At 40.4% G+C, this 72,089-nt stretch overlaps 1 protein-coding gene across 1 annotated transcript; it reads right to left on the bottom strand.

The window, feature by feature from the left end:
- Positions 1 to 52,567: 52,567 nt before the first annotated feature.
- On the bottom strand, positions 52,568 to 53,080 carry LOC122050565 (brassinosteroid-responsive RING protein 1-like). Its single transcript, XM_042611461.1, has one exon. The coding sequence runs from the start codon at positions 53,078 to 53,080 to the stop codon at positions 52,568 to 52,570; it is 513 nt and encodes a 170-aa protein (XP_042467395.1).
- Between the last annotated feature and the right edge of the window lie 19,009 nt (positions 53,081 to 72,089).

Here is a 72,089-nt window from a genome sequence, read left to right as displayed (position 1 = left end):
AAACTAGATCTAATTGCCTCTTGTATTTAGAATTCTTACAAAGAAAATAACTAGTATGATGCGGAAGAAAACTACTAGTTATACCTTCTCTTTGTAAGCTAATGACCTCAAAATCTTCTACCATATTCCTTGCCTCACCTTGGACGTCGTGTGGACGACGATCCTCCAAGATGAACACCACCCAAAAGCTTCTTCCTCTTCTTCTAAAATCTGGCCACCACCACCACCAAGGAGAAGAGAGCAAAAGGGAAAAGAGAAGGGAAAGGGCCGACCACACCAAGAGAGTCTCCAAGCAAGAGAATAAGAGTTGTGTCTCATGAAGCCCCCTCACCCCTTCTTTTATATTAGTTGCCCAAGGCAAATAAGGGAAGAATTTTTACAAAAATTAAAATCTTCCTCAAATTTTCCTTTTCCCTTTTAATTTTTCCTTTTCTTTCCTATTGATTGAATCAATCACCAAAATTAATTGATGATGATTTTATTTATTTTAATTATGGTCGACCCCTTGCTTGGGCACCAAGCAAGGTGGACGGCCGCCTCATCAAGGGAAAAAGGAAATATTTTTTTTATAAAATTTTTACAAGAAGAAAAACTCTTTTAAAATTTTACAAGCTCTCTTTCCTAAAGTAGGAGTTAAAAAAGGAAAGTTCTAAAAATTAAAACCATGCTTTAAAATTTAAAACTTCTCTTATAAAATTTCCTTTTTTAACATGGTGATAGAAAATTTAAATTTTAAAACTTATCCTCCTTTTTTCTTAAACCATGAGGATGGTTAAAAAAGAAAAGTTTTAAAATCTTTTAAACTTTCTTTTAAAACATGTGACCTAATTCAAATAAAGAAAGTTTTTTAAAAAAATTAAAATCTCTTTTTTAAAACTTATAGTTTTCTACAAAGAGAAGATTTTAAAAATTCAAAACAACCCTCCCTTTTTGAATTATTTTGGTCGGCCCCTTCATGTTTGGTCACCAAGCAAAGGGCCGACCCCTATAGAAGAGGATGTCACCGGCCCTTGATTGGTCTCCAAGCATTGGACCGGCCCACTTCTTGAACACCAAGAAGAGCCTTACATTTGGATGGACTTGAGGCTATAATGAGGCTACGACAGGAACCTAGAGGAGAAATTGGTTTTGGCCTTCTGATGAACTTGAGTATCTCGTGCTTGCCTCGAACACACAACTCAAGTTCATCAATAATAACTCATTCCACTAGAGAGTTATTATCGCACTACCGCACCATCCTAAATTACATTATGGGCTCCTTCTTATCATGAGTGTGTTAGTCTCCCTGTGTTTAAGATAACAAATGGCCACTAATTAAGAAAGTTGCTGACAACTCACTTAATTAATATCTAGCTCCAAGAGTAGTACCACTCAACTTCATTGTCATGTCGGACTAAGTCCACCTGTAGGGTTTAACATGACAATCCTTATGAGCTCCTCTTGGGGACATTTTCAACCTAGATAACTAGGACACAAATTCCTTCTATAATCAACAACACACACTATAAGTAATATCATTTCCCAACTTATCGGGCATATTGATTTATCGAGCTAAACCTCACCCTTTGATAAGTCAAAGAAATAATTATTAAATATATGTGCTTATTATTATATTAGGATTAAGAGCACACACTTCCATAATAACTAAGGTCTAGTTCTTTTCTTTAGTCAGTACAAAAAGAACTTACCTAAAATGGTCCTATTCAATACACTTAGAGTGTACTAGTGTAATTTATTAGTCAAGATAAACTAATACTTAATTACACTACGACTATTCCAATGGTTTTTCCTTTCCATCTTAGTCGCGAGCAACTATTTATAATTTATAAAGAACCGATAACATGATCTTCTGTGTGTGACACCACACACCATGTTATCTACAATATAAATTAATTGAACAAATTACATTTAACAAATAAATGTAGATATTGACCAATATGATTCTTTTATTTCAAAATAAATATTTACAAAATCTAGGATTTTAGTATACACTCCAACAATCTTCCACTTATACTAAATGACTAAGCTGCCATATCTGTTGCCATACATCTGATTCCCATCCCCTCCACATACCGATCAAAAGCTTTCACCGGAAGGGCCTTAGTGAAAGGATCTGCCAGGTTATTTGCTGATGTAATCTTGGCGACGACAACTTCTCCTCGCTTGACGATGTCTCGTATCAGGTGGTACTTGCGCTCTATATATTTACTTACCTTATGGGCTCAGGTTTCCTTCTAGTTTGCAACTGCACCGCTATTATCACAATAAATTGTGATGATCTTGGGCAAACCAGGAATCATATCTAAGTCCATTAGAAAGTTCCTGAGCCACACAGCTTCTTTGGCTGACTCAGAGACTGCCACATACTTTGCTTCCATGGTTGAGTCTGAGACGCATTTCTGCTTAACACTCCTCCATGCAATGGATCCACCTCCTAAAGTAAACACATAGCCTGACGTAGACTTACTATTGTCCCTATCTGATTGGAAGTCCGAATCCGTGTAACCCACATGGAGCAAATCGTCTGCTTGGTAGACTAGCATATAATCTCTAGTCCTTCTCAGGTACTTTAATATATGCTTCACAGCAGTCCAATGTTCTTGTCTAGGGTTACTCTGATATCTGTTAACCATGCCCATGGTAAAACAGATATCAGGTCTCGTATACAGCATTGCATACATAAGGCTTCCTATAGCCAAGGCATAAGGAACTGCCTTCATGTCCTCTATCTCCTTTGATGTCTTCGGAGATATCTCTTTAGATAAAGCTACTCCATGCCTAAAAGGTAAGAAACCCTTTTTGGAGTTTTGCATGCTAAAACGAGCAAGGATCGTATCTATATATGAAGCTTGAGATAGGCACAACATTTTTTTCTTGCGATCCCTTATAACTTTGATCTCAAGAATGTGTGCACATTCTCCTAAGTCCTTCATATCAAATTTTTTGGACAACCATACCCTTACGTCCGATAATACCTTGACATTGTTGCCAATTAACAAAATATCATCTACATATAGTACAAGAAATACCACCACGTTTCCGTTACACTTCTTGTATACACAAGACTCATCCAGACACTGAATAAATTCATATGACTGGATTACTTCATTAAATCGGATGTTCAATATCTTGAAGCTTGCTTTAGTCCATAAATGGACTGATTGAGCTTGCACACTAGATGCTCTTCGCCCTTTTCAATGAACCCTTCTGGTTGCTTTATATGGATGTTTTCTTCAAAACTTCCGTTAAGGAAAGCTGTCTTGATAGCCATTTGCCAAATCTCATAATCCATATGAGCGGCAATGGATAAGAGTATCCGGATAGACTTAAGCATAGCTACTGGTGAAAAAGTCTCCTCATAATCGATTCCCTCTTTCTAAGTGTACCCTTTCGAAACAAGCCTTGCTTTGAAGGTTTCTACCTTCTCGTCTGTCCCTCTTTTCCTTTTATAGATCCATTTGCATCCAACGGCTTTTACACCATCTGGTGGTTCAACAAGCTCACAGACCTTATTAGAATACATGGATTCTATTTCAGAATTCATTGCCTTTTGTCAAGATACTGCATCTATATCTTGTAGTGCTTCGTCATATGTCCGGGGATCATGTTCATGTTTACCCGGGATCAAGTCTGAAGACTCTCCCAAAAATATGAATATCTCTGGTTGCCTCACAACCCTCACACTACGACGAGGCACTATCAGTGGTTGTGCATCATGTGTGACACATGTTGTAGTCTCTTGTGATACTTCATCTTATACTGTTGGTACTAAAGTAGACATGTCCTCTCTAAGTCCATCTAGAACAATTTTGCTACTAGGCTTGTGATCCATTATATAGTCTTCTTCTAAAAACTGGGCATTGGTGCTAACAATGACCTTCTGGTCTTTAGGACTATAAAATAAATCACCTTTTGTTCCTCTGGGATAACATATAAACACACGAACTTCAATACGAGATTCTAACTTATCAGCGTCTGATTTCAGCACATGTGCTGGACTATCCAAAATCCGAATATGTCTTAGACTAGGCTTTCGCCTATTCCACAATTCTGTGGGAGTAGAAGATATTGATTTAGAAGGTACTAAGTTCAGAATGTGTGCTGCCGTTTCCAGAGCGTATCCCCAAAATAAATTTGGTAATTCTGAATAACTCATCATCGATCTAACCATCTCCATAAGAGTCCTATTCCTTCATTCTGCCACACCATTCTATTGGGGTGTACCAGGTGCGGACAATTGGGATTGAATCCCGACCTCTGATAAGTAATTCCTAAACTCTCCTAAGAGGTATTCGCCACCATGATCAGACCGTAGTGTCTTGATACTTTTACCTAAACGTCTCTCCACATCAGCCTTGTACTCTTTGAACTTATCAAAGCATTCAGACTTACGGTGCATTAGGTAAATGTATCCGTATCTTGAATAATCACCTATAAAAGAGACAAAATATTCAAAACCACCTCTAGCCTGGATAGACATAGGACCACACAAATCAGAATGAACCAATTCTAACGCTTCTTTGGCTCTATACCCCTTGGCCTTAAAAGGCCTCTTGGTCATTTTACCTTCCAAGCAAGATTCACAAGTTGGAAAATTTTCCAACTCTAATGAACCCAAGAGTCCATCAGCTGTAAGCCTTTGAATTTTACTTAAGTTAATATAACCAAGCCTTAGATGCCAAAGATACGCTTGGTTCATCTCCGAAGGTTCTTTTCTCTTATTGGAATTAGAAGATGTGTTATTAATTTCCATTTGTTGCTTTATGGGGGAAATTGGATTTAAAGTATATAAATTGCCAACCAATGCACTAGAACAAATAATAACCCTATTTCTCTTTATAAGCACATTGTTATTAAAGGAAACAGAATATCCATCCAAATACAGTTTAGAAACTGAAATTAAATTCTTTCTAAAACTGGGTGCATAAAGACAATTTCTTAAAACCGATTTTCTATTCCTATCAAAAGATAAATAGACATCCCCCACTGCAACAGCTGCCACCTTAGTAACATTGCCCATGTAGATGGTAATCTCTCCTTCAAATAGTCGTCGGGTTTCCTGGAACCCCTACAAAGAATTACAGACATGATCAGTGGCTCCCGTATCTACACACTAGGTGCCGGTAGATAACACCACTAAACATGTTCCAACAACAAAAGCATGAGATGTAAAATCCGACCATCCAATAATATGAGTTATTAGAGTAATAACCTAGTAGGATTTTTCAGGAATTTTTAGGTATTTTTCTGGATTTATTTTGAGGTCCTATGGAAGAGTTTAAGGGGATAAATTTTTAAACATAAAGTGGTTATGAAAATTACCGTTTGAGGAGTAATAACAACCTAGATTAATAAAACCCTACCTTTATAAACCCCGTTTGAGAAGCTACAGTGCCAAACTCTTAAACACCGACACCCTCATTTCTTGTTATTTCCTCCCGATCTCGCCGACGGACTCGACCTCGACACACGCTCGCACCCGATCACCGGCGCCTTGTCGCAGATCGAGCCTCCGAGCTTCTCAACCCCTTAACGGAGGTCGCAGCGGTGGAGCCTTCTCCGGGGAGTAGCGATGCGCGAGGAATCTCAGTTCGGGAGCAGATTTGAGCTCCGGTGACACTGAGGGAGGTATCGTCGGTTCCAAAGCTCGATAGCAGCAGGAACTTGTACAGGAGGCAACTATCTCATCTTCCCGAGGATAGAGCCGAGTGGATCTGGTCGGGTTTCTCTCCACCTCTTGTGGTGGTTCCGGGCAGTAAGGAAGGTTGAGGTATGGTTTCGATTAAGGTTTTCTCTTAGCTATGGGATCTGCGATTTGAGGTCAGTGGGGAGAATTAGGTAATGTGAGCTATTTCCTAGCAGTGCCTCTCGGTGCAGGACTCGGGTAGAACCTCCAGTAGCATACCTCGCTGGTGGGGCATCCTCAACAGTGAGATTTCCGGCCGTGAATTATTAGGTAAGGCATTGTCAGCCTCGAACATGGATCTGTGGTACAGGGGTTGTGCACCAATGGTGATTATGTATTGATTTGAGTTGCTTGTGGTGTATGTAGCACTGTAGGAGCCCTGGTCTGTGTAATTTTGGCAGTCGGCAGCACTGGTGCGCTTGTGCCAGCGATTCCATCTCCGGCAGTAGCACCTTCCAGCAGTGAGTTATCAGTGGGGGAGATTACTGTAAGGTAAGCGTTAGATTTTGGATACTTAGTTTAATTGAATACATATTTGTGCATTGTTGTATTGGGGACAAATGCATGATTTGGGGGAGATCTAATTTTATGATCTGAAGGCATACGGTTAGGGCTGTGGATTGGGTATTAGTAGATCAGAATGGTTTCGTTGGGGTAATGAATGAAACTTGGATTAAATTTACCTGTCATGTATAGTTATTCAGTTTCATATGTAGTTAGTTAAATTTTGTACGTTGACACAGAACTTTGATCGAGGCGGGTATTGTGACGAGGTTGACGTCGGATTCAACCTACATTTGAGGCGGGTACTTTTTACTTGTTTCTTTAGTTATTGTTCTCGGTGCATGAGTGGCCCAGATAAAGTAGAGTTTATCTTGACTCCACTCATTTTATTTCTTGTGCTTGATACTTTATCCACTCAATCTTCGAGATGCTCACTTTCATATCTATACAGTCTCACGTTGTTATTCTTGATAACTAGCAGATACTAGATGCCATGTTTACCTGTTTGATTACTATTTATTTATGCTTAGTATGGAGCATGCGGATTCATGTAGCATACCTGATTTCCTGTTATATATTTATGATGACTGTTGCATTGTTCGCATCATGTCATTACATGCATAGCCGACGACTTTGGCTCCCTTGTGGTTGAGACGGTCGTTGGCATGGGCCGAACGCTCGGCCACTCATGGGTAGTGGTAGCTTGGAGCGTGCCGCATGTCCTGTCATGCCCCCCACTCGCACACTCATGGGCTATGCAACTGTCCCCTCGGCCACCCGAGAGTGGTGGTAGCTGGAGTGGTGTACAGTTTGTCATTGTCCCGGCCTCTCGTCCATACAGGGGTCATGGACTTGAGGGGTGGGCGGGAGTGACCATCCGTGCATACGCTACTTTTTGATATACCTGCTTATGCTGTTTATGCTTATTTATGCAGTTCTGTTATCACATACCTGTTATATATGCTTGGACACTGATTACTGTTACATTATACTTTATATGTGATTCTGGTAGTTATGAGCAGTACTGTAGCAGTTTATTTTATCTCAGACCTTACACTGTTAGCCTAGGATATGGTTTCAGGTATGGATATATACTTTGTTTACCCAGTAGTATCTGCTATTTATCTTTCCGAGACTGTATCATATTGTATTCCTGTTCTTTATGATACTCGTGCACTGTCTATTCTATTACCCGCTGAGTCTTTATACTCACCACCCACATTGGTAATTTCACCAGGTAGCTGATAGCGATGCTAGTACATTTGGAGGAGGATCCCGACTGCCGGTCCCACATCGCTTACGAGGACGGTTTATGATTTTGGTTTTCATTTTATTGTGAGTTAAACCTTTGAATTTAGCATTGTAATAATTGGGTTGTGGACTTGTTATTTTGTATTTGGTTGTTTTGTCGAGGAGTCAAGCCGGGCCGGCCTGCGGTGAGTTTTCGTTACTTTATACTTGTTATTCTTGTTTTCCGCTGTGTTTGATTTTACAGCCGTGTGGGCTGCATATTATCTGCGTGGTTGTGATTTAATTTGCATATATATTATCTGTTGGTGATGTATACCGGTTCCATTTGTCACTGCTACAGGGGAGGTGCTGTCCGATTTTCATCAGACAGCCTTACTCTCGGGGCGTGATATGAGATATACCTTTATTGTTCTGATTCCTACGAGAACAGTCTACCTTCCAATGCCCTGTCTGCTTGCAGATGAAGCACTTGCCCTTCGGCTTCTTCATTCCAGCTTTTTGTCCCTGAGGTTTATTCACTCTCTTTGCTGAAAAGACCTGTTTCTTCTTCTTCTTGCCTTTCGGCTTAGAAGTATAACCATTTTTAGCATAGTGAATCTGAGAACTTTGACGAAATATACCTTCTGCTACCTGTAGTTCTGTCAGAAGTTCCGCCAACATATACTCTCTTTTGTTCATGTTATAGTTCAGGCGGAACTGCTCAAAACTTCTGGGTAGCGTTTGGAGAATTATATCGACCTGGGTTTTCCCATCGATTTCTCCTCCAAGAACTTATATTTCGTTTAGATAGGCCATCATTTTGAGGATATGATCCCTTACGGGTGTCCCCTCAAACATGGTGGCTATCATTAGCTTTCTCATTGCCTCTTGCCTAGAAGTCCGACTCTGATGCGCAAAGAGTTCTTTGAGATTGTTCATTATATCATAAGCTGCTGGTAAATCTTGATGCTATTGTTGCAATACATTTGACATTGAAGCCAAAATGTAACACCGCGCCATCTCATTAGCTTTTACCCATTTCTTATGATACTCAATCTCCTCTGGGGTAGAGTCACCGTCAAGTGCATCAGGGCAAGCCTCAGTTAGTACAAACTTATAGCTTTCAGCAGTAAGGACAATGTCCAGGTTTCTTTTCCAATCTATGTAGTTGGGTCCAGTAAGTTTGTTCTCTTTCATTATAATGGCCAGTGGGTTGAAAGTCATCCTAAGAATCACAAAAATAACTTTGGTCAGGACTCTAAATTTAGAATAATATTGATTCCTCAAACAATACTATTTTAAATTAATCAACACCTCAAAACACCGTGAATTTTGTATGCCACGATAGTGTGGATGTATACAAATTCAACTTTTGTAAAAGGAGGATGTAACCCATTAATTTTATTATCTTGTCAACCGAAGTTTTTGACAAATAAAATTAATAGTTGGTTTCCTTCGGTCGCACAAATAATAGCAGTGACTCCGATGGGGAGGATACTATTAGACGTGCCTAAGTGTATACGATTACTTGACACTAATCCATTAATAAGATTATGCCCCTTCCGATGGGGAAGATCACACGCTCTTAATTAATTTCCCATAGTCATCCAAAATGGAAATTTGATCTAGTGATCCGCAAACACACTCATCCGATATAGAGGAAGACACTCAGAGCCAACGGGTAAGTTTGTTTGCATCACTTACTAACCAGTAATGGAGACCTTGGAATTTATTAAAATAAATCCCTCTCCCACTTAGTTATTTAAAGTGAGGAATTTTAAACTATCCTAGCATACATCACATGCATACACACACATCACAGTAAATAAAAGCAATAAATATGGAAATTATTTTCCAACTATTATGGCCTTTTTCTGTTACTGTCCTCCATATGCTCCAACCCTAGCTGCTGGCATCTTTAGCCACCGCCATCAGGTCGAGTCGTCGCATCCATCTTGCTTCTTATTCTGCTGCACTTCTGGTGCTCCAAAAGTACCACGCCTCGCAAGAATCCGATCCGCGACAAAAATAGAATTTTACATATATCGATCATATATTCCACGAGGGAATGTACATGTAATCTAGATCGAAAATAAAATTCTAAAATCCTAGGGCTAATACAGCTCCTGCTGTATTAGTTACATACAATAATGCACACACAAAATATTGCCCTTGACATGTCCAAGAGTCCAATCACACACAACATCTATAAGTCATAATAATTGGAGCCTGCAACCAAAGAGTTAGCACATCCTACTATTATCCTGCCTAAATTATGTATGACATGTGCATAACCTATTTGAATTCTAAACACACAAAGGCAAACCCTAGCTCTGATACCAATTGTTGGTTAGTCCTAGGAAAATGTACTGGTTCCACTGTACAAAAATTTTTTGTACAAGTGTCGAACATTTCCTTAAATAACCTATTGTGTTTTTTAGAAGTTAAATTAGGAATCGCAGACGGAACTTAACATCATTGATTCCAAATTTAACTTATCTATTCTTAATGATTTAGATTTGAATCGCAAGCGGAACTTAACACTATTGATTCAAATCAACCTATGTTATTAATTCTATTAACTATTAATTTTCAAAATTGGCTTCCAGGACTGCATGGCGAGGCACATGGCCTTCTTGGATATGGGAACAATCACCACCGCCTTGACAAAGCCTTTTAAGGAAAGCTAATATTTAATTTCCTTAAATAACTCTAGGTTAACCAAAAAGAACAATCGAATTACAAATTCAAAAAAGAAGAAACACAAACTCGAAAAATAAATTTGATAAACTAGATCTAATTGCCTCTTGTATTTAGAATTCTTACAAAGAAAATAACTAGTATGATGCGGAAGAAAACTACTAGTTATACCTTCTCTTTGTAAGCTAATGACCTCAAAATCTTCTGCCGTATTCCTCGCCTCGCCTTGGACGTCGTGTGGGCGACGATCCTCCAAGATGAACACCACCCAAAAGCTTCTTCCTCTTCTTCTAAAATCCGGCCACCACCACCACCAAGGAGAAGAGAGCAAAAGGGAAAAGAGAAGGGAGAGGGTCGGCCACACCAAGAGATTCTCCAAGCAAGAAAATAAGAGTTGTGTCTCATGAAGCCCCCCCACCCCTTCTTTTATATTAGTTGCCCAAGGCAAATAAGGGAAGAATTTTTATAAAAATTAAAATCTTCCTCAAATTTTCCTTTTCCCTTTTAATTTTTCCTTTTCTTTACTCTTGATTGAATCAATCACCAAAATTAATTGATAATGATTTTATTTATTTTAATTATGGTCGGCCCCTTGCTTGGGCACCAAGCAAGGTGGCCGGCCACCTCATCAAGGGAAAAAGGAAATATTTTTTTTCATAAAATTTTACAAGAAGAAAAAGTCTTATAAAATTTTACAAGCTCTCTTTCCTAAAGTAGGAGTTAAAAAAGGAAAGTTTTAAAAATTAAAACCATGTTTTAAAATTTAAAACTTCTCTTATAAAATTTTCTTTTTAACATGGTGATAGAAAATTTAAAATTTAAAACGTATCCTCCTTTTTTCTTAAATCATGAGGATGGTTAAAAAAGAAAAGTTTTAAAATCTTTTAAACTTTCTTTTAAAACATGTGACCTAATTCAAATAAGGAAAGTTTTTTAAAAAAAAATAAAATCTCTTTTTTAAAACTTATAGTTTTCTACAAAGAGAAGATTTTAAAAATTCAAAACAACCCTCCCTTTTTGAATTATTATGGCTGACCCCTTCATGCTTGGTCACCAAGCATTGGACTGGCCCACTTCTTGGACACCAAGAAGAGCCTTACATTTGGATGGACTTGAGGCTATAATGAGGCTAAGACAGGAACTTAGAGGAGAAATTGGTTTTGGCCTTCCGATGAGCTTGAGTATCCCGTGTTCGCCCCGAACACACAACTCAAGTTCATCGTTAATAACTCATTCCACTAGAGAGTTATTATCGCACTACCGCACCAATCCCAAATTACATTATGGGCTCCTTCTTATCATGAGTGTGTGAGTCTCCCTGTGTTTAAGATAACAAATGCCCACTAATTAAGTAAGTTATTGACAACTCACTTAATTAATATCTAGCTTCAAGAGTAGTACCACTCAACTTCATTGTCATGTTGGACTAAGTCCACTTGCAGGGTTTAACATGACAATCCTTATGAGCTCCTCTTGGGGGCATTTTCAACCTAGATAACTAGGACATAGATTCCTTCTATAATCAACAACACACACTATAAGTAATATCATTTCCCAACTTATCGGGCATATTGATTTATCGAGCTAAACCTCACCCTTTGATAAGTCAAAGAAATAATTATTAAATATATGTGCTTATTATTATATTAGGATTAAGAGCACACACTTCTATAATAACTAAGGTCTAGTTCTTTTATTTAGTCAGTACAAAAAGAACTTACCTAAAATGGTCCTACTCAATACACTTAGAGTGTACTAGTGTAATTTATTAGTCAAGATAAACTAATACTTAATTACACTATGACTATTCCAATGGTTTGTTCCTTTCCATCTTTGTCGCGAGCAACTGTTTATAATTTATAAAGAACCGATAACATGATCTTCTATGTGTGACACCACACACCATGTTATCTATAATATAAATTAATTGAACAAATTACATTTAACAAATAAATGTAGATATTGACCAATGTGATTCTTTTATTTCAAAATAAATGTTTACAAAAGCTAGGCTTTTAGTATACACTCCAACACTATGGTGAAGTCCGAAAGGCATTTCAGCTTTACACTCCTCCATTGTTATAGCTCCACCTCAAAAGTAAACACAAAACCTCGAGGTCAACTTACTATTTTCCCTATCTAATTGGAAGTCCGAATCCGTGTAAGCCACAAGGAGCAAATCATCTGCCTTGTAAACTAGCATATAATTTCTAGTCCTTTTCAGGTACTTCAATATATGCTTTACGGTAGTCCAATGTCCTTGTCCTGGATTATTTTGATATCTACTAACCATGCCCACGACAAAACAGATATCCGGTCTCGTGCATAACATTATATACATTAGGCTTCCTACAACTGAAGCATAAGGAACTGCCTTCATTTCCTCTATCTCTTTTGATGTCTTAGGAGACATTTCTTTAGATAACGATACTCCATGACGAAAAGGTAGAAATCCTTTCTAAGAGTTTTGCATGCTAAAACGAGCTAGGATAGTATTGATGTATGAAGCTTGGGATAAGGACAACATTCTTTTTTTGCAATCCCTTATTACTTTGATCCCAAGAATATGTCCACATTCTCCTAAGTACTTCATATCAAACTACTTGGACAACCATACCCTTATGTCTAACAACATTTTGATATTGTTGTGAATGAGTAAAATATCATCTACACATAGTACAAGAAATACCACCACGTTTCTGTCACACTTCTTGTATACACAAGACTCATCCGGACATTGAATAAATCTATAAGACTAGATTACTTCATTAAACCGGATGTTCCAAGATCTTGAAGCTTGCTTCAATCCATAAATAGACTGATTAAGCTTACATACAAGATGCTCTTTGTCCTTTGCAATAAACCCCTCTGGTTGCTTCATATGGATGTTTTCTTCAAGACTTCCATTAAGAAAAGTTGTCTTGACATCCATTTGCCAAACCTCATAATACATATGAGTAGTAATAGATAAAAGTATCTGGATAGACTTAAGCATAGCTACTGGCGAAAAGGTTTCCTCATAATCGATTCCCTCTTTCTGCGTACACCCCTTCGCAATAAGCCTTGCTTTGAAGGTTTCCACCTTCCCATCTGCCCTCCTTTCCTTTTGTAGACCCATTTACGTCCAATGGGTTTTACACCGATTGGTGGTTCTACAAGCTCCCATACCTGATTAGAATATATAGATTATATCTCAGAGTTCATTGCACTTTGCCAAGATGCTGCATCTTTTTCTTAGAGTGCTTCATCATATTTGCAGGGATCAGGTTCATGTTCACCAAAGATCAAGTCTGAAGACTCTCCTAAAATCATGAATCTATCAGGTTGCCAAACAACCCTCCCACTACGACGAGGCACTTCTTGTAATCGTGCATCATTTGTGACACGTGTTGCAGTTTCTTGTGGTATCTCATCTTGTACAGTTGGTACTAAATTAGATGTATCTTCTCTAATTTTCTCAAGAACAATTTTACTGATGGGCTTATGGTCCATTACATAGTATTCTTCTAAAAATCGAGCATTGGTGCTAACAATGACCTTCTGATCTTTAGGACTATAAAATAAACCACCTTTCGTTCCTTTAGGATAACCCACAAACAAACGAACTTCTGTAGGTGATTTCAACTTATCAGTGTCTCCCTTCAACACATGTGCTGGACTACCCCAAATCTGAATATGTTTCAGATTTGGCTTATACCCATTCCACAATTCTATGGGAGTAAAGGGTACTGACTTAGAAGGTACCATATTCAAAATGTACACTGGTGTTTCCAGAGAATATCCCCAAAATGAATTTGGTAATTCTGATTAACTCATCATTGATCTAATCATTTCTATAAGAGTCATATTCCTTCGTTCTGCCACACCATTCTGTTGGGGTGTACCAGGTGCAGACAGTTGGGATTGAATCCCAGCCTCTGATAAGTAACTCCTAAACTCTCCTAAGAGGTACTCGCCATCACGATCAGAACATAGTGTCTTGATACTTTTACCATGACATTTCTCCATATCAGCCTTGTACTCTTTGAACTTATCAAAGCACTCAGACTTGCGGCGCATCAAGTAAATATACCCATATCTTGAATAGTTATCTATAAAAGAGACAAAATATTCGAAACCATCTCTTGCCTGGATAGTCTTAGGTTTACACAAATTAGAATGAACTAATTCCAACACATCTTTGGCTCTATACCCCTTAGCCTTAAAAGGTCTCTTGGTCATTTTTCCTTCTAAGCAAGACTCATAGGTTGGAAAGTTTTCCACCACCAATGAACCAAAAAGTCCATGGGCTATTAACCTTTGAATCCTACTCAGGTTAATATGACCTAGCCTTAGATGCCAAAGATATGTTTGGTTCATTTTTAAAGGCTGTTTTCTCTTATTTGAATTAGAAGATGTGTTATTAATTTTCATTTATTGTATCATGGGAGTTATTGGATTTAGAGTATATAAATTGCCAACTAATGTACCAGAAGAGATAACCACTCTATTTTTCTTGACAACCACTTTTTCATCAAAAGAAACAAAATATCCATCCTCAAATAGTTTAGAAACTGAAATCAAATTCTTTCTAAAACTTGATACATAAAGGTAATTTCTCAAAATCAATGTTTTATTCCTATCAAAGGCTAAACATCTCCTACTACAATAGCCGCCACTTTCGTAGCATTGCCCATGTAAACGGTGATTTCTCCTTCGTGTAGTCGTCAGGTTTCCTGGAACCCCACAATGAATTGTAGGCATGATCAGTGGCTCCCATATCTACACACCAGGTACCAGTAGATAATACCACTAAACATGTTTCAACAACTAATGAATAAGCTACACCTTTATTGGTCTCGATTTTGCGAGGATAGTCTACTTTTTGTTTCCAATCAATATAATTGGGACTTTGTAAGTATATTCTCTAATATAACAGATAGGGGATTGAAAAACATTTGAAACCCTAAGAATCACAAAATATTTGGTTAAGACCTTAAAATAATATTGATTCCTTAATATCATTTACCAACACCTCAAAACACCATGAATTTTGTATGCCACGTTAGTGTAGACGTATACAAATTCAAACATTTGTAAGAGGAGATTTTATCCATTAATTTTATTATCTTGTCATCCTAACTTTATGACAAATAAAATTAATAGTTGGACTATCTTCAATCAAATATTTGGTCAAAACCTTAGAATTTAAAATAATATTGATTCCTCAAACAATATCATTTAAATTCACCAACACCTCAAACACCATGAATTTTGTATGCCACGATAGTGTGGACGTATACAAATTTGAACATTTGTAAGAGGAGGTTTTACCCATTAATTATCTTATCAAACTAACTTTATGACAAATAAAATTACCTGAGACACCATGAATTTTAGATGCCACAATAGTGTGGGCGTATATAAATTCAAACATTTGTTAGAGGGAGTTTTACTCATTAATTTTATTATCTTGTCAACCTAACTTTCTGACAAATTAATAGTTGGTTTTTCTTCGGTCACACAAATAATAGCAGTAACTCCGATGGGGAGAATACTATTAAATGCACCTAAGTGTATACCATTACTTGATACTTAGTCCATTAAATAGGATTGTGCCCTTTCAGATGGAGAAAATCACACGCTCCTAAATAATTTCCTATAATCATCCATTAAGGAAGTTTGATCTAGAAATCCGCAAACAAAGTCATCCGATGTGGAGGAAGGCACTCAGAGCCAACGCGCAAGTTTGAATGCATCACTTACAAACCAGTAATGGAGACCGTGGAATTTAATTAATTCCTCTCCCACTTAGTTATTTAGAAACGAGGAATTTTAACATGCACACAAGCACACAAACATAACACATCATAGCATAAAAGAAAATAAATATGAAAACTAATTTTCCAACTATTATGGCCTCATCCATAGTTGTCCTCCGTGTGCCGCCAACCCTAGCCGCCGCCAACGGGTCATGTCGTCACGTCTATCTTGCTTCCTTTTCGTTGTACCTCTGGTCCTCAAATAGCACCATGCCTCGCAAGGATACGATCCGCGACAAAAATAAAATTTTACATTCATCGATCCTATATTCCATGAAGAAATGTACATGTAATCTAGATCGAACAAAAATGTAAAATCCTAAAACTAATACAGCTCCTGCTGTATTTAATAATTACAATCATGCACACATATAAAATGCCCTCGACATGTCCGAGGGTCCAATTACACATAATCATAATAGGCCATAATAGTTGGAGTCTGCAACCACAGAGTTAATCTATTTGTACATCCTACTATTTTCATGCCTAAAATATGTATGACATGTGCATAATTAAACTAAAAACCAAACACAAAGAGGCATAAACCTAGCTCTGATACCAATTATTGGTTGCTACACCTGGATACCATTCTGTTTCCCTTATACAAAAATTTGTACAAGCACAGAACTTAACCTAGCTACCCATGTGCTCTACTAAAGTTAGACTTGGATTGCAAATGATGCTAAACATTATTAATCCAAGTTGCTCTTCAAAAGTTAAACTTAGATTGGAAATGATACTTAACATTTTTACTCCTAGTTTAACCGATATGATCTTCCTAAGTTAAATCATATTACAGAAGTTAATTAAATATCTATTTCAAAGATCGGCTTCCAGGTTAAACATGACGAGGCACCGGACCTTCTAGGGTATGGGATCATCCACCACTTCCTAGACAAAGCCTTTCAAAGAAATCGGATATTTAACATCTTACAGTAGACTAGGTTTAACTACAGAGACCTCAATAGAAGCACAATATCGAAATATGAAATCGAAAAATAAAATCGATAACAAACGATAACCTAAAACTGATAGTCTCTTGTGTTTGGTTTTTCAAGATCTATACACAGAAGATGAACTAGTTATGATGTGGAAACAAATAACTAATTATACTTTCTTTGTAGCTTATAGACCTCTTGATCTTTTGTTGTATTCCTCTCCTTCTCTTGGACGTCGTGTGGGCGACGATCTACCAAGATGAAATCCACCCAAGCTTTCTTCTCCTCCAAGACTCTTGAGCCACCAAGGCATGCCGAAATAGGAAACTTCCTTTCTCTTCTTCTTCTCTTCCAAGTAGCCGGCCACCAAGGAAAAGGAACTTATTAATGTGCCGCCGGCCTTGAGAGAAAGAAAACAAGGAGCAAGGGAAGAAGCAAGGACCGACCATACAAGGATCAAGAGAGGAGACTAAGGTTATATTCACATGAAGGCTCCCTCTCCCTCTCTTTTATAATCCTTGCTCAAGGCAAAAAAAAAAAGGAAAGTTTTAAAACAAAATTAAAACTTCCTTTTAATCCTTACTAATGACTAAAAAGGAAAGTTTTAAAACAAAAAATTAAAACTTCCTCTTAAACAATACATGGTCGGCCACACAAAAGCAAAAGAGGAGAGATTTAAAACAATTAAAATCTCTCTCTTTTTAAATTTCCAATTGTACATGGCAATAAAGGAAAGTTTTAAAAATTAATCTCTCTCTTTTAAAACATGTAGACATCTACAAAAATGGAAAGATTAAAATTCAAACTTCTCTTTTAAATCATGGTTACATAAAAGAAAAGTTTTATCAAAAATTAAAATATCTCTTTTAAACATTATAGATAACTACAAATAAGGAAAGATTTTAACAAAATTAAAATATCTCTTTAATCTTTTGTAGAAAATCTATAAAAAGAAAGATTTTAAAATTTTAAAACTCTCTTTTAAAACCATGAGGATGGCTATAAAAGGAAATTAAAATATTTCTTTTAACCATTGTAGATAACTACAAAAAGGAAAGATTTTAACAAAATAAAATCTCTCTTTTAACCATTGTAGATAATTACAAATAAGGAAAGATTTTAACAAAAATTTGTTTTAAAACAAAACTTCCTTTTCCTTTTCTAGTGGTCGGCCCCTAGCTTGGGCACCAAGCTTGGCTGTCCACCTCTTGGCTTCCAAGCCCATGCTTGGTCGGCCCCTTTGCACCAAGCAAGGATGTCGCTGGCCCATTACTTGGGTAAGAAGTGGACTTTGTGGATATAAGGCTTTATAGAGGCTACAACAAGGACCGAGAGGAAGAATTGGTTTTGGTCTCTCGATGAGCTTAAGCTTCCCGTGTTTGCCCCGAACACCCAACTCAAGTTCATCAATAATAACTCATACCACTAAATAGTTATTATTGCACTACCGCACCAATCCCATATTACAATATGGGCTCCTTCTTATCATGAGTTTATTAGTCTCCCTGTGTTTAAGATATCGAATGCCCACTAATTAAATGAGTTACTGACAACTCACTTAATTAATATTTAGCTCCAAGAGTACTACCACTCAACCTTATTGTCACGCCGGATTAAGTCCACCTGTAGGGTTTACATAACAATCCTTATGAGCTCCTCAAGGGGACATCATCATTCTAGATCACTAGGACACAGTTTCATTCTATAATCAACAACACACCATATAAATAATATCATTTCCCAACTTATCAGGTCTATTGATTTAACGAACTAAATCTCACCCTTTGATAAATTAAAGAAATAAATATTAAGTATACATGCTTGTTATTATATCATGATTAAGAGTACGTACATCTATAATAACAGAGGTCCTATTCTTTTTTACAGTCAGTATAAAAAAAATAATCTCAAATGGTCCTGCTTAATACACTTAGAGTATACTAGTATAATTTTATAGTCAAGATAAACTAATACCAAATTGTACTACAACCATTCCAATGGTTTGTCCCATTCCATCTTGGTTGTGAGCAACTATTTATAATTTATAAGAAACTGATAACATAATCTTCTGTGTGACACCACACACTATGTTATCTTCAATATAAATTAAATAAATAAATACATTTAGCATATAAATGTAGATATTTGACTAATGTGATTCTTATTTCAAAATAAATATTTATACAAAAGCTAGACTTTTAGTATACATTCTATCAGCTAGGATTTTGATTTCATTATGATGCTAATTAATATCCCTATACATTGTTCATCTACCTATCTCCATGCTTACACTCATGTAGGGATTCTAACTAAAACCCAGTGCAACCCCACATAGGTTGCACCGTAGAGTTTATCCAAGTTCTAACACCATTAAGTAAAGAAGTAACTCTATAAAGTCCAGTTAAAGGGATACCTGAGGGCCCCCCAATCATACAATCGCTAGAGTTATCCGATTTACTTCCTAATGATATATTAATGTAATTAAGTAGAAGAGGTAACCTAGAAAGTCTGGTTAAAGGGATACCCTCTATCATAAGACCCTTTGGTCATACAATCCTAGATTACATAAGTCACTTCCTAATATTAATTTGAGGAAAACTCCTAAAACTCTAATTAATCTCCCTAGTAGAGAATTGATTCCTATTTAAGGGGAATACCTTAGAAAGTAAGAGATTCCCTCTGTCACAGGGTCTCACAGTCTTATAATCTAAGGCACCTCCTCTACACAATGACCGATCCTTTACATCTAAATGTATTGACCTTACATATATTTCGTCAAACGCATACAAAGCACAATACACAAGAACAAGTCATAAAACATGTTATAACACAAGAAAATATCCAAATACATAGTTCATATATCAACATCATAGCATAACCACTTCTTACATCCTAGATATGGAGAATCTACTCTATTGTGAAATATTTACAAACAAGAGACAAGAAATTAAGCAATCTATAACTTAGTAAATGAGATAAAAAGAGGAGAAAGCTTATCAATGCATCACCGATCTTCTTGCATTTCAATCCTTGCATCGGAGGTGAATGGATCATTTAATTTAGCGAAGATGGAAGCCCTAGAGCTCCCCAGGAGGAGAACCCTTCCCCAAGGAAAGAAGAAGATTCCAAAGACAAAGATGAGTGAAATGGGGAGAAAATTCCCTTGTATAGAGAGGTGGCACGACCCCCTCGTGTTCTCCACTAAAGTTGTGTCTTTTAGCACGACCTGGGCATGGATAAACTAGGCCAGAGAGGCACGACCATGCCAATTGCCACGGACACCCCCTGATTTGCCTCTGGAAACTTGGCACGACCTGAACCTGTTTCAGTTCTAGAAGTATGGCACGATCCTGATATTTAGCATGGGTGGAACATGGTTCGGCTGTGAAAGTGGGACATGGTCATGTGTTTTCACATGCCCACCCCTTGTTGGATGCTAATGGGAGGCATGACCTGCCCCTGCTTTGCCATGAAAGATGTCACACGGTCGTGCCATGGGCATGACTAGGTTGCTAGATTTTTATAATTTGCTTCAATGTGTGTCCTTGCTCCATTTTCATTCTAAATGATGTCCTGTTAATCAAAACATGCAGAGTGCATATCTTCGAACAAAATAGGATGAAAGTATGACATAATAACGAAATATGGTATAATAAATATAGATTATATTCATGAAATATAAGTAGATATGTGTAACGACCCACCTTCTGGGTACTGGCTGTAAGGCCGGTCGCTACAATTATGCTAAACTATACTGTGCGGAAAGCTGGGCTAATTAAAATTTTGCTAAACTATTATCTTTAAAATCTGATCTTAGTATTCTAGGTGTACCTAGGAGTTGTACACATGCTAGGGGAGGTGTTTACAACTGATAATAAACTTCGGATCGATCCACAGACCGATCTACTGATACTGGTACGGTAGGAACCTCCGGATCATTCAACCGACCGATCCATAACTAGGCTGCAATTCTGTACGCTGCTGGATCGGTCTGCCGACCGATCGGTGAGCCGCGACCCAGCTTCTGATCGATCCCCGATCAGTGAGCCGCGATCCAGCTCCTGATCGATCCACGGATCGATCAGGGAACGAACAGAAAGTTTGTTCGCAGAAACCAGATCCCTGATCGGTCTACCGACCGATCAGAGACTCCCTGATCGGTCTGCTGACCGATCAGGGGTTCCTGATTTCGAGCTGAAACTCTGATTTCAGCAGATTTCGTGCCAAAATCAGTGAAACAGCTCTACAAATGCTACTAACTATTCTATCATGCATTGGGCAACATTCAAGACATAATATAATGCATGTTCACTAGTTCATACCATTAACCATACTAGAATGCGAAGCATAAGGGAAAAGAGAACAAGACTTTAATAACTAGACTTGTTTCAAGTTCTAATGCGTAGTAAAATAAAACTAGATCCCTAGGATCTTTATTCCAGTTCCTGCCACACACATCCCCAACTGCACTGACCTCCAGCCTCCACTGCTAGTCCATTTTCCTTTTACCTGTATCTGCAGTATAAGGAAAATAGTATCTGTAAGCTAAAAAGCTTAGTAAGAAACCATCTACCTCACTAAATCATGCATACGATGCAAATATGCTTTTAAATCATGCTGTTTGAAAAACATACTGAATATGCAAGCATGGCATGGCATGGTATCATACAAAGCATGGCATAACATAAGCTGAACATAAAATAAAATTGATCATAACATGTCTAGAACTGTATATGAAGCTATCATATTTAACAACTGAAATAAAATGAGTTGATACAAAAGTGAGCTAAGCTGAAACTGAGCTAATACTGAATTCCATTATGTTTTAAAACTGATTTGGAAAACTATTATGTATAATAGATAAAAATACTAAACATGCTGCTGTAGGGCCCTGGCAACTGTACGTGCTATGCGCGCATCTCTAACTAGACCCGGGGTTGCAAGTCCCGAATTTAGTAGAGCTACTAGGTTATCTAAACCTAGGGACCGACTATGGGAGCCCAACCCAATGGATATCTAATCCAGTACAGTGCCAACTGAAAAGTAAAATACTGAGTATAGCTAAACTGTTCTAACTTGCTCTTTCTAGGTTATCTGAACCTAGAGCTAGGTTGTCTGAACCTAGAGGCGACTGTGGGAGCCCACCCATTGGACCGTAGTCCCATATAAGCTAGAATAAACTGATTTACTAATTTAGATGCTTCTAATGCATTCAACAGTGCTAATAAAAATGCATAAGTTGCATTCTTTTCTAAGTTGGTTATTTAATCGAACACCTAGTGCGCTTTAACTCCCCTCTCTATTAGGGAGACTACCTTTAGGCACCCAACAGCATCTAAACCTCCAACTGAAGGAGAAAAGATGTGTCCGGCCCATCTAAAGGTACTCACTAAATCCCTAAACCTGCGAAGAGTGTTAAATACACCCTATGTGTCGAAAACATACGCATATAACTAAACTAATGCACAGAAAAATCATACGGTAGCTATTATACTGCAGGTGAGGGGTCTCTTACCTCCTATTCATAATTTCTTACGATTCAAATCGCTGGTTTTCCGATGGAAACGATCCTCTCGACGATCCACTAGCGTCTTCACGTTCCTCTCGCGGAGAAGAACCTTTTTCGTGTTGGAGTCGTCGCCGGAAGAAGTTCCCTTGGCCCTTGGGGGCTTGGTGTGCCGTGCGTGAGGAAGAGGAGGAGGAGGAGTCGGCGTGAGGGCTAGGGTGAGGATGAGTTGCCGAACCAACACAACATAACCCAAACCAACTTATGTTTTCCTATTTATACTAAATAATTAATTCGGCCAAACCAATTATAAATATAATTGATTCCCTTTCCTTTCAGCACGGCCCTGCTGGGTTCAACCGATTACTAACATTATCCCTAAACCATAGGTCTCGGGTTCGATTCCCGCCTAAGCTATTTTGCGGTTCTATTTATTTTTGCGGCTTCCGCTACTCTGAAAATTCCGGAAAAATATCTAAAAATTCCGGAAAAATCATAGAATATTTCTAAAAATAATTTGAGAATTTTCGGGCGTTACAACTCCCCATACCTTATAAAAAGTTCGTCCTCGAACTTAGAAGTCTCATACTAGCTTCTGTCTCCCAAGTTGCCTCTTCTGCTGTGTGACTGTGCCAAATGACTTTGACTAATGGTACTTCCTTGTTCCGCAATTTCTTAACTGCTCGGTCTATTATCTGAATAGGCCGACTATCATAGCTGAGGTCTTCGCGGATCTGTACCGACTGGGGCTCAATCACCTGGGTGGCATCTGGGGTATGCTTCTTCAGCATAGAGACATGAAATACGTTGTGGACAGCTGACATTTCCTGGGGTAGCTCTAGCTCATATGCTACCTTGCCCACTCTTCTGCTGATAAGGTATGGTCCCACATATCTGGGACTTAGCTTGCCCTTCTTCCCAAAACGCATTACTCCCTTCATGGGAGCTACTCTGAGGAATACTGAATCCCCAACTGAAAATTCTAAGGGTCTGCGCCGTGTATCAGCATAGCTCTTCTGGCGGCTCTGAGCTGTCTCTATCCTCTGGCGGATCTGCTGTATAGCTGCTGTGGTATCTGCTACTAGATCTGTCTGAAGCTCTAGTTCTTTCTGTTCACCACTCTCATACCAGCAGATTGGAGATCTACACCTCCGCCCATAGAGAGCCTCATAAGGTGCCATGCCGATAGTGGCCTGATAGCTGTTGTTGTATGCAAATTCTGCTAAGCTCAGATATTTGCACCAACTTCCCTTGAAGTCTAGGGCACACGCTCGGAGCATATCTTCGAGTACCTGATTTACTCGCTCCGTCTGACCATCTGTCTGCGGATGGAATGCTATGCTGCCCAATGCTGACTGTACACACTCCCAGAAGTGTGATGTAAACCTGCTGTCTCTGTCTGAAATAATGGTACGTGGGACTCCATGAAGTCTGACGATCTCCTGGAGATACAACTGAGCTAGCTTCTCCATGGAGTAGGATATCTTGATAGCTAAAAAGTGGGCTGATTTAGTCAACCTGTCGACTATTACCCAGATGGCATCAAAACCATTCGTGGTTCTGGGTAGTCCCACTATGAAGTCCATAGAGATATCCTCCCACTTCCATTCTGGAATCTGTATAGGCTGCAGAACTCCTCCTGGTCGCTGATGTTCTGCCTTGACCCTCTGACAGGTGAGGCAGATGCTAACATATCTGGCGATGTCTCGCTTCATCCCGGGCCACCAAAAATGTTTCTTTAGGTCTTGATACATTTTGGTGGAACCTGCATGCATCGCATAGGGAGTCTTGTGAGCCTCATCTAAAATCTGTCTCCGTAGCTCCTCCTGATCTGGAACACAGAGTCTGTCACCAAAATATAACACCCCGCTATCGGACACTCTGAATTCTCTACTTTCTAATTCTGCTAGCCCTTACTTGATTTTCTGAATTTCAGGGTCCTGCTCCTGAGCTGACTGAATATCACCAAGCAAGGTAGACTCTAAGGTCATAGTAGAGAGTTGTCCAACGATGAGTTCGAGACCGAAATCTACGATCTCCTTCTGTAGGGGCGGTGACATGACTGTAAGAGATAATAAGGTAGCACTGGATTTTCTGCTAAGGGCGTCTGCTACCTTATTGGCTTTCCCTGGATGGTAGAGGATGTCTATATCGTAGTCTTTGACCAGCTCAAGCCATCTGTGTTGGTTGCTCCTCGGAAGTAGAAGTACTTCAGACTCTGATGATCTGTATACACTCTGCACTGAGCTCCATATAAGTAATGTCTCCAAATTTTGAGAGCGAACACTACTGCTGCAAGCTCAAGGTCATGAGTAGGGTAATTCTTCTCATAATCCTTGAGTTGTCTGGAGGCATAGGCAATCACCTTGCCGTTTTGCATCAGTACTGCTCCTAATCCCAACTTAGAGGCATCACTATAGATGTCAAAGCTGCTGGTGTTGTCTGGTAGAGCCAAAATGGGAGCACTGGTCAATCTCCTTTTTAGCTCGCTGAAGCTGTTCTCACAGTCCTCTGTCCACTGAAATTTCCTGTTCTTTCTGGTAAGAGCTGTCAGTGGGGAGGCTATCCTGGAGAAGTCCTCTACAAACTTCCTGTAATATCCTGCTAATCCCAGAAAGCTCCTGATTTCGCTGGCGTTCTTAGGTCTCTTCCAGTTACTTACTGCTTCTATCTTGCTGGGATCTACCATAATACCATCCTTTGAGATGATGTGACCCAGGAAGGACACCTGATCTAGCCAAAATTCACATTTTGTGAACTTGGCGTAAAGCTGGTTCTGCTGAAGGGTCTGCAATACTAGTTTCAGGTGTTCTGAGTATTCTTCCTGAGTTCCTGAGTAGATAAGAATGTCATCAATAAACACAATAACAAACTTATCTAAATACTCCCTGAATACTCTGTTCATGAGATCCATGAATGTAGCTGGAGCATTGGTCATGCCAAAGGGCATGACTACGAACTTTTAGTGTCCGTATCTGGTTCTGAATGTTGTCTTGGGTATATCCCCTTCTTTAACCTTCACCTGATGATAACCTGATCTGATATCTATCTTAGAGAACACTGCTGCTCCCTTTAACTGGTCGAACAGATCATCTATTCTGGGGAGAGGATACCTGTTCTTGATCGTGACCTGATTCAGTGCTCTGTAGTCTATGCATAGCCGCATGCTTCCATCCTTCTTCTTCACGAACAGTACAGGCGCTCCCCATGGTGAGTGACTAGGGCGTATGAAACCCTTGTCAAGCAGCTCCTGTAGTTGCTCCTGAAGTTCCTTCAGTTCTACTGGAGCCATGCGATATAGCGCTTTGGAGATAGGATTTGTACCGGAAATGAGCTCTATCTCAAAGTTAATCTCCCTATCTGGTGCTAAGCCTAGTAGCTCTTCAGGGAAGACTGCTGGGTAGTCACATATGACTCGAACCTCTGCTAGCTGTTGGTTCTTGTCCTGGCTGGCGTTGACCACGTGTGCTAGAAATCCTGTACATCCTGAATCCAGTAGCTTCTGTGCTTTCATAGCTGAGAGGAACTTCTTGGCCTTTCTCTTTGGTTCCCCGCTGTATTCAAATTGCACTGCTGCTTCAGGTTGGAAGATGACTTTCTGTTTACGGCACTCTATGGTAGCACCGTACTTGATCAGAAAGTTCATTCCAAAGATAATGTCATAGTCGGTCATCTCTAGCACTATCAGATCACAAAAGAGCTCTCTGTCTGCTATGACCCCTGAGCCAGTGCGTGGATGCCATGATCTCTCCTGAAGGTAGTGTCGTCAAAACCGACCACTGAGTACTTGAGGGTATTTCTAACTTTTCGGAGAACATCCGGCTATATATGAATGGGTTGCCCCAATATCAAATAGAACAGTAGCACTATAATGAAAAATGACCTGTGACAACTGTCGAGGCATTGGCTACGTCCTCTCTGGTGAGTGAGTAGATCCTCGCATTCGCCATAGCTGGAGGGGCTTCTAATCTGCCCTGGCTGATGAGTGGACCTTCTAGAGCGGCCTGCATCTGATATAACTGAGTTGGCTGGCCTGCATACTGAATCTGCTGTGGATGAGGAAGACCAGTCTTGTTCGGGCACTGCTTAGCCATGTGCCCTTCTTATCCACATTCAAAACATCCTCGTGTGCCCTTGCGACAAACCCCTGGGTGGAATTTCCCACAAGTAGCACACTTTGGATAACTGGGTCGCTTGCTAGATGGTCCTCCTTTTGGGTCACTTCCTGATCTGCGCTTGCTGTTGGAGTTTCCTTTCCAGTTAGAGCTGTGGCCTTGCTGTTTTTTAGCGTGAGAGTTTCCTTGGCCTTTGGACTCTGAGGAGACTTGCTTTTGCTGCTTTATGCTGTTCTGGTAATGCTCCGTGGTCAAGGCACTGCTCACTAGCTCCTCTGTGGTTTGTGGCCTATGTATGCCACCAGCCACGTTCACTGCTATCTCTGGCCTCAGCATCTTGAGCATCAACCGGATTCGTTCCTTCTCTGTGCTGACTAGCTCTGGGCACAGACGAGCCAACCTGTTGAATTTCTTCACGGCTTCCTCAACTGAAAGGTTGCCCTGATGAAACTCAGTGAACTCGTCGTAGTGGCGGTTCGTAACCCGTATGTGGAAGAACTCCTCGAAGAACTCCTTCTCGAAGTCAGCCCATGACATCTAGTTCACTGGGCGCTTCGTTCTGATTCTCTCCCACCACATGCGTGCGTCTCCTGTCAGGCAGAAGGAGGCACACTTCACCTTCTCGTGTTCTGGCCAGTCCAGAAGCTCCATCGTTCTCTCCAGTGTTTTGAACCAGGCTTGTGCATCCCATGTTTCACTAGTGCCTGAGAAGTTCTCTGGCTTGACCCGCTACCACTAGATCAGATAGGCTTCCTTTCTTGGCTCAGCTGCTGGGGCTGCTGGTGCTGGTGCTGTAAGCTGAGTGGTGGAACCTCCAAGACTACCGGAGTAGTCAGGCTATTTCCTGTTGCTGTTCAGCTAGCTGCTGCTGTAACTGAGCCACTAATGCTGTAAGGTCTGGAGGAGGCACTGAACTGCCTGCCTCTTGCTGGGGCTCAGTAGCTAATGCCCTTCTAGCTGGGCGTCCTCGTGCCATTTCTAAAGACATAGAGAACATAACATAACTATTGTAATCACAGTTATACAACTACTGATATCATGTTTAAAACTATCACATACTAACAAGCAGTAGGCATATAAACATGAACTGTAATAACAAGACAAGGAGCATAAATAAAGTAGAGGTATTCTTACTTGGAAGCTGCAGGTACAATGCTGATGTGTGTGTAGGAAGTATGGAACTTGGCTCTGATACCACTCTGTAACGACCCACCTTCTGGGTACTGGCTGTAAGGCCGGTCGCTACAATTATGCTAAACTATACTGTGCGGAAAGCTGGGCTAATTAAAATTTTGCTAAACTATTATCTTTAAAATCTGATCTTAGTATTCTAGGTGTACCTAGGAGTTGTACACATGCTAGGGGAGGTGTTTACAACTGATAATAAACTTCGGATCGATCCACAGACCGATCTACTGATACTGGTACGGTAGGAACCTCCGGATCGTTCAACCGACCGATCCATAACTAGGCTGCAATTCTGTACGCTGCTGGATCGGTCTGCCGACCGATCCAGCTGGTCCCTGATCGGTCAGTGAGACCGATCAGTGGCTTACTGATCGGTCTGCTGACCGATCAGTGAGCCGCGATCCAGCTCCTGATCGATCCACGGATCGATCAGGGAACGAACAGAAAGTTTGTTCGCAGAAACCAGATCCCTGATCGGTCTACCGACCGATCAGAGACTCCCTGATCGGTCTGCTGACCGATCAGGGGTTTCTGATTTCGAGCTGAAACTCTGATTTCAGCAGATTTCGTGCCAAAATCAGTGAAACAGCTCTACAAATGCTAATAACTATTCTATCATGCATTGGGCAACATTCAAGACATAATATAATGCATGTTCACTAGTTCATACCATTAACCATACTAGAATGCGAAGCATAAGGGAAAAGAGAACAAGACTTTAATAACTAGACTTGTTTCAAGTTCTAATGCGTAGTAAAATAAAACTAGATCCCTAGGATCTTTATTCCAGTTCCTGCCACACACATCCCCAACTGCACTGACCTCCAGCCTCCACTGCTAGTCCATTTTCCTTTTACCTGTATCTGCAGTATAAGGAAAATAGTATCTGTAAGCTAAAAAGCTTAGTAAGAAACCATCTACCTCACTAAATCATGCATACGATGCAAATATGCTTTTAAATCATGCTGTTTGAAAAACATACTGAATATGCAAGCATGGCATGGCATGGAATCATACAAAGCATGGCATAACATAAGCTGAACATAAAATAAAACTGATCATAACATGTCTAGAACTGTATATGAAGCTATCATATTTAACAACTGAAATAAACTGAGTTGATACAAAAGTGAGCTAAGCTGAAACTGAGCTAATACTGAATTCCATTATGTTTTAAAACTGATTTGGAAAACTATTATGTATAATAGATAAAAATACTAAACATGCTGCTGTAGGGCCCTGGCAACTGTACGTGCTATGCGCGCATCTCTAACTAGACCCGGGGTTGCAAGTCCCGAATTTAGTAGAGCTACTAGGTTATCTAAACCTAGGGACCGACTATGGGAGCCCAACCCAATGGATATCTAATCCAGTACAGTGCCAACTGAAAAGTAAAATACTGAGTATAGCTAAACTGTTCTAACTTGCTCTTTCTAGGTTATCTGAACCTAGAGCTAGGTTGTCTGAACCTAGAGACGACTGTGGGAGCTCACCCATTGGACCGTAGTCCCATATAAGCTAGAATAAACTGATTTACTAATTTAGATGCTTCTAATGCATTCAACCGTGCTAATAAAAATGCCTAAGTTGCATTCTTTTCTAAGTTGGTTATTTAATCGAACACCTAGTGCGCTTTAACTCCCCTCTCTATTAGGGAGACTACCTTTAGGCACCCAACATCATCTAAACCTCCAACTGAAGGAGAAAAGATGTGTCCGGCCCATCTAAAGGTACTCACTAAATCCCTAAACCTGCGAGGAGGGTTAAATACACCCTATGTGTCGAAAACATACGCATATAACTAAACTAATGCACAGAAAAATCACACGGTAGCTATTATACTGCAGGTGAGGGGTCTCTTACCTCCTATTCGTAATTTCTTACGATTCAAATCGCTGGTTTTCCGATGGAAACGATCCTCTCGACGATCCACTAGCGTCTTCATGTTCCTCTCGCGGAGAAGAACCTTTTTCGTGTTGGAGTCGTTGCCGGAAGAAGTTCCCTTGGCCCTTGGGGGCTTGGTGTGCCGTGCGTGAGGAAGAGGAGGAGGAGGAGTCGGCGTGAGGGCTAGGGTGAGGATGAGTTGCCGAACCAACACAAAATAACCCAAACCAACTTATGTTTTCCTATTTATACTAAATAATTAATTCGGTCAAACCAATTATAAATATAATTGATTCCCTTTCCTTTCAGCACGGCCCTGCTGGGTTCAACCGGTTACTAACATTATCCCTAAACCATAGGTCTCGGGTTCGATTCCCGCCTAAGCTATTTTGCGGTTCTATTTATTTTTGCTGCTTCCGCTACTCGAAAAATTCCGGAAAAATATCTAAAAATCCCGGAAAATCATAGAATATTTCTAAAAATAATTTGAGAATTTTCGGGCGTTACAATATGCATTAATGAATGTCTAGAAATAACCTATGCACATCAGCAAGGCTCATTGAATTCAAGATAACGTTGTCCAAGCTGTCTAAGAGATGTCGATATCCTAACCATAGGAGAATTATAAAAGTGTACAAATTCATCCTAACCATCCAAACAGGGTAACTCGAGTTGCTACCAACCTCACTTTAGGGCTTAAACAAGAACTAATTGTATGTCTCTCACATAATTATGATATCTTCACCTGGTCATCAAAGCGCATCACAGGAGTTTCCCCAACTGTAATGGTTCGCTAGCTAAACACACTACTAGAAATTCAGCTCATTCAATAAAAGAAGCAAAATTTCTCACCATAACAGGATCAGGTGATTCAGGTGGAAATCGACAAGCTACTTGGCTCTCTAATACGTTGTTAGTGTCTAAACCAGAAGGCAAATGGAGAGCCTGCATCGACTTTTAGGACCTCAATAAAGTCTCTCCAAAAGATTATTACCCTCTGCCCTACATTGACTAACTGGTGGATTCTACTTCTGGTTGTGAACTCATATACATATTGGATGCTTATCAAGGCTATCATCAGATTCCCTTAGCTTCGAAAGATCACGAAAATGTCAGTTTCATAACCACTAATGGAACCTTCTACTATACTATCTTGTCGTTCAGTTTAAAGAATGCAAGAACAACCTATCAATAACTCATAGATATGGTCTTTAAGCATGAAATCGGAAGAAATATTGAGGTGTATGTTGATAATATTTTAATAAAGCCTGTCCAATCTAGGACCCCGATCTCAAATATTAAGGAGATATATCTATGCTCTGGCAAAATGGGCATAAACTTAACCCTAATAAAGTTTTATTTGGGGTCAAAAGTGATAAATTTCTTGAATACATAGTGAATGAATGATGAATTGAGGCGAACTCCAAGAAAATCCAGGCACTCCAAAATATGCCTCCCCCATAACCTCAAGGAGGCACAATGATTGGTCGAGCTTATTACAACATGTTCACGATTCAACTCCCACTCATCTGATCGGTGCCTATTCTTTTTTAAGGTATTGAGGAAAGCTTCCATGTTTGAGTGGGATGTAAAATATGATGAAACATTTACCAAATTTAAAAAGTATTTGTCCCAAATATCTTTACTCTCCAAATTGGTGATAGGAGAAATGCTATGGGTATACCTATCAACATCCAAAGGAATAGTCACCGCAGTCCTACTCCAACAGGAAGATGGTATACAACATCTCATCTATTTTCTAGGCACTTGTGTAAGGATGTCGAAAGTAGATAAACTAATTTAGAGAAATTAGTTCTCGGGTTGACCCCCAATACCCGCTGATTGTGTAGGACCGTTGCGGTCGGCTAGGAGGGGGTTGTTGGATAGTCCTGCAAAACAAAAAATGAACAACCCTTCCTCGAACTCTTTAATCTAACACTTGCATAAATAAAGCAAAGCAGTAAATTAAGAAAATAAAGAACGAGGCACAAGTATTTACTTGGTTACAATCGATGTGGTTGTTAATCCAAGGAAGTTGAAGCACTAAATACTCCTTAAGGCGGAGAAGCCTCTTACAACATTGAAGTGCATAAAACAGAAGCTTTAACTACAACTCTAAAGCACACAAGTGTTGGAATTATAAGTAATGAGTTCGTTGAAAAGCTTCTGGACCAAGACTATATTTATAGTCTTGGTCGGGGTGCCTGGAAGGGTTCCGGGCGCCCTAGGGGAATAAAACTTTATACCCCAACGTTCAGAACGCGAATGACGCATTCTGGTCAAATATACTGGTCCGGGCGCCCCGGAGCAAAAAGTCAATAGCAGTTGACTTTTTGTCCGGGACCACTTCTCCGGTTCAGTCCCGCCTCGATCCGGGTCTTCTGCTCCAGATCCACTCGCTTGGGTGATCTCTGTCATCCAGAATAGGGCTCACCCGAACCCAACTTCCGGTCTTCTCGAGCAGCCTTTCACTCTGGCTTCTCGTCCCTCGGAATCGTCGTGTGTTTCTTTCTCGTCCACCAGCGTACTCATCCGCAGTATTCGTCCCTTAGTCGCACCCTGTGCCGACCTTCTCGCTAGCTACGTCTCTTGCTCCCCGAGCAATCTTCCGCTCTGGCTTTCGTCCCTCGGAACCACCGCACGCTTCCTTCTCGACCACCGGGGTACTCTTCCGCAGCACCTCGTCCCTCGGATGCACCGCGTGCCGTCCTTCGCGCTAGCTGCGTCTTCCGCTCAAGTACCTGTGCTCCTAAGCTCCTGCACACTTAGACACAAGGTTAGAAACACACAGGACCTAACTTAACTTGTTGATCACACCAAAACAACCTTGGGGTTCCAATAATCTCCTCCTTTTTGATGTGATCAACCCAAGTTAAGCTAGGGTCAAAAATAGATATGAAAATTAAACAATTTGTTTTGCAATGACGTGCAACAAGATAGAAATATTAAATTTCAAAAATTTCCAATTTTCAATTTTCTACCTTTTCAATTTTCTACCTCCCCCTAGACTTATACTTTTTCTTCTTCCCCTTTGATCACATAAAAAATTGGGGTTGCAAGAAAAGTCTAAAGGTTGACACTTAGAAAATTATAAAAATCTATCTCAATGATTTTCTGGAAAATATTTCTAAGTTAAGAAAAATTTCTAAGTCATTAAGAACTTTCGCCATCAAAAAAGAATAATTTGTTATTCAAAAGAATATTCGAAAAAAAATTTTGACAATATTTCTAACTTGCAAAATTCTTTTATCAAAATATTTAGTAATTCGTAAGAATCTTTCGTCGAAACATTTTGCAATTCGAAGAATTCTTTTGATAATATTTCTAATTTGTATAATTCTTTCGAAAAAATGTTTCGTAATTCACAAAAGTCTTTCGGCAAAATTTCTAACTTGCAAAATTCTTTTGTCAAAATATTTTTTAATTTGCAAAATTCTTTCAAAATGATTGGTAAACCGAAACACTCTTTCGATAATTCAATTTTTAAATCGAAAAAATCTTCAAGCAACTTTTCTATTGAATTAACCTGTTGTTCAGAGGGTAGAGGACATACCTTACTTACCTCGTCGGTCGTTGGTTCTCCCCCTGTTGAATTACTTTCTTCTGAAGACTCTCCCCCTTTCTCGATGTTCATCTTGGATGAGCTTTCTTCATCTGTAGGTGGGTCTTCCGCTATGATTGCTGTCTCGACAATTTCTTTGGTCTCAGACTGTTCTGTCGGTGGCTCGGTGTCTGTTGAGTCGTCGGCTTACAAAGGTTCTTCATAGAGCTTCAAGAACTTTTCCCAAAATTCTTTTGTGCTTTTATATTCGCCGACTCTGTCGAGATCTTCATTTGGTATTATGGTTAGAAGATGAAATTATGCCCGACTGTTTGCCATTGACTCGTCACGTTGCTTCTTGTTCCAGATGCGTAGATCAAGTTCTTCTCCATTCGTTGTCTTTGGTGCTTCATAACCACATTTCAATATTAAAGAAATACCAAAATTTAAATTTAAATATACCTCTATTTTTTGTTTCTAAAAAGCAAACTCCCCCCTCAAATGCTGGTGGGTAGTCGCTAGCTCCGGCCATCGTTTTGTTGCTTCAGACGGCGGTTAGTCCTTCTGAGGCGTCTCGGCTCTGATACCACTTGTAGGATCGTTACGGTCGGCTAGGCGAGGGTTTTTGGATAGTCCTGCAAAACAAAAAACAAACAACCCTTCCTCGAACTCTTTAAGCTAACACTTGCATAAATAAAGCAAAGCAGTAAATTAAGAACATAAAGAACGAGACATAAGTATTTACTTGGTTACAACCGATGTAGTTGTTAATCCAAGGAAGTTGAAGCACTAAATACTCTTTCAGGCGGAGAAGCCTCTTACAACGTTGAAGCGCAGAAAACAAAAGCTTTAACTACAACTCTAAAGCACACAAGCGTTGGAATTACAAGTAATGAGTTTGTTGAAAAGTTTCTGGACCAAGGTTATATTTATAGCCTTGGTCGGGGTGCCTGGAAGGGTTCCGACCGCCCTGGAGGGATAAAACTTTATCCCCCAACATTCATAACACGAATGACACATTCTGGTCAAATATGCTAGTCTGAGCACCCAGAGCCATTCCAGGCGCCCCGGACTGTTCCGGGCGCTCGGAATGGTTCCGGGCGCCCCAGAGCAAAAAGTCAACAATGGTTGACTTTTGTCCGGGACCTCTTCTCCGGTTCAGTCCCGCCTTGGTCCGGGTCTTCTACTCCGGATCCGCTCGCTTGGGTGATCTCTGTCATCCGGAATAGGGCTCACCCAAACCCAACTTCCGGTCTTCTCGAGCAGCCTTCCGCTCCGGCTTCTCATCCCTCGGAATTGCCGAGTGTTTCATTCTCGTCAACCACCGTACTCATCCGCAGTCTTCGTCCCTTGGTCGCACCCTGTGTCGACCTTCTCGCTAGCTGCGTCTCTTGCTCCCCGAGCAATCTTCCGCTCTGGCTTTAGTCCCTCAGAACCACCTCACGCTTCCTTCTCGTCCACCAGGGTACTCTTCCACAGCACCTCGTCCCTCGAACGCATCGCGTGCTGTCCTTCTCGCTAGCTACGTCTTCCGCTCGAGTACCTGTGCTCCTAAGCTCCTGCACATTTAGACACAAGGTTAGAAACACACAGGACCTAACTTAACTTGTTAATCACACCAAAACAACCTTGGGGTTCCAACAGATTGATGCTATATTTTCTCACTCACCATATCATAGTCCTTAGCAATTATACTCTGGGTTGGCTGATAACGAATCCTAAAGGCTTTGGGAGGATGATTAAGTGGACCACTAAATTTAGCGAATAAGACATCTGGGTTGGCTGATAACGAATCCTAAAGGCTTTGGGAGGATGATTAAGTGGACCACTAAATTGAGCGAATAAGACATCCAATATCAGTTGCAGACAGACATTAAAGCTTAGGCCTTAATGCATTTTTTAACAGCAGTTCCTGACTAGTGAATAGATAGACTTGGAAGATTTATGTGAATGACTCCTCTACCCAGCAAGATAGCGGGGTCAAGATATTATTAATCTCTCCTAGAGGAGATGTGCCCCAACTTTCTATCTGACTTGACTTTCAGGTGTCTAATAACGAAGCTGAATATGAAACCTTACTCACAAGACTTCAACTAGTGAAACAGGTCAGGGCCTCCCAAGTGATCATCTATATAGATTCTCAGTTGGTTGCTCTGTAGCTAGAATGACATTTTGTAATGAGAAGTAATCGATTACAGTGATACGCAGACATTTTTGAAAAGTTAAAAGGTAATTTCCAAGAGGTCACTTTGTAGAAGATTCCTTGAACGGATAATCTAAAGGCAAATGAGTTGGCCAAATTAGTGAGTACACTAGTAATTTAGAGAACGGATGATTGTGTGTCTCAGACTTTACTGGTTTCACAGATCAACCAAGCCTCAATATGAGATGAGCCTACCGATTAGAGAACATTCATCATTACTTATCTTAAGAAAAAGATTCTACCTGTTGATCTGGAACAAACCCAACATCTCAAAAAGGGCTCCCCATTTCACTTTAATTAGGGGCATATTGTATAGACGGTCCTTCTTCCACCCCCTCCTCAAGTGTCTTGGTCTAGATGATGCTGATTATTTCATGAGGGAGATTCATGAAGGCATTTGCAAGAATCATATTGGAGGGAAGTTAGTCGCTCAAAAGCCATAACTAGCTGGGTATTTCTGGCAAACCATGCAAGGTGATACTAACACTTCATCGCAATTTGTATTCATTGCCAAAGTCACTAGAACCTCTCTCATTGCTTGATAGACTTCTTGAAGACCTCTATTATATCAACTTCTTTTGACTAGTTAGCCATGGATATTATGGAACCCTTTTTGATTGAACCTAAAAAGAAGAAATTTCTCTTGATTGATGTTGATTACTTTTCCAAATAGGTCTAGTTAAAGCTCTGACCCAAATAACTGAAGATGCAATCAACAAGTTTCCATGGAAGAATAGTTTTTGTTGATAAGACATCCTTCACAAGCTTGTCTCAAATAATGGCAAGCAACTTCAGGGTCAACAACTAAAGGAGTGGTGCAAATGATTCAAAATCCAGCAAACCTTCACCTCAATAGCCTACCCATAGAACAATGGGTAAATTGAGATGGTCAATCGAGATATAGTTTGCGGACTAAAAATCAAGTTAGACCATATCAAGGGAAGTTAGGTGAGTGAGTTGTCGAGTATTCTATGGTCCTACCGAACTATGCCTCGGGAAAGTATAGCAATGACTCTTTTCTATCCTATTTATGGAGGGGAGGCAATCATCACAGTAGAAATTGGGGAAGAGTTAATTCGAAGAAGCACTTATGGATATGATAATTCTAAACAATGACTTATGGATTTTAGCCTGATCATTGAGACTTGTGAGTGAGTGACTTCTTGACTTAAGGGACAAATGAGTACCGTATTGCCTTGTCCACTTCAGGGCCTAACCCCCCCCCCCCCTCTCACGAGTTAGAAATAGTTGAGGTTAAGATCCTCTAGACTATGGTAGTTGAATCTCCTTCGCATAAGGGTTGATTGAATATCGTATCGCCTTATCCTTTCAAGGCTCAAACTTCCCCTACTTGAATATAGTCGGGATCAAGATCTTCCAGGCTACGATAGTGGATTCCCTTCACATAAGGATCATGTGAGTACTGTATCACCTTATATTTTTTAGGGCCCAAACTCCTCTGACTCTGACATAGTCGTGGTCAAGATCCTTCAGCCTGCGGTAGCAGACTCCCCTTCGCACAAGGGTTGAGTGAGTATTATATTGGCTTGTCCTTTTCAAGGCTCAAATTCTCATAACTCAGATATAGTCGGGGTTGAGATCCTTTAGGTTGTAGTAGCGAACTCCCCTTCATACTAGGGTCGAGCGAGTATGGTATCACCTTGTCATTTTCAGGGCTCAAACTCCCCTGATTTGGATATAGTCGGGGTCGAGATCCTCTTGTTGTGGTAGAAGACTCCTACTTTGCACAAAGGTTAGGTAGATACCATGTCTTCATCCCTATGATGGCAGTGGAAAGCAACATATTTCCTAAACTTTCATTATGTTCAAAAGAAAGTACTACTACAAAGGACAAATCCCAAATCAGTACATCTCAAAAATCTATGGCATCTTCATCAAGGATGCTCTCATTGATTTTTAGTGGGTCAATGGCTTACAGGGGGGAGTCAACATAAAGCTTTCCATTCTCTACCAGTTGTTTAAGGGCCATCAATACCATGTTGCACCATTCTGACAAGACGGGTGATGACTGTTGGTTGCTACTCGGAATATCGTCTTAGTTCCCCTGTACAAAAATTTGTATAAGCATAGAACTATCCTAGCTACCCATGTGTTCTACTAAAGTTAAATTTGGATTGCAAACAATGCTTAACATTATTAATCCAAATTTTTCCTTTAGAAGTTAAACTTGAATTGGGAATGAAACTTAACATTCTTACTTCAAGTCCAACCAATGTGATCTTCCTAACTTAAACCATATTACAAAAGTTTATCAAATATCTATTTCAAGGATCGGCTTCCAGGTCAAACGTGGCGAGGCACTGGGCCTTCTTGGGTATGGGATCATCCACCACTGCCTAAACAAAACCTTTCAAAGAAATCAGATATTTAAACTTCTCACAGTAAACAAGGTTTAACAATAGAGACCTCAATAGAAACACATTATCAAAACATGAAATAGAAACGCAAATCGATAACAAAAATGATAATTAAAATCGATAACCTCTTGTGTTTGGTTTTTCAAGATCTATACAAAAGATGAACTAGTTATGATACGGAAACTAATAACTAGTTATACCTCTTGTAACTTATAGACCTCTTGATCTTCTATTGTATTCCTCTTCTTATCTCGGGTGTCGTGTGGGTGACGATCTACCAAGATGAGAATCCACCCAAGCCTTCTTCTTCCTTTCAAGTTTCGGCCACCAACTTTCTCCAAGAGATGATGAAGTTCGGCCACCAACTTTCCTCCAAGGGATGCTAGACAAGAGAACCTCCTTCTCTTCTTCTTCTCCTTCAAGCAATCGGCCATCAATGGATCTTCACACCAATATGCCACCGGCCTCCAAGAGGGAAAACAAAGGAGAAGAGAGAAAGAGTAAGGGCCGGCTATCACCAAGGAAGAGAGGAGAGGAATAGAAGATGTATTGTTGTGAGGTGAGACACCTCTACCCTCTCTTTTATATTCCTTAGTCTTTGAAAATAAAGAAAGTTTTAAACATAATTAAAACTTCCTTATATTTCTTGCCAATGACTAAAAAGAAAAGTTTTAAAATAAAAAATTAGAACTTCCTTTTCTTCTTGTCATGGCCGGCCACATGCTTGTTCTCCAAGCAAGGAAAGATTTTAAACAAAAATTAAAATCTCTCTTTTAAAAATCTCATTTGTGGATAGTTCTAAAAGGAATGTTTTATAAATTAAAATCTCTCTCTTTTAAATCCTTTTATGGATATCTATAAAAGATATGATTTAAAATAAAACATGGTTTCAAGAAAGGAAAGTTTTATCAAAAAATTAAAATCTTTCTTTCACATTATAGATAACTACAAATAAGGAAAGATTTCAAATCTCTCTTTTATTCCTTTATAGAAAGCTATAAAAGGAAAGATTTTAAAATTTAAAACTCTCTTTTAAAACCAACATAAAAGGAAAGTTTTCAACAAAATAAAAACTTCCTTTTATTTCCTTTTATGACCGATCTAAAAAATGAAAGTTTTATATTAAAATTGTAACGACCTAAAATTCCTCATTATGAATCCTAATAGTATGTAAAAATACTTAGAAATGTTTTAGAAAAACTATAGAGATTTTTAGAAATTTTTAGAGTATTTTTATGCAATTTTTGGAGTTTATTTGATATTTTTACTAAACGAAAGAAGTTTCGACAAAAAGAATATCCAAGCCGAGATTCAAACCCATGACCTCCGGCCGAGCAAACTCTTAAGCGAATCCGGCTGACCAAGTGCCCAAGCATGTGTTGCTGATTAAAGAAGGAGAAACATTTATTTAAGTGGTAGTTAATAAATAGGAAATAAATAGGAGTAAAAGGTTCGGCTGAGGAATCGAACCCGTGACCCGGTCAAAGACTTAGCAAAACACGGCTGACCAGGTGGCCCAGCGAGCGTTGCTCATTAAAGAAGGAACAAAAATCTATTTAAGCAGTAGTTGAGGAATAGGAAATAAATTAAAATAAAAAGGGGCGGCTGTGGAATCGAACCCGCGACCTCTGACCCGGTCAAGAATTAGCAAAACGCGACTGACCAGGTGGCCCAGCGAGCATTGCCGATTAAAAAGGGGAATGAAATTTATTTAAGTAATAGTTAATAGGAAACAGAAAATAAATGGGAATAAAAGGGGCGGCTGAGGAATCGAACCCACAACCTCTGACCGGGGTCGAATCCGGCGGACCAAGAATCTAAGCGGACGGATTTGTTTAGAAAAGATAGAAAAATTTATTAAGGAGTTAACAGAAATATTAAGTTATAAAAAGGGATAAGTTGATGCTCTGTTTTTCCGTGACCTAAACCATTCTCTCCTTCTCTTCTGCGTACGATGGCAGAGCTTGGGTAGAAAACAAAAGGGAGTTAGGGCATCATCTCCGGCGGCCGGCCAAGGTCCTAGAAGCCCTTCTTGTTCGGTGGTGAGTCCAAGAAGCAAGGTAAGTGCTCTCATCTACAGTAAGAGTAGTTCCGAGATTTCCTTTACTTGCTGCCATGAATTGAGGTTTCGGATTCTTGCTCCCTTCTTGATTTCGTAGCATGTTGTAAGGGTAGTATTCTTGATGTCTGCTGCCAAGAATCTCAAAGAAAGAAATGAATTGTTTAGTTAGGCATATGGTTTAGATTTCTACAGATTTCGGATTATGCTGTAAAGATTTGTTGATTGAGGTTTTGCTGCCGTGAGTTTTATAAAGAAGATGAGAAGGGGTTTTAATGGATTTGGCATGAAGGTTAGACTTCTCAGTTCTTATAATTAGCAACTCATAATTGGATTTTTGTTAATTATGGTTACCTCAATGGACACAGTCGGCTCATATGGAGCCTTGCAAGTTCAGTTTGTGCTAAGGAAAGGGCATGAATAATTTTAGTTCCGAGGTGTTCAATGGATTGCTGTGGCACAGTGTATGAGGAATGATTATTCAGTATTACAGATTTTGATTTGTTTAGCATTGCAGATTTTGAATTGTTTAGCATTGCAGTTTTGATGGTTTAGCATTGGAAGATACAATTTGATCTCTAGTAGCTTAATTAGATTTGTAGATCTTTGATTGTTTAGCATGAAGTTTGGTTGGAGCAATGAAAAGGGGCACAAGTAGTTTCCTTGGGGTTTGCTGTGCAATCCGGTCATTCTTGGCTATTAGGCAATGAACATGAGATAGTATAGATTGGTTGTTGAGCATGTAAGTTTCGGTTAAGATCCTCTTAAGATTTTTGGTGGAACTTGTAGTGCAGATTTTTGGTGGAAGCTTATAGTGCAGATTTTTATTTAAGCTTATAGTGCAGATTTTAATTAAGCCTATAGTGCAGATTTTAATTAAGCTTATAGTATAGATTTTTATTTAAGCTTATAGTGCAGATTTTAATTAAGCCTATAGTGAAGATTTTAATTAAGCTTATAGTGCAGATTTTTTTTTAATTAATCTACAATTCTTATATATAGCATGCTTAGTCTTGCTTCAGTTCATATGGGACTACGGTCCAATGGGTGGACTCCCATAGTCGCCCCTAGGTTCAGATAACCTAGCTCTAGGTTCAGATAACCTAGTAAGAGCGAGATAAGATAAATCAGTTTATGAATCAGTATTTTACTTTTATCAGTGGCACTGTGCTGGACTCTTAGTTGTCATTGGGTTGCGCTCCCATAGTCATCCCTAGGTTTAGATAACCTAGTAAACCCTACTAGATTCGGGACTAGCTACCTCAGATCTAGTTAGGGATGCGCGCATAGCAAGTACAGTTGCCGGGCCCATCAGCAGCATGATTATTATTTTTATCTATTATGAAAATAGTTTTCAAAACTTCACAAATCAGTTACGTGAATACAGTTCAGATTCAGCATTAGCCTAGCATCAGTTTAGCTTAGCTTATGTATCAGTTCAGTTAAACTTATTATTCTGAAGTATAAAAGTATAAGTTTTGAACAAGTGAAATAAGCTTTACATGTTTAGCATTTCAGTATGCTATGTTTCTTTTGCTATTAGATGAGCATTCAGTTTCTAGATTTCTTTCAGCTTACATGCATACTCGAGTTTTGTGAGTTAGATAGCGCTTACTAAGTAATTTTGCTTATAGATGCATTTTCCTCTTACTGCAGATAAAGGAAAGGAAAAGCTATAGCAAAGGAAGGCGACAAGGAGGTGTTGATGGATGTGTGATGCCCGGACTATAGAAGCCTTGGGATTTAGCATAAGAATTTATTAAGATTGTCATTTATTAAGAATGTATTAGATGAGTCATTTAGTCTTTCGCTGCTAGTTAATTGTATGTTTTGAGTTCTCCGAGAGTTTTAGGAATTACTATCAACATGTGTGCATTGTTAGTTAAGATAAGTTAGTAGTCCAGTAGCGCTCCGCCCTCACAGTCCAGTAGTGAGGAGGGTGGGGTGTTACAAAAATCATCCTTTTAAATCCTTTTAATGGATCTCTATAAAAGGAAAGATTTTACAAAATAAAACTTCCTTTTGAATTCAATGAGGCCGCCCACCCTTGCTTGGGCTCCAAGCTAGGGCCGACCACAAATTGAACCCCTCTAACCTTGGTTTGGTCGGCCCTAGCTTGGGCTCCAAGCTTGGCTTGGCCGGCCACCTTAAGGTGGGTAAGAAGTTGGGTTTGGGTGGATATAAGACTTTATAAATAAGAGGCTACAACAAGGATCGAGAGGAGGAATCAGTTTTGGTCTCCCGATGAGCTTGAGCTTCCCGTGTTCGCACCGAACACCCAACTCAAGTTCATCAATAATATCTCATTCCACTAAAGAGTTATTATTACACTACCGCACCAATCCCATATTACTATATGGGCTCATTCTTATCATGAGTGTGTTAGTCTCCCTGTGTTTAAGATATTGAATGCCCACTAATTAAATGAGTTACTGACAACTCACTTAATTAATATCTAGCTCTAAGAGTAGTACCACTCAACCTTATCGTCATATCAGACTAAGTCCGCCTGCAGAGTTTACATGACAATCCTTATGAGCTCCTCAAGGTGGCATCATCAACCTAGATTACTAGGACACAGTTTCATTCTATAATCAATAACACACCATATAAATAATATCATTTCCCAACTTATCGGGTTTATTGATTTAACGAGCTAAATTGCACCTGTTGATAAATCAAAGAAATAAATACTCAGTATATGTGCTTGTTATTATATTTTGATTAAGAGTACACACTTCCATAATAACAGAGGTATTATTCTTTTATATAGTCGGTATAAAAAGATACTACCTCAATTGGTCCTGCTCAATACACTCATAATGTATTAGTGTAATTTATTAGTCAAGATAAACTAATATCTAATTACACTACAACCACTCCAATGGTTTGTCCCATTCCATCTTGGTTGTGAGCAACTTATAATTTATAAGGATTTGATAACATGATCTTCTGTGTGTCTCCTCACACCATATTATCTACAATATAAATTAAATGGACAACTACACTTAGCATAAATGTAAGCATTTGACCAATGTGATTCTTATATGTTTATACAAAAAACTAGACTTTTAGTATACACTCTAACAGTGACCATATTATAGAACTCCTCTGGTCGCATGAATTCTTCCCTTTTGGTGACCTAACGCTTATCCTCTTCTGGCTGATGCTCCTTAGACTTAGATACCTTGCCCTTCAACTTGTCCTTCTAGGTTTCAAGCGCCACCACAGAGGCTTGCAGTTCCACCAGAGAGGCCTCTTGGCCTCACTCTTCAGCTCGAGCATCCTTGACTTCAATGAGGGTGACTTCCAACTCACATTGTCGGACTTCCTCCAAGGCCCTGTTTGACTCAGCCTCCTCTTGAGTGGCTCCCAATTCCACTTTCAAGAGCTCGAGCTCCTTCTAGTTGGCCTCTAAATTAGCTTGGATGGTCGATGCCTTAGCTGTAGCAGCCTCCAATTCTGCTTGATGTGTCGCCATAGTAGCTGTCAATGTGTTTATCTCTACCTGTAGTTGACTCATCCTATGCACCGCACTAATCCTTTCTATCGTTGCCTCTACTATTCCCCTCTTTAGTTGGGTGATTGTCGTTCGATTAGAAGCGGAGTTACCCTGTTATTGTTTTAGGTGATCGATCTTTGATTGCACAAGGTCATCTCCTCTTGAGCCACAATCAAAACTTCCTAAGAAGGGGCCACGACTAACTGGATCTTTTGTTCAGCTATGCAGGCATGCAACTCCCACTTGCCTTACTAGATCTTGGGGTATCATTGGCTAAATACTATTAGCTAGGACATATGCTTAACCCCATTCAATAAAAGTTCCCATGCTAAAGCTTGGATGGGAATGCCCTTGACTGCTTCTTTGGGGTCCTTCCATCCGATAGCCATTGGACTATAGAGGGTGAGATTCAGCCTATATTTTTCTTGAACTAGTTTTTAGCATAGCTCCACGGTGACCCAAACACCCTCTTCACTCAACAAATACCCCCGATGATCTACAGAACTTGGATCTACAGGAGCATGTGAAGTACTCACCCCCATACGGGAATTTCCCAACTTTGTAGGGGGCATGAAAGTTGTGATCCTAGGAGATAGTAGGATGCACACTAAGGGAAAATTGGCCATGAATGGGCCACTCTTTGACCCAATTGGTGCACAAAATGGCTGAACTAGCGAACGAATCAATGGACCTAGGGATTCAGCTGGGACTCGTGTGGGGTCAAATGGACTCTAGTGGCCAGCCGAGGGTCTAGATGGGTGATGCATTCTCCTTGAAATTCTAAAAGGGGCCTTCTATTCCGCAGATGAAGTTTGTCTCGATGCACTAGATCGATGAACTAGAGACTTCCTTGACTCCCTTGCCGGGCTTGGTGCTCTCGCCACCAATTGGGGAATCACCTCCATTGGAGTTGCAGTCGAAGTTAGAGGTGCTCCTTCCTCGAGTTCCATCTCAATAAGATCAACAATGGTGGCCCTGCGCACCTCTAATTCTACTACAGTGAGTTTTATCACCTTATTTAGCCATGCCCTCATCATCATGTCAGTTGCAAAAAATAATATCCCTTTAATTAAATATCAAAACCTATGATGATAAGAAATCTTACCAAATAAAGCCTTGTGAGGAGTCAGCCTAGGGCTCAGCCCAAACATATGCAGCATTTCTTCCTTAATTAAGACAATGATGCTAAACTGAAGTATCTCCGCTCCCAGTGATAGTCCTTCAAAGCAGGAGGTGGGGGCAATTCTCGCTACCAATGGGTCAGACAAGATATGGGACCCAGGGGATTGATGAAGAAGAATTAGAATTTCCACTACTTGCGTAATGAAGGGAGCTCCTTGATCAGGTTAATCTTGGTTTTGGAGGAAAAGAAGAAGACTTTTTTTTCCATCTTCCATCCTTCATCTTCTTTAGGTAAAAGAAGAAATAAAAGATGTGAGTAAAAAATAAAATATGATACAACAGAATGTTGGTGTGGGAAGCATCCGACAATCAAACCTATGTTTTGATTATGTCAAACGGATCAAAGTTAAGGTATTTTGTTTTCTGATGTGTTGAATGAGTTTTGCAGGAAAAGTCCTAAGTATACTTAGGCAAAAGTCCTAGCTGCGGTTAGACAAGTGGAAAACCCTAGGGGGCAGTAACCCTAGGTCATAGGGGGTGGTAACCCTATGTGGAAAGCCTTGGAGGGTCGGAGCTTCAGGCAAAAATCCTAGGGGGTGGAAACCCTAGGTTAAAATCTTGGTATCGCGAACCGGGTAGAAGTCTGGACAGGTCGTGGACCGGACGTCCAGCATGAAGACCTAAAGCATCGAACGCTGAGCAAAAGTCCAGTCGATCCGGAGGACCGAACTAGTAAAAGGTAAACTCTCCTGAGTGGAGTAGGTGAGGACGCGCTCCCCGGAAGAGGGAACAGTAGGCGTCGGTTAGACCTAGGGTTTTCGATAGGAAATCCGAAGTTAAAACCGAACAACCCGAAGGCTGTCAAACATTTCATTTATTATGTTTATTCTGTTTTAAATTTGTCTTGCAGGGTATGTTGTTGTTTTGGGACTAACGTGTCTTGCAGGTACAAAAGGAACAAGTTAAGCCTCGGATGAACAGTATCCGAGGTGCCTCCATGGAGCTTAGAGGCGCCTCGGGTGCAAAGGGAGCCGAAGTCTGCGCGGCAGAGCTAGAGGTGCCTCGGACTGAGCTGGAGGCACGTTGGACCGCAACTTGGAGGCGCCTTGGACTAGCATCGAGGCACCTTCAAGTGGATCAGAGGAGAAGATTTCAGCGCTGATCAACGCGGTTGTCTCGGCTCGTTGGAGGTGCCCTCAAGGAGCTTTGAGGTGCCTCCAACAGGTTATTTAAGCAATCTCGAGCAACACCTTCAAGAGATACTTTCCTAAGCCATCTTTGTGCAACGAGCTACTCAAGAAACGACCCAACGACGCTACAACATGAAGCTGACAACCTGAAGCTCTGAATCTACTATTTCTTTTGTTGTTGGTAAATTTAACAGCTTTTATTGTACGTAATTTGTAACACCTTTTCAAAATTATAGTTGTTGCCCAGTATAAACGCACAACGAGTGTGGGCCTTGGAGTAGGAGTCGCTACAGGTTCCGAACCAAGTAAATAGCTTGTGTTTGTGTGTTGTTTTCTTTCTATTTCTGCTGTATTTACTCGAACGATTTCCAAATCTGAAACGCGTGAAAGCCACAAGCGCTATTCACCCCCCCTAGCGCAGTCTCGATCCAAAAATTGGTATCAGAGTGGGGTTGCTTCGATTTGGTGCAACCACCAATCAAGCAATTTTTTTGTGGTCTTTTCAATTTTCCGAACTCAATCAGAATTAGTATAATTACTATATTCCGATCTGTTTTCACATTCAAATCGATTTTTGCACGAAGTTGGTGCAACACCACTCGAGTTCATGTTCTTTTTATTATACATCCCACACTGTTAATCCAGGAACAAGTCCTGAGATTTGTTTTTATTTTTTTATTGTGTACTAGACTCTTTAATGACTCTCCAAGAAGGTTTTAGCACAATCCGCCTGCCACTCTTTTCTGGCGAGGACTTTGGCTATTGGAAGAACCGGATGGAATACCACCTCAAGACGCAAATCGAGATATAGATTATTATCCAAACCGGTCTCGAACTTCCACGTGACAGTTGAAGTATAAAGAAGAAGGTTGAAGCCAATGCTAAAGCAACTTGCATGCTACAATGTGGACTGACAAAAGAAGAACTCAACAGAGTAGGACCCTTCTCGAGCGCCAAAGAGCTATGGGAAAAGCTAATCGAGCTACACGAGGGCACCTCCAACGCTAAAGTAAGTAAGCGCGAATTAATTTTCAATAAATTGTATAATATTAAAATGCAAGAAAATGAGACGGCTAGCCAACTCCAGCCCGGATATAAGATCTACTCAATGGGCTTCACGCGATCGGACAAAAGATAGACAACATGAACATAATCAGGTACTCCTTAAATGTCTTTCCGAGGAATACCTTGTGGGCATCCATGGTAGATGCATACAAGGTTTCTAAGGACTTTTCCTTTATTAAATTAGATGAATTATTTGGAGAGTTTGAACTCCATGAGCAGACTAATGCACGCCCGGTCGAGAAAGGTGTTGCTTTGGTTGCAGGTACAAGCAGAACCTGAGAATCTAAAACAAAGTGCAAAACCAAAATCGAGTCCAAAGACGAATCGGAGGATGAAGACAAGATTGTTTCCGAGCTATTAAAGCTCGTACAAAAGATCTGCAGAAATAAACAGGTGACTCAAATGAACACGAGGGGCAAGTCCGGAGTCACCTGCTATGGCTGTAACCAGAAGGGGCACTACAAACCGGATTGTCCAAACAAAAAGCAACTAAGAAAGAAGGCATTGAAGGCAACTTGGTCTGAGTCATCAGATGAATCCGAGAATGACGAAGAAGAACCAACAAGCATCCTCGCATTATTAGTGCAAGCCAACATTATCGAAACCGAGTCCGAGCTCAAGTCTGAAACTGAGAGCGAGTCAGAAACTGAGTCCGAGCGAACCCACGGATCCGCATCCGTTTCCGAAGGACCGAACCCCACTATAAGTTCTCTACTCGCCGAAACTCAGTTAGATGATTTAAAGAATTTAGTTCCTTACTTGTTAAAAAATTTGGCTAAATCCAACATCCGAGTCAAGTCACTACAAAAGGAGGTAACAACCCTTAAGGAAACGACTGACTCGAGTTCTTTAACTGAGCCAGTTCAAATTAGAAGGTTAACTCAAGTCCAACAACTTGTGAAAGAAAATTCTAATTTGAAAACTCAAACTAAAGAACTCAAGGACATGTTGGAACGGTCACCCTGGGTTCCAAGAATCTTGATCTGATTCTTGGAAAATAGCGAGCTATTTTCAACAAATCCGGACTTGGATTTAAAACCAAAAGAAAATACAAAGCATATCTATCCTTAGTTAATAGAAAAAATATAAACATAGTCCAAGCATGGGTCCCCAAATCGAACTTGGCTAATCAAGTTGGACTTGGACTATATTGGGTCCCCAAGGATCAAATCTACTACCTTGATAGACCATATCGAGGTTATGATCTAGGGGAGCCAATAGAAAGACCATCTTTACCAATAGATAGAATTGTTTGATGCTTGATTTTTTTTATTATACATGTTTAGATTTAGGATAGTTTAAGGACGTAGGCGTAATTTACACTTGTCCAGTTAAACCTAGGGGTTTCAAAAAGAAAATTAAATATATAATTTCTTTGAGCGGCTCTGTCTAGGAAGTGGTGGATGATCTCATACCCAAGAAGTCCGAGTGCTTCGCCACGACCTGAGAACCAATCTAAGAAATGTGTATTTAATTGACTAGTTGAAAAACCTAAGTTTAACTCAAATGTAAATTAATCCTCAAAAATAATCTAAATTCAAGATAATCATCTCACAAAATTACTTAAGATTACCTAATTGATAACTTAGAATTGGATGAGATGGACCTAGGTTGAATCAACAGTATTAATCTTCAAATAAATTCAAGTTAATTAAATAAATTCAATTTAATAAAATGAATCAACTCAATTAATTAAACAAAATCATTTAAAAAAACTCTTTTAAAAATCATTTTAAAAAACATTTTAAAAATCATTTTAAAAAACTCTTTTAAAAATCATTAAAAAAACTCTTTTAAAAATCATTTTAAAAATAATCTTAAAAATCATTTTAAAAAACTCTTTTAAAATCATTTTAAAAAACTCTTTTAAAAATCATTTTAAAAATCATCTTAAAAATCATTTTAAAAAACTCTTTTAAAAATCATTTTAAAATTATTTTAAAAAACATTTTAAAAAACTCTTTTAAAATAATTTAAAAAACTCTTTTAAAAATCATTTAAAAAAAACTCTTTTAAAAATCATTTAAAAAAACCCTATTAAAAATAATTTTAAAAATCATTTTTAAAAAAAACTCATCTAAAAATCATTTTAAAAATCATTTTAAAAAACTCTTTTAAAAACCATTTTAAAAAAATCTTTTAAAAATCATTTTAAAAAACTCTTTTAAAAATCATTTTAAGAATCATTTTAAAAAACTCTTTTAAAAATCATTTTAAAAAACTATTTTAAAAATCATTTTAAAAATCTTTTTAAAAAACTATTTTAAAAATCATTTTAAAAATCATCTTAAAAATCATTTTAAAAAACTCTTTTTAAAATCATTTTAAAATAATTTTAAAAATCATTTTAAAAAATTCTTTTAAAAATCATTTGAAAAATCATTTTAAAAAACTCATTTAAAAATCATTTTAAAAAACTCTTTTAAAAATCATTTTAAAAACTCTTTTAAAAATCATTTAAAAAAACTCTTTTAAAAATCATTTTAAACCCCATTTTTAAAAAATCTTTTAAAAATCAATTTAAAAATAATTTTAGAAAACTCTTTTTAAAATCATTTTAAAAACCATCTTAAAAATCATTTTAAAAAACTCTTTTAAAAAACATTTTAAAATTATTTTAAAAACCAATTGAAAAACTCTTTTTAAAATCATTTTAAAAATCAATTAAAAAAAACTCTTTTAAAAATCATTTTAAAAAACTCTTTTAAAAATTATTTTAAAAATCATTTGAAAATAAAATTCTTTTCAAAATCATTTTAAAAAACTCTTTTTAAAATCATTTTAAAAATAATTTTTTGGGTTAATAAAAAAAATTAAGTATTTTTGCTAAAGCCAAGTGTTCTTTGTCAAACTTACTTTCAAAACTTTTCTAAATTTTTTTTGAAAAACAAACTATGTGCTAAATGTTTTTCTCAAAAACTAAGTGTTTTATCAAAAACTTTGTTTTTCAAAACAACAATTTTTGTCAAAAGCTTTTTTAATTTAACTAAGTCTTTTTCAAATTTTGCTACATAGTTTTCAAAATTTTCTAAATAGTTTCAAAAGAATTTAGCTAAGTGTTTTTCAAAACAATTATTTGAAGAAGCTAAGTTTTTTTTTGAAAGCACTAAGTCTTTCAAAAGCACTTTCAAAATTAGCTAAGTGTTTTTCGAACACTTTCACAAACTCTTAAACATTTTTTTTTGTTCAAGTTTAGCTACTCTTCAGGGGGAGCTCAAAATTACCTAGGATATATTGTCATTCTCCCTAATTAACATCTTTTTGATTTATGTCAAAGGAGGAGAGAGGTCAAAGTTAAGGGGAATATAAGGAATTATTTTCTTTTCATTTCTTCTATGCTTAAAATTCTTTATTTTATTGTCATAGTTTTACTTAACTTTGAACCGTGTTTCCATAATCAAAAAGTGAGAGATTGTTGGCACGAGAAGCATCCGACGATCGAACCTATATCTTGATTATGTCAAAGGGATCAAAGTTAAGGTGTTTTATTTTCTGATGTGTTGAATGAGCTTTGCAAGAAAAGTCCTAACTATACGTAGGCAAAAGTCCTAGCTGCGGTTAGGTAAGTGGAAAAGCCTAGGGGCAGTAACCCTAGGTCATAGGGGGTGGTAACCCTATGTGGAAAGCCTTGGCGGGTCGGAGTTTCGGTCAAAAATCCTAGGGGGTAGAAGCCCTAGGTTAAAATCCTGGTGTCGCGAACCGGGTAGAAGTCTGGATAGGTCGTGGACTGGACGTCCAGCATGAAGACCGGAAGCATCGGACACTAAGCAAAAGTCCAGTTGATCTGGAGGACCGAACTGGCAAAAGGTAAACTCTTCTTAGTAGAGTAGGTGAGGATGCATTCCCCAAAAGAGGGAACAGTAGGCGTCGGTTCGACCGAGGGTTTCCGGTAGGAAATCCGAAGTCAAAATCGGACATCCCGAAGGTTGTCAAACATTTCATTTATTATGTTTATTCTGTTCTAACTTTGTCTTGTAGGGTATGTTGTTGTTTTGGGACTAACGTGTCTTGCAGGTACAAAAGGAACAAGTTAAACCTCGGATGAACAGTGTCCGAGACGCCCCCATGGAACTTGGAGGCGCCTCGGGTGCAAAGGGAGCCGAAGTCTACGTGGCAGAGCTGGAGGCGCCTCGGACTGAGCTGGAGGCACCTTGGACCGCAACTTGGAGGCGCCTTAGACTGGCATCGAGGCACCTTCAAGTGGATCAGAGGAGAAGATTTTAGCGCTGATCAACACGGCTAACTCGGCTCGTTGGAGGCGCCCTCGAGGAGCTTTGAGGCACCTCCAACAGGTTATTTAAGCAGTCTCGAGCAACACCTTCAAGAGATACTTTCTTAAGCCATCTTTGTGCAACGAGCTGCTCAAGAAACGACCCAACGACGCTACAACACGAAGCCAACAACCCGAAGCTCTAAATCTACTATTTCTTTTATTGTTGGTAAATTTAACAGCTTTTATTGTATGTAATTTGTAACACCTTTTCGAAATTATAGTTGTTGCCCAGCGTAAACGCTCAACGAGCATGGGCCTTGGAGTAGGAGTCGCCACAGGCTACGAACCAAGTAAATAGCTTGTATTTGTGTGCTGTTTTCTTTCTATTTCTGCTGCATTTACTCGAACGATTTCCGAATCTGAAATGGTGTGACTTCACCGGGGAATCCTAATATTACTCTTTTCTTTTTCGTGCTCTAATTTGAGCATCAGAGTGACTGCGCTAGGGAATCCTTAGCCATCATTCTATCTTTTTTCTTCTTATTTGCCTTCATTCGGGGTTATGAAATCTCATCATCATCGTTGTTGTCATTTAGTAATTGACAATTAAGTTGGCAACAAAGCCAACTCAATAGTAATTCACTTGTTAGCATTCATGGGTGGGATCACTAGAGTTGATATTCCACTATAAAAAATTCCCTATCATACATCGTAGTTAGGCCATCCGTAGTCGTAAACTTCTTATAGAGATTTATGTTCCGTCATATCAAAAGTTAAAAACCTCACTCCTTTTAATAACCTCTCTAACAATTTTTTTATGACGTAGCTGCCAATTTACTTATTTTTATTTATATGTTTTACTTATCTTTATTTTTAATTTCAATTACTATATATAATATTAATAAATATTTTAATTTAATATTTATAATTATATTAGTATTTTAAATTCTATACACTTATTTATGTAAAAATAATAATTTGATAAAAATAAATAATATTTAACAAAAATATAAATAAATTAAACAATTTTAAAAATATTAAATAGGGCAGTTGAACCCTTGCGCACATGAAGAGGAAGAGCATAAATCCTCTTTAAAGTTATTTTTTTTTAAAAAAAAATATAAACTCGGTCCTAGAATATTGAGACTGATTTATAAAAAAAATTATAAATCTCACTAGTATAGTGGAGATGAAGTTTATAATAAAAAATTTATAACATAAATCTCATATATAAATTCCATTATTTGTGCATTAAGATTGAATGCTTAAGGTATTTTTAATAGTTAAACTTCTAAAAGAAATTTTTTTGTTGTCCCCAATATATCATATCAAAGTCACGTCAAAAATAAAAAAATTTACTATTCTTTTTACAATGATAAAACTCCTTTACAATTTTTTTATCATACATTATAAATCATATAACTCTCTATATTATAAATCACAAATTATATTATAACACTACTTTATCATTAATTAATTATGAGCTTCATCTAGAAAAGAAGTAGGTTTAAAATTTTAATACTAGTTTTTTAATTACAAATATAAAATTTCATCTCTATAATACTTCGAATTTTTTTATTAATTTTTTTTATTTTATAAATCTCGCACAAAACTTGTATAGGATATGCTTAAAAAAAAAAAGTTCAACCGCATGTCAAGATGTATATTTAATAGAATGAGATTTTCCACTTGGAAAGTTGGACCAAATCTTACATGGGCACGCTGCCATTAGTTGAACGGGTCTACCTTTGACGGCCGAGGAAGCTTCGCCACTTGTCATCCTCCTTTGCGGGCAGCAGGTCTGCCCGGCACAGAGGGCACCTCGCCTGACCCGCATCGACCCACCTATCGATGCACTCCACGTGGAAGCCATGGGTACAGTTCGCGAGCTTCCGGACCTTGTCCTGCGCCGCCAAGTTGCCTAGGCAAATGACACACGTGGGTTCATTGTCCTCGTCCACGTGGCTCCTCCATCCTAGGCTGCCGAATTCCACCACTCTCAGCTGCCTCTTGATCTGGAGAGGGCTGGCCGGCACAAGCTTCGACATCGGCGGTGAGTCTCGGGCAGCGGCATCGTTGTCGTCGAGGAAGTAAAACTCATGCTCTTCCCACGGGTAGATGATCGGCTCGGACGAAGAGTAAAGGCCAAGGAAATGGAGAACCACTAAGGCGGAGAACCTAAGGTAGCCGAGGTAGAGGAAGAAGAGCACTATGGGTTTCGGCACCGCATCGTACATGTCACAATGAAAGCGCATTTCGATTAGGTGGTTGGCTGCTCTTGCACTCTGGCACAATGAGTCGATTGGGAACTTGATTTATAGACAAGTTAAAAAGTCATCTTATTATAATCGAAATGTGTATTTCTTTTGTTGCATTATGGCTGTAACTTGATGTCGGTCAACGGTTAGTCTTACATGGAGGTAGAAGTGTTTTTAGCTTTTTCTTATGTTCGTTTATTTCAAAGGATGGATAATAGAGAGATGGATCATTTCAAGGATTCTCAGAAAAGAAAAACAAAATAAAGAGAAAAAAATTAGGTGGCCATCTATAGAACAACTCACGGTAACAAGAGAGCTAAGGAAATCTTCGGTCGTTCAATTTTGACTAAAATGAATCTGTCGATGAATTATGTAATAAAAAGGTGATTAATTCGTCTAGCATCCCATCAATCCATTTTAGACTAATACGAAAGAGATAAATTATAAGAGACTACTAATCATTAGTATAGATGGTCAAAATATGAGAAAGACATATTCAGACACACTGAATTTCGATCCTAGGATCTCATACGTTAATATCTCAGATATTAAGTTAATTTTGAGTCTAAATTAGACGAAAAAAGCAAATTAAAAGAGAGATATTTTTGATTCATGGAGTAAAATAAAGGAATGTGAGAGGAAGTTGGTTATGTTGAAGACTTAGACTTTGACTTAATTTGTCATTTGTTTGTTTGTTTGTTTAATTTAGTTTATTTTGGTGAGAAGGTTATGATCAACTTTGACTTTAACTACAATTAAAAGAAAAGGGTAGGTGAAGGAGAGTGGAGGAAGACTGGAGTATATTATTTTTGGATTATAAATTTCTCTGAAATTCAGAAATTTAATATCTCATAAGTTGAATATAAATATTAAATTGTAGAAAGTGAACTATATTTCCCTATGAGAAAGCAAGAGAAAACATTAATATCTCAAACCCAACGTTATTTGTATTTGATTATTGATTTTGATATTTAAATAAAAAATTTAAATTAGATCTTATATTTATATTTGATTTGTGTGTTTGAGTGCATAGGAAATTAGCTATATACATCTAGAGAAAATTTGACTTTGTCTCGAATGCTCAAGATTTGTGTAAGATTGAAGAGCGATAGTATGAAATATCCAAAGTATCATAAGAAGAGGAATATCGATAGTGACTGTGATTTTGAAGCAAAGTAAAAAAGTGGAATTAGAAAGATGAAACAGAAGAAAGGAATGAGAAATTTAGAGAGGAGAAAGATGGTACCAGAAGGTTTGAGAAGCTTGATTGGAGAAGGCATCGTAGCAAGTTGGTGAGTTGAGAGCAATTATACTTGAGCGAGGGTAGCTTTGTGGACTCAATCATTAGATGGGTGGTCGACATTAGCAGTCAACTGATTGCCTATGATAATAGCCAATTCATTCAAGGAGGTCAGAAACTTAATGTAATTCTGTTTTTGCTTAATCGACAGATGCAAGTTGAATGGATCAATTGTTAGAGGAATCAAAATAAACAAATTGTGATCTGATGGATTCAATTAAGGTCAGTCGGCTGATAAACCTCAAATAAAGCAGTCATCAAGGAAAATGCAGGAAATAAATGTGAATTGCCTGAATCAGTTGACTAATAGTGGCATACCAATCCACAGATGGCTGTCATGTTAGTAAGATCGTGTTCACAAAGCAATTCTGAGGGAGGCTTTAAAATGGAGTCTAAAGGTCATAAACAACAAAATAACATATTACAGTAGATTGGAAAAAAGGTTATATGCTCTGTTTACCTTTAATATTTATGAACAAACATCATGAACTATTCGTCAACAATATCTATAAATAAAATTTATAAACTATGTTTATTAATATAACTCTTATTAATCTTATAAATATATTTAAAAATCTCTCAAAATAAACAAACAACTAAGTTTTAAAAATATAAAAATTTACATAATCAAAATAAATTTAAATTGAGAGCATGATAATAACTATACGTAAACCAAACTCAAACTAATAATTAAAAAAAGGAACTCAACCAAACTTGCACAATTCTGTTTTGTATATTAAGTTACATGCCATGTTGTTTACTTTGACACCTCATCGAGGGAAGAGCGCAGTGTCTTACGTGCTCATGGGCATTGACATATCCGAAAGGCCACACAGTGTTTACAAGGAGAAGGGGAGAAGAGATGATGAAGATGGTTGTTTAGGAAATGGAGGTGTATAGGTGTTCCAAGTGATTGGAAATTGATGATTAAATTAATTGATCTTATTCGGAATCTGAATCAGATGGAGACCGGCGAAGATGACATTGGTGTTGACGAAGAGGAGACTTTGATGCATCCGGTGTATGCACGTCTGAAAAGCAAATCCCCACGTGAAACTCCCTAATCTATAGTATGAGAACTGGTAGTACCTGAACTCTGGACACACTCAGATAAGCACCCCGGAGCGTTAGACACCAGAAATCAGGGAAAAAGTCCCCGATGCAGGTCCTCCGACGCTCAAGTCAAGTCCTTTTTTCCCCTAGAAGAACAGTGTACTAAAGAAAAAGAACTATTGAAGACGAGTGCGTATGTGCGCGTACCTGGCTAAGAAAGAGGACCTCCCTTTTTATATGAAACCGCGTAACTTCAGAGTCTGCCTGTTATCAGAGAATGTCGGGTGTCAGGGCCGGTCGGGTGAGAGAGGATGTACGGTGACCTCCTATTGGTGGAAGGAAGGTTCCATTCGTAAGTGATAACAGACCATTGGAATATTCTCTAACGTATGACAGTTATTCTCTGCCAGGAGGTTATAATTCCATGACATTTTTATCGTTTAGAGCTTTCCGTCCCGCCCGGGTTTAGCTACAGACAGCTCGGGATGATCGTTCAGATGTACCACTCGACTTGAGTTTGGATGAGAAGGATGAGCTGTGGTGACCCGCCTGGGTTTTATTTGTGACTTGGCAAGGGATCCATCTTGCACGCCTTGATCGCTGAAAGGCCAGCCGGGAGTTGTCTTAGTGAGAGTACCATGTCTGTCTACATATCCCGAGCTGGGAAGATCTGATTAGTCGGGGGCAAGCCTAGGGCTAGTCCAAACCTTATCTTATGTCCCAAATCTGAGCCCGGCATGACGGTGACCGACTAGGAATTATGCGACTAGTGATGCTGGGCGGTTTAACTCCCATCCTTCCATGATTGTTGATTGCCACACCCCCCTTGACGTTTGACTGCCACGTTCCCTTGACTTTTGATTGTCACATCTCCTTGACTTTTGACTGCGACATCCCCTTGACTATTGACTGCCTGGCCTTATCGGGACCCACCTTTATGCACCGTATCACAAGCCTCCTCTCTAAGTCTAGCCGAAGGAAACTCAAGTCCGACTGACTAGACCCTGGCAAGCTTGTGACTCCACCTACATAAAAGGGACTAGCATGTAGATGATTATCTTTGCTAAGACTGAAACCTGTATCCTTGTCATAATGCTCCTATCAGCCCAGTGAAGGTGGAGAGTCACAGTATTACCATTGGCCGATGATGTTGGAACAGATGAAGATGATCCAAACACTCAGGTTGTTGACAAGTGTTCACAAGAGCAGTGTTGGCTCATACCTTCCGTCGGGGTGGGAGTTAGTATCTTGATCAAGAGATCGTTGGTCACGAGTGCATGCTCGCTTATAACTTGCGCTGGGACGAGAGTCGGGAACGCCGACCGAGAGGTTGCTGGTCGTAAGAGCATGCTCACTTATAACTTGAGCTGAGGCGAGAGTCTAGAACGCCGACTGAGAGGTCGCTGGTTGTGAGAGCATGCTCACTTATAACTCGTGCTGGGGCGAGAGTTTGGAACGCCGATCGAGAGGTTGTTGGTCGCGAGAGCATGCTCGCTTATATCTCGCGCTGAGGCGAGAGTTTGGAAAGACGACCGAGAGGTCGTTGGTCGTGAGAGCATGCTCACTTATAACTCGTGCTGGGGAGGGAGTCTAGAACGGCGACTGAGAGATTGTTGGTCGTGAAAGCATGCTCATTTATAATTCATGCTGGGGCGAGAGTCTGGAACACCGACTGAGAGGTCGTTGGTCGTGAAAGCATGCTCATTTATATCTTGTGCTGAGACGAGAGTTTGGAAAGCCGACCGAGAGATTGTTGGTCATGAGAGCATGCTCACTTATAACTCGCGCTAGGGTGAGAGTTTGGAATGTCGACCAAGAGGTCACTGATCATGAGAGTATGCTCACTTATAACTCGCACTAGGGTGAGAGTCTGGAACTCCGACCGAGTGGTCATTAGTCATGAGAGCATGCTCACTTATAGCTTGTGCTGGGGTGAGAGTCTGGAACGTTGACCGAGAAGTCGTTGGTCGTGAGAGCATGTTCGCTTATAACTCGTACTGGGACAAGAGTCTGGAAAGCCTATCAAAATGTCATTGGTGATCAAAGGAGATGCGCCTGTGGACTTAACCATTGTGACCAAATTTGAATCTTCTCCTGATTCCAAGGTTGGGGGTGAGATGCCAAGTTCTGATCAGTGATTCCCGTCACCTTCTAATCCTTTTCCCGAGGTTGCTGCATGGAATTTTGCCTCCTCGAGGCATGGTGCCAATGTGACGTGGTGCCAATGCTCCCATATCAAGCTTATGATTTTTCTTTCCTTTCTATCATAAATGCCCTTTTATAGGAAACTGACACGTGTCCAACTGAATTTCTTCGATACAACACTTGATGCACGCTTTCTGCATGTGACCCGATGGTGCTTCATTTCCTTTAATCCAATGACTATTGTGTGCAGCACTATTCTGATTGTTCGGCTCACATCCCTATGCTCCTTATGGTTTTTGGTTTAAAATCCCTAAAGGCCTCAAGAGGCTTCTCATCGACGCTTCTTCTTCCTTTAATCTTTCCTTCACTACTTGTTCACGTCACCCTTCGTGCATCTCTTTTGTAAGTGGTTCTTCTCCCTCTCCCCCCGCTCTTGCATTTTTCGATTCGATTATGGCCGAAGAGACTTTAGTCCCCTGGTATACTTTCTTCCACTCTAATTTTGATAGGAATGACCTTATGTCGGTGCATGCTATCTTGCAACTTTTTAAAGCATATAAGCTTCACATTCCTAGGCTTGACGACCATCCTTGTTATCCTCCCCCTGGTTTTGTGACTTTCTTCAAGGACCAACTTCTTGGCGGTCTGTGTTTCCCCTGTTAGGATCGATGGTCACGGCTAGAGGGGGGGGTGTGAATAGCCGCCCCAAATTCTCGTTTCTTTCTACAAACTAGGGTTAGCGCAGCGGAAATAAAAACAAGAAACGAAACTAGGAAGGAGAAGAAAATCAAACCTAACACGATGATGTAACGAGGTTCGGAGATAAACTCCTACTCCTCGGCGTGTCCGTAAGGTGGACGAAGCCTATCAATCCTGTTGGAACCTCAAGGTTGTTTTGGTGTGATCAACAAGTCAAGTTAGGTCCTGCGTTGTTTTAACCTTGTGTCTAAGCGTGCAGGAGCTTAGGAGCACAGGTACTCGAGCGGAAGACGCAGCTAGCGAGAAGGACGGCACGTTGTGCGTCCGAGGGACGAGGTGCTGCGGAAGAGTACACCGGCGGATGAGAAGGAAGTGCGCGCGGTGGTTCCGAGGTACGAAAGCCGGAGCGGAAGATTGCTCGGGGAGCAAGAGACGCAGCTAGCGCGAAGGTCGGCACGGGGTGCGACCGAGGGACGAAGTCTGCGGATGAGTACGCTGGTGGACGAGAAGGGACACGCGGTAATTCCGAGGGACGAGAAGCCGGAGGGAAGCACGCTCGAGAAGACCGGAAGATGAGTTCGGGTGAACCCTATTCCGGATGTCAGAGATCACCCAAGCAAGCGGAGCCGGAGCAGAAAGACCCGGACCAGAGGCGAGCTGAACCAGAGAAGAGAGCACGGGGTTGACTTTTGGCTCCGGGGCGCCCGGAGCTGTCCGGGGCGCCCGGAACCATCCGGGGCGCCCGGAAGGGACTTTTTCACAGGATCGAGCTTTGACTCGATCCAACCGTTGGGGGATAAATTTTATCCCCCCAGGGCGCCCGGAACCCTTCCAGGCGCCCCGACCAAGGCTATAAATATAGCCTTGGTCCAGAAGCTTTTCAACAATCACGATCATTCTATTTCCAAACACTTGTATGCTTTAGTTGTAGTTAAGCTTCTGCTTTCTGTGCCTAAACGCTGTAAGAGGCTTCTCCGCCTGAAGGAGTTTTTGAGCTTAATCTTCCTTGGATTAACAACCACATCGGTTGTAACCAAGTAAACATCTGGTGCCTCGTCTTTTCTTTTATGCTTTTATTTATCTGCTTAATTCATTTTACAAGTGTTAGCTTAATCGTTTGAGGAAGGGTTGTTTGTTTTAATTGACAGGTTATTTACCAACCCTTCTAGCCGGCCCAACGGTCCTACAAGTGGTATCAGAGCCGAGTACGCCTCAGAAGGACTAACCGCCGTCTGAAGCAACAAAACAATGGTCGGAGCTAGCAACTACCCACCAGCATTCGAGGGGGAGCTTGCTTCTTGGAAGCAAAACATGGAGGTATACCTTAACTCAGATTCTGGTATTTCTTTAATAATGAAATTTGGTTATGAAGAACCAAAGAACACGAACGGAGAAAGACTCGATCTACGCCTCTGGAACGAAAAGCAACGTGAGGAGTCTATGGCAAATGGGCGAGCAAAATATTATCTTCTGAATGTAATACCAAAGGAAGATTTCAAAAAGGTCGCAGATTATGAAAGCGCAAAAGAACTTTGGGAAAAGTTCTTGCAGCTCTACGAAGAACCTTCAGAAGCTGACACCTCAATAGACACCGAGCCACCGACAGAAGAGTCCGAAATCGAGGTAAGTACTACAACAGCCGAAGTACATCCCGAGATCGATGAAGGGGGAGAATCTTCGGAAGAAAGCAACTCGATAGGGGGAGAATCAATTACTGACAAGGTAAGTCAGGTATGGACTCGAACCTCTGATCAATTGAATGATTCAATCGAAGAATTGCCTGAAAATTTTTGCGAATCATCGAAAGAGTTTTTTATATTAGAAAATCAATTGTCAAACTTATCCTGCAAATTTGAAATATTATCGAAAGAGTTCTTCGAATTTCAAAATAGCTTAACAAAAGAATTTTGCAAGTTGAAAACTTTGCTAAAAAACATTTGTGAATCACAAAGAAGTTTTTCGAAAGAATTATGCAACTTAGAAATATTATCGAAAACTTTTTCTGATCCTAAAAATTTGGAATTACAAATTACTTTATTGAAAAAGTTTTATGAATTAGAAATTGATTCATCGAAAAATATTTTCGGATTAAGAAATCTATTATTAATAGATTCCTGCAAATTCTTATTGTTAAAAAATTATGGCAAATTACAAAATATTCTTTCAAACGAATTTTGCACATTGCCGAAAGATTTTTTTATATTATTGAGGAATTTTATCAAGTTAGAATTTATGCTATTTGAATATTTTTGTGAAGTTGAAATTCAAAAAATAATAGAAATTAACATGATACAAATTGTTGCATGTTTAATATTTGTGGCCTTAAATTTGAAACAGTATGATTTAAGAAGTTTTGATAAATTAAAATGGAAATTTAAATCCTGTTGATAAAGAGCATTAGAACAACAATTAAATAAATGCAAAGAAAATTTTTTTTACGTTATCAATTCTGAAATTTTCTTGCATAAAGCTTTCTGTTTAGAAACTTCTTAATCTTGATGTCGAATGACTTAGAAATTTGTCTTGACTTAGAAATATTTCACTGAAAATTATTGAAATATAGTTTCAAAATTTTTTTTTAATGTCAACCCTTAGATTTAGTTTGTACCCCATTTTTATTGTGATCAAAAGGGGAGAAGGGAAAGTATAAGTCTAGGGGGAGGTAGAAAAAATTGAAAATTAAAATTTAGAATGTTTGAAATTGAATTTTTTTTTCTATCATGTTGCATGTTATTGCAATAAACTGTTTAATTTTATATCTATTGTTGACCCTAGCTTAACTTGGGTTGATCACACCAAAAATGGGGAGATTGTTGGAACCTCAAGGTTGTTTTGGTGTGATCAACAAGTCAAGTTAGGTCCTGCGTTGTTTTAACCTTGTGTCTAAGCGTGCAGGATCTTAGGAGCACAGGTACTCGAGCGGAAGACGCAGCTAGTGAGAAGGACGACACGTTGTGCGTCCGAGGGACGAGGTGCTGCGGAAGAGTACACCGGCGGATGAGAAGGAAGTGCGCGCGGTGGTTCCGAGGTACGAAAGCCGGAGCGGAAGATTGCTCGGGGAGCAAGAGACGCAGCTAGCGCGAAGGTTGGCACGGGGTGCGACCGAGGGACGAAGTCTGCGGATGAGTACGCTGGTGGACGAGAAGGGACATGCGGTAATTCCGAGGGACGAGAAGCCGGAGGGAAGCACGCTCGAGAAGACTGGAAGATGAGTTCGGGTGAGCCCTATTCCGGATGTCAGAGATCACCCAAGCAAGCGGAGCCGGAGCAGAAAGACCCGGACCAGAGGCGAGCTGAAACAGAGAAGAGAGCACAGACCAAAAGTCAACTGGGTTGACTTTTGGCTCCGGGGCGCCTGGAACTATCCGGGGCGCCCGGAGCTGTCCGGGGCACCCGGAACCATCCGGGGCGCCTGGAAGGGACTTTTTCACAGGATCGAGCTTTGACTCGATCCAACCGTTGGGGGATAAATTTTATCCCCCACAGGGCGCCCGGAACCCATCCAGGCGCCCCGACCAAGGCTATAAATATAGCCTTGGTCCAGAAGCTTTTCAACAATCACGATCATTCTATTTCCAAACACTTGTATGCTTTAGTTGTAGTTAAGCTTCTGTTTTCTGTGCCTAAACGCTGTAAGAGGCTTCTCCGCCTGAAGGAGTTTTTGAGCTTAATCTTCCTTGCCCCGGCCTAGAAGCCCTCGATCTCCTTTTATAACCTGCACTGCAAAGAGGACATCGAAGAAGACGGAGATAGCCGTTGTCACTCACAACGGATAGTTCTGAACCGATCAGGCTCCATCCTGATCGGTCCACAGAGCTCCTGATCGGTCATGGGGACCGATCAGGCTAAGCCCTGCCTGGACCTTTCTGCACTTAAGGTCTGGACCGATCAGGCATGCTCCTGATCGGTCCAGCTTCATCCTGATCGGTCCTGGGGACCGATCAGATCTTTCTCTGATCGGTCCAGGGACCGATCCCCTTCCTTTTCTCCCGAGCTTCTTGCCTTCTGATCGTTGTTTCCTGATCGGTCTACAGACTGATCAGATAACACTCAGTATGCTACTGTTTGGTTACTGATCGATCACCAGACCGATCCAGATACCCAGTGTATCACTGGATCGATCCACTGATCGATCCAGAGCTTCGTTTTTGCCCAAACCAAGTCCCAAGCCTTCCAAACCAATATCCGGTCAACCTTGACCTATTGGTATCTCATGGCTAGCATCTGGTCACTCCCTTGACCCGCTAAGACTCCCTACCAAGTGTCCGGTCAATCCCTTTGACCCACTTGGTCTTTCCATCACCAGATGTCCGATCATCCTTGATCCATCTGGATTTTTCCCTTGCCCGGCTTCACTCACCAGGACTTTCACCTAGCTTCACTCACTAGGACTTTTACCTGGCTTCACTCACCAGGGTTTTCCATCTGCCCGGCTTCACTCACCAGGACTTCCAAACTGCCTAGCTTCACTCACTAGGTCTTTCCCTTGCCTGGCTTCACTCACCAGGTCTTTCTCCAACTGCCTGGCTTCACTCACCAGGACTTTCACTTTCACCTAGCTTCACTCACTAGGATTTTCTATCTGCCTTCCTGGTCTAGAGAACGAGCTACCGAACCCTCTCTGACCTAGTCTGGAGAACGAGCTACCGAGCCCTCTCCGACTTCGTCTGGTCCAGAGAACGAGCTACCAAGCCCTCTCTGACCTAATCTGGAGAACGAGCTACCGAGCCCTCTCCGACTTCCACATCCGGTCTAGAGAACGAGCTACTGAGCCCTCTCTGACCTAGTCCGGAGAACGAGCTGCCGAGCCCTCTCCGACTTCCACATGCCAAGCTTCCATACTTGGACTTCTCCGTGCCAAGTCTCCATACTTGGACTTTTCCTGTGCCAAGCTTCCTGTTTGGACTTTTTCGTACCAAGTCTCCATACTTGGACTTTTCCCATGCCAAGCTCCCTGCTTGGACTTCTCGAAATAGATCAACTCAAGTCGGGTCAACCAGGTCAACCTTGACCAAGGGTTGCACCCACAACCTCCCATCAAAGTACAACTCTTCTATTCTCGTCAAACATCAAAATACAACTCGAGTCAGGTCAACTCGAGTCAGGTCAACCAGGTCAACCTTGACCTAAGGTTGCACCAACAATCTCCCCCTTTTTGATGTTTGACAAAACCATAACCCAACTTAGGTTTTCTGATGTTCTTCCTTGAACATTCTCCCCAAACCTACACTCTCCCCCTTTTTGACACACATCAAAAAGAGTGAATCAAGGTCAAGAGTTTCTTCCTAATGAAAGTCCCATACATTTCATTGAAACCCTTAATTTCCCCCTTGATACTAAGGTCAACAATTAACTTAGTGATAATCCCATATCACTCAAGTCTTTAGGAGTAAAAACTCCCCCTAAAAGTCAACTCCCCTTGACTAATAGGTAAAACTCCCCCTAAAGGTCAACTCCCCCTTGACCATTGCACCAACAATGTCTTGGAGAGTTTCAAACCTTTAGAACTCTAAAACACCACTTCCATAGTTGCAATTTCAGACAAACAGTCGAAATTCAGCAGGTTGGCACGCCCTGATCAGTCACCAGACCGATCAGGCTCCCTCTGGATCGGTCACAGTTCCCCTGGACCGATCAGAAACCCTTCTGATCGGTCCACAAACCTGATAAAGGTCTGATAAGTTCTGATTTCTCTCCACGAAATTCAGAAACCTACAGAAAATTCCAAAAATTGTGAAATTTTGAGGATACATTCCTCATAACATATACTATCAAGGAAAGATAGTTTTCTATGAAAATAACTTCCATTTTTCAATCTTGATACAAAGTTCACAAGTCTTTGAAATAGCTCAAAGTTAACTCATCTTTGTATCACTTTGCTCAATGATGAATGCTATCACTAGAAAAGCTTCATCAAGGTTTTTCAAATCAATTTTGAAATGATTTTAAACCCTTTAATTTGGGACCACAATCTTAGGGCTAAATGTACATGACTTGTACATAAGCTTTCCCTATGATCCCCAATCAGAATTAGTCTCATCTAGGTACAAGAACTATGTACCTTGATCCTAACTCACAATCCTAATATCTCACACACATCTAAGGTGTATCAAACACATCCAAGTCAATTTTGATGTGAGATATGGGTTTAGGTTATCTTAGGCTAAGGTCTCATGCATTTTCTAAACATCAATTTGATCTCCATATCAAATTGTGTTTTTAACCTTAAATCAATTTCATTGATTATAAATGCAAGAAATGATGACATGGCATATAATTGTATCATAAATGGAAACATGTGCCAATGTCATGATGTCATGACATAAAGTATGAAACTTAAATAAAGCATGACATTTAACTAACCTAAGCATCATCATGACATTTTAAATGATCATAAAATAAATATGATGTCATGACATGACTTATGGCAAACAATATATGGCAAATAGCACATAAAGGTATAGAAAATACCTAATTCTAGCCTTAGTTGCCATTTTTGATAGTTTTGATCATTTTGCCATAGGTTCTATATTCCTAAGTGTAATAGACCTAAAATCACATACCAAGGATGTTTAGATCACTATGTGCCAATTAAATTGACCTAAGAGAACTCCTCAAATGTGATTGGCACATCCTAATCACCTTAGGAATAATTTTCAATTTCATTTTCAAGGCTTGATTGCACCTTGAAAATTCCTAAAGTGCCACCTTTTGCCATGATTAGGTTAACTACCTATTCAAGTAAGGTTGGCACACCCTAACCCATCTAGCGTGATGAAATCACGCTCCTAGGAACCCAAAACCTATTTGAGCTCATTGGGTTCACTAAATATTCACTAGGGATGGCTTCCCTAGCAACCCTCCTAATGACCCTCCTAGGCTTTGAAGCCTTGGTCATTTGGGACTCATCAAGATCCACTCTAGGGGTGACTCCCCTTGTGACCTTGGTGATGGTCTTCCTAGCCCTAGATTTTGTTCCATAATCGAATGGAACATTATGATAAGTGGGCTTGACCACTTGGGACTTAGGTTTGTGATCCAAACCTTTCTTGTCCTTGGACATTGGTTTTTGACCCTTAAACCCTAGAGATGACTTCTCCAAGTTCTTAAGAGCCTTTTCCAAAGTATCAAGTCTTGACCTCAAGTCTTGATTCTCCTTCTCTAATACCTCAAGACTTGATTTGTCATTTTTCTTTGAGGTACTCCTAGGCATATGTCTAGTAGTTTTGGGATTCCTATCTAGGTTTCCCTTAACCTTAGATGAGTTAATCCTAGGGTTGACATTTCTAGAGTTGTCCTTATTCAAGCTAATATGTTTGGCACCTAAGCATGTGTATCGATTTCTATAATTATCATGCTTATCATTTTGTCAATTGCAATCAAACTACTAGCATGCATCTTACTAGTATTGCAATAATGTGCCTTAGAGATTACCTTAGGGTTTGCCTTAGCTCCCCCTATCGATGTGCTCGGTCTCTTGTCCTTGTGAGATTGCCTACCCCTCGGACATTGGCTCCGATAATGTCCCCTTCGCTTGCATTGGAAGCACACCACGTGCTCCTTGCCCTTGCGTGTTGGGACTCCGGCTTCCTTGACCTTTGGCACCGGTGGAGTCTTTCTAACCCTCTTTGGACATTTACTCTTGTAATGTCCAAATTCCCTACACTCAAAGCACATTATGTGTAATTTGCTAGAAACTAAATGGCTTGAGTTACCTAGAGTTGAGGATGAATGTAGACTCTCTCCATCATCCCTTCCGGAGGTAGATGATTCTTCTTCTTGCTCCAATCTTGAAGAAGTGCTCTCCTCCTCTTTTTCCTTAGATGTTGAGTAACCCTCAACTTCTAATTCCTCTCCTCCATGGTGTGAGCTACTTAGCTCACTTGACTCCTCTTCATGGCTTGAAGTGGAGCTCTCCTCATGGAACTTGGCCAAGTTGTTCCACAACTCCTTGGCATTGTTGTATCCACCTATCCTACACAAAACATCATTAGGTAAAGAAAATTCAAAAATTTTCAATACCTCATCGTTGACTAGGGATTGGTGGACTTGTTCCTTGGTCCACTCCTTCTTCTCTAGGATTTCTCCTTTCTTGTCCATCGGAGGCTTGAAACCTAATTGAATACAACTCCAATTTTCAAGATTAGTCATAAGAAAATACTTCATTCTTACCTTCCAAAACGCGAAGTCGTCGCGATCGTAGAAGGGTGGAATGGTGATGTCGTCTCCGAGTTGATCCATCTCTAGCTTGTGCTCCCTCGGGTGTTAATCCGGCGAAGAGCGACCTCGCTCTGATACCACTTGTTAGGATCGATGGTCACGGCTAGAGAGGGGGGGGGGTGTGAATAGCCGCTCCAAATTCTCGTTTCTTTCTACAAACTAGGGTTAGCGCAGCGGAAATAAAAACAAGAAACGAAACTAGGAAGGAGAAGAAAATCAAACCTAACACGATGATGTAACGAGGTTCGGAGATAAACTCCTACTCCTCGGCGTGTCCGTAAGGTGGATGAAGCCTATCAATCCGTCGGTGGATGAGACCCCGGAAAACCGGCTAATAACAACTCCTTCTGGGTGGAGAAACCTTGCCACAGTAACTTGTAACAACAAGATAGAAATACAGCAAGAAATACAAATAATATGAATGTAAAACACCTTGCTTGCCTTCGACTGGTTTCCGTTGACGAAGCAGCAACTTCACGGAAGAACAGTAGCAGCTGACCAGCCGGGGAAGCTCACACGAAGCTTCAAGTAGAAGCGAGCTCAGCAAAGCTCAGATCACAGCAGTGAAGAAGAAGAAGCAGTAGCTTCGAACTAGAAGAAGAAGAAAAGGAACAGCCCCCGCCTAGAAGCCCTCGATCTCCTTTTATAACCTGCACTGCAAAGAGGACATCGAAGAAGACGGAGATAGCCGTTGTCACTCACAACAGATAGTTATGGACCGATCAGGCTCCATCCTGATCGGTCCACAGAGCTCCTGATCGGTCATGGGGACCGATCAGGCTAAGCCCTGCCTGGACCTTTCTGGACTTAAGGTCTGGACCGATCAGGCATGCTCCTGATCGGTCCAGCTTCATCCTGATCGGTCCTGGGGACTGATCAGATCTTTCTCTGATCGGTCCAGGGACCGATCCCCTTCCTTTTCTCCCGAGCTTCTTGCCTTCTGATCGTTGTTTCCTGATCGGTCTGCAGACCGATCAGATAACAGTAGGCTACTGTTTGGTTACTGATCGGTCACCAGACCGATCCAGATACCCAGTGTATCACTGGATCGATCCACTGATCGATCCAGAGCTTGGTTTTTGCCCAAACCAAGTCCCAAGCCTTTCAAACCAATATCCGGTCAATCTTGACCTATTGGTACTCATGCTTAGCATCTGGTTACTCCCTTGACCTGCTAAGACTCCCTACCAAGTGTCCGGTCAATCCCTTTGACCCACTTGGTCTTTCCATCACCAGATGTCCGATCATCCTTGATCCATCTGGATTTTTCCCTTGCCCGGCTTCACTCACCAGGACTTTCACCTAGCTTCACTCACTAGGACTTTTACCTGGCTTCACTCACCAGGGTTTTCCATCTGCCCGGCTTCACTCACCAGGACTTCCAAACTGCCTAGCTTCACTCACTAGGTCTTTCCCCTGCCTGGCTTCACTCACCAGGTCTTTCTCCAACTGCCTGGCTTCACTCACCAGGACTTTCACTTTCACCTAGCTTCACTCACTAGGATTTTCTATCTGCCTTCCTGGTCTAGAGAACGAGCTACCGAGCCCTCTCTGACCTAGTCCGGAGAACGAGCTACCGAGCCCTCTCCGACTTCGTCCGGTCCAGAGAACGAGCTACCAAGCCCTCTCTGACCTAGTCTGGAGAACGAGCTACCGAGCTCTCTCCGACTTCCACATCCGGTCCAGAGAACGAGCTACCAAGCCCTCTCTGACCTAGTCCGGAGAACGAGCTGCCGAGCCCTCTCCGACTTCCACATGCCAAGCTTCCATACTTGGTCTTCTCCGTGCCAAGTCTCCATACTTGGACTTTTCCCGTGCCAAGCTTCCTGCTTGGACTTTTCCGTGCCAAGTCTCCATACTTGGACTTTTCCCGTGCCAAGCTCCCTGCTTGGACTTCTCGAAATAGATCAAATCAAGTCGGGTCAACCAGGTCAACCTTGACCAAGGGTTGCACCCATAACCTCCCATCAAAGTACAACTCTTCTATTCTCGTCAAACATCAAAATAAAACTCGAGTCAGGTCAACTCGAGTCGGGTCAACCAGGTCAACCTTGACCTAAGGTTGCACCAACATCCCCATCCATCTTTTTTTCTCCGACGTGAGTCAATACTTCTGCATCTCCCTCTGTCAACTCACCCCTAATTCTATCCGAATCTTATGTAGGTTCATCCTCATTTGTAACTTGTGTTACATTCACTAGACTCCTCTCTTGTTTCATTGCTTTCCAAGCTCGCACCAGGACAACTCTATTTGTTCCCCTACCATCCTCCAAGCCAGAGTGGAAAGAGAAGTATTTCTTTCTGCACTTCCCTTCTACTGTAGCGTGGCTCACTAGGTACCACTTAGCTCTCCATTTTGTGCCTTGTTTTGGGAGACTATCACTCGGACCCGCCATTTATGGAGGTGTCGGCGCAGCTAGCAGTCTGGCGCTTTGACTTGCACTTGATACTGATGGAGGGCGTTTGTATTTGTTTGGGCTGAGCTTTGTTTCTTCAGAATTGCCACACTGTCTGGGTAAGTACTTGCCTTAGCTTGCTTTTGCCTTCCTATTCTAATCATCATTTTGCTGCAGCGGACAGTATTGCCCAGACATCTGTGATCAGGCCTCTCCCGCTAAGTGCCTTGGGAATAAATGGCCAAGGGAGAATAATCCTGACCGAGCGTGGCATCTCATCCTCTGTTCCGACTACTCATTGTATAGGCGTGGCTGCTGCTACCTCTCGTCCTTCCGCCCCTCTAGTGACACTACCAGTTCATTCTTCCTTAGATCCTACTCGACGAACTCCTCCAACTCCTCTTGTCGTCACCCCCAGACTCCAGAAGAGGAGTCAGATTTAGACGAACAACCACTTGCACGTCAATCGATGTACAAACCTACTAGAGCCTCCCCTGTAGCTGGGACCTCCTCTACTGTCCAGATACCCAGGCCAGCTCTAGCTTATGTTCCAAAGCGAGGACCCACAGGCGACTCCACTATTCCTCTCGAAGTTCAATAGATCTTGACTGAGGGGAAACTCCAGTCAATTAGGCGGAGAGTGCTCCAGAGAGGCGATCCCCACCAGCTACCCCGGCCAGGCCTTCCTCCTCTCGACCTTTTGCTTCCTCAAGATGTGCTTCTAGCGAGATTGCTCATGGACCCTCCAGGTCTTGGATATTTCAGTTTCACACCTCTGTGACTTCCTAGCAGGGGCTACATCATGCCCCCCCCCCCCCCCCCCCTCTTCATGCGGGTATAGTTCTGCTATGGGGGAAGCTAGGGTATGCTTGGGCGGAGTCTATGGAACAGACAGATGCCATCCCACTTCCCGCCCAAGCATACATATTTTCTGAAGATTCTGCCGTGGTAAGCCCTCACCCTTCTTTATTAGTCTTCTCTTCTAATTTTGGTTGACCTTTTCCATCGCTTAGTTCTTTGCCGCGGGGTTAAGATTAAGCCAGACAACCATGGACATGTATCAATAGAACAAAATCTTGAAGGACCGCATTGAGGACCTGGAATCTCATCCTTCTAACTCCATCCCAACAATGCGCCAACTGCATGAGGAGGTGGAGTCTTTGAAGAAACTAAATGCAACCCAGGAACAAATCCTCAGTGAGGCCTTACTAGCGTCCAATGTTTTACAAGGGGTTAAGAAGAAACTTGAAGCCCTACACCAAACGACCAATGTCAAATATCAAGAGGAGATGGCCCTCAAGGAGAAGGCACTGTCAGAGCTAGCCTGGCAGACAGCGACCCTGGATAGCTTCAAGCTCATGCAAAAGAAGATGGACTTCTTGAATAATGAGCTTAATTCCAAAGACCTGCTCCTTATGGACTATCAAAAGGATTTGGAATCCTAGACTACCGAGCTGGGCTCCTTACAGACAGAGCTATCTCAAGCCCGAGCTGTCATATCCAACTCTGCCATCGTCTTAGAAGCTTATAAGGCAGGGGAGAGCGATCATCTTCGGACAAGCCGAGAAGAATACCTGTGTTCTTCAGAGTTTGGCTCTAAGCAGGAGATCGCCTTGTTAGGTCGCTCATGTATGGTGCGATAGGAGCAGTCCAACAACTCAAAGAAGGAGAGTACCTATCATCCGCCCCTCCAGTGGCTTTCCTAGACCATCGTCTGATTATTAAAGAAATGCCTGATGATGTTTTTTCAGAGTTCAAGTAACTTCTTGTCTAACACATTTATTGTTTCATTTTTCTTTTACTTCCTTTGTCTATAAAGGCTTATTCTAGTTCTTTCGTCCTTGTTCTTCATTCCTACTTCACGACTTCTCTTCATGCTAGATCTCATTATAGGAGTACCTTCGAGTTATTGCGTGCTCAAGTGAGAGGAACTCCTTATGTTGAGAGCCACAAGAGCTAATTGTGAATGAGATTTTTAGATCCTCGCCCGACCGAGCTCGGGCGATTAGGCGAGGTCTGGAAGAGTTCTACTTGGGGCTTGCACAAGGATAAAGGGAATAAAAAACTTAAGCATAATCCTGGTCGGGTTTACCCAACCGGGTACTTTGTGCATATGCTTTTAGTACTCATTCCCCGATCGTGGATCTCTCTCAAACAACTGTTAGTACAAAGAGTAACATTTTCATCCACGATAAGGCTGAAGGTAATTAGCACTCCATGTGCGATCTAACTTTCTACCCTTAGCGTCCTGTAGGTAATAGGTACCAGACGCTAGTTTTTTAATGACCTTATAAGGGGCATCCCACTGAAGTGCTAATCTAGTTACCTCTCATACTAGTCTGATCCTTTTCCATACCAAATGCCTTTCTCCGAAGAAGCGGGGGATCACCTTCTTATCATAATTTTGCTGCATTCGTTGTCGATACGCGGTTAACCGAGCGGCCATCCTCTCGCAGGTTTCAACGATAAGATCCATCTCTGAAAGACACCGCTCGGTATTCTTAGAGTCATACAGTAACCGCCGGATGGATGGAACCCCAACCTCAATCGACACAACTGCTTCATTGCCGTAGACGAGATAAAAGGGAGTGAGCCCTGTACTTTCTCGTAGAGTCATTCAGTATGCCCAAAGGATGCTGGGAAGCTCTTCTACCCAATTGTCGTCCATGTGGTCCAACTTGACCTTCAACCCTCGGACTATCTCTCTGTTAGTGACATTGGTCTGTCCATTGCTCTAGGGATACACCACAGAAGCGAAGGCATGGGTTATACCAAACCTCTGACACCATTCCTAGAGCTTGCGCCATTGAAACTGCCTCCCATTGTCTGAAACCAATTTATGCGGGATTCTGAATCGGCATAAGATATTCTTCATAGGATCCTTTTGTTATCCTAGCTAGGGCCTCTGCCTACACCCACTTGGAGAAGTAATCCACCGCGACGAGTAAAAATCTCCTTTGCTCGGGAGCTATGGGGAAAGGTCCCATGATGTCCATACCCCATTAGTCAAAGGGACAAGAGACTATTGAGGTCTTCAAAATCTCGGTCGGCCGATGGGCCAGGTTCTGATACTTTTAATAAGAGAGGTAAGTGACCATCAACTGTTGGACATCTCTCTGCAAGGTAGGCCAAAAGTATCGGGTCAACAACACATTGCGGGCTAGCGTCTGTCCTCCTACATGACTACCGCAAC

This window comes from Zingiber officinale, chromosome 3A (genome assembly GCF_018446385.1).
Source record: "Zingiber officinale cultivar Zhangliang chromosome 3A, Zo_v1.1, whole genome shotgun sequence".
NCBI classification, from domain to species: Eukaryota; Viridiplantae; Streptophyta; class Magnoliopsida; order Zingiberales; family Zingiberaceae; genus Zingiber; species Zingiber officinale.
The sequence above is the reverse complement of the archived record's forward strand: the minus strand, read 5'-3'. Positions and strand labels throughout refer to the sequence as shown.

Excerpts from the sequence above, each read along its gene's own strand:
- LOC122050565 (XM_042611461.1), bottom strand. The coding sequence starts at position 53,080 with ATGCGCTTTCATTGTGACATGTACGATGCGGTGCCGAAACCCATAGTG.